This window comes from Lactuca virosa, chromosome 2 (genome assembly GCF_052849685.1).
Source record: "Lactuca virosa cultivar CGN04683 chromosome 2, Lactuca_virosa_CGN04683_v6, whole genome shotgun sequence".
Lineage (NCBI taxonomy): Eukaryota > Viridiplantae > Streptophyta > Magnoliopsida > Asterales > Asteraceae > Lactuca > Lactuca virosa.
Window position 1 is genome coordinate 260,958,095 of NC_136427.1, and position 72,089 is coordinate 261,030,183.

At 37.1% G+C, this 72,089-nt stretch overlaps 1 protein-coding gene and 1 long non-coding RNA gene across 6 annotated transcripts; one reads left to right on the forward strand and one right to left on the reverse strand.

Annotated features, from left to right (window-relative positions):
* Positions 1-24,218: 24,218 nt before the first annotated feature.
* Positions 24,219-36,710, reverse strand: LOC145160932 (uncharacterized). 5 transcript variants are annotated; one of them, XR_013738270.1, is made up of 5 exons: positions 35,495-36,710; positions 35,086-35,382; positions 30,800-30,900; positions 24,897-25,077; positions 24,219-24,487 (listed from the first exon to the last, which is right to left on the reverse strand). XR_013738270.1 is itself a non-coding variant. In XM_079080316.1 (4 exons), exons 1-3 carry the CDS (start codon positions 35,963-35,965, stop codon positions 30,817-30,819), a joined length of 852 nt encoding a protein of 283 aa, XP_078936442.1. In that variant the 5' UTR covers positions 35,966-36,710; the 3' UTR covers positions 24,219-24,487; positions 30,800-30,816. The 5 variants fall into 5 exon arrangements, 4 of the variants coding, with proteins under 4 accessions (XP_078936442.1, XP_078936441.1, XP_078936443.1 ...); XM_079080316.1 differs by lacking the exon at positions 24,897-25,077; XM_079080315.1 differs by lacking the exons at positions 24,219-24,487; positions 24,897-25,077 and adding an exon at positions 27,217-27,299.
* LOC145160934 (uncharacterized) lies at positions 28,388-30,657 on the forward strand. The gene is made up of 2 exons (XR_013738271.1): positions 28,388-29,548; positions 30,273-30,657. It is a non-coding gene; the product is annotated as an uncharacterized LOC145160934 (long non-coding RNA).
* Positions 36,711-72,089: the final 35,379 nt, after the last annotated feature.

Consider the following 72,089-nt stretch of genomic DNA (forward strand, 5'->3'; position numbering starts at 1 on the left):
TTCTCTATGCAAGAGAAAGGCTAAGTCTCAGATAGTTCCTTGTGCCATTCCAAAAGAATCTGTGTGTTTCTACTGTCAAGAGAAGGGGCATTGGTTGCGAAGCTGCCCTGACTACCTGAGAGATCTAGGAGATGGGAGAGTCGAGATGTATGACTCTGCTTCAGGTAAAATCCACTATCTAACTCTATTAAGTTCCTATTTGTAGATTCTTAATACATGATGTTATATGATTACATTTTGATGTTTTGTAGGATCGAAGAAAAGAAAGGAAGCTTAAAGGAAGAGTGAGCTGAGTCTGATCACGAAGATATGCATTTCGATCGCATAATTTGAAGATCGGATTTTTGAGCTGTTGTTCAAGAGTTAGGATAGATTTCTTAGGAATATGTAATACGCATAGTTTTCATTTGAATTACGTTGTACGGACAAGTTTTTTCCGCGTTTTATAAATAAATGAAATTTTGAGTTTTATCTTATTTATTTATCCTTGCAATGTTATATGTGAAAATTGATGTTTGTATGTTTCTATTATAAGAAATAATAGTGGATGTGATTCTTAGTTATGTTATTTGTAGTAATGTCAGAAATTTACCAAACAAGGAAAGATTCTCATCGCCCAAGTTTCAATTGGACAGAAACTTGGAATCATGCAACTGGTATTGTATGATGAATGAGAACCTTCGTATTTGGGAAATTAAGACTAATTCCTTGTTCACATAAGTATGTAAGTCAAGTGAAGGACTAGGAGATCTATTACGCAATGTTGTGCACTGCTCGAGTCCACCACAAATAACAATAAGATTATTCGTCATGATTTACTAAAAGATTAGTAAATGTGGTTATACTTAAAAGATTATGTATGATTCTGAATCATTGGAAAAGTTTCAAGGAATAGCAGAACGAATAAGAAGAATCAATTAGGTAGGAAGATATAAGTTTCTCCAATCTAAAAAGATGGGAGAGGACTTAAGTATCGTGTTTTATGATTAACTTAGTGATTATGAAACTGTATCACAATTGATCCTCTAAGGACACCTTAGTACACTAGTATGGCTAAGAAGAGGAATCTGAAATTGTTGAAATGGTTAAATCAAAAAGTGAATCATACTTCGTTCCAAAATCGAGTCTTAGAGTCATACTCCAAGATTGTGACTTGAGTGACGCATCTTAAGAAGTTTTAACACACTCATCAAATGTGGAGTAGAATTTTTTTTTCTTACTCTTGCACGTTTGAAATTGGTAAGTTGTGATGTCTTGGATAAGACAAAGACCAACTAAGACCAATTGTGTGTAGTGTTTGTCTTGATAAGAAACCACACTAACTCTTGAATATTTGTTTGTCAAGGAATGTTTCTTGACAAGAGAATCTTATATGTCAAGAGGTCAGTGGGAGTCTTAATGATCTTGAAAGGTTTCAAGAACTAATCAAGAATAAACCTATTGTTTAACACTAGCACACGACTTGAGGTTTGTAACCTATCGTGTTGACATACTTTTGTTTCTGTGCCGTTCCAGTTTAAGTAAACTATTCATATGAGTACTATGAGTTCTCAATTGATTGCATAGAGGCAAGGCACCCTGATCAATGGAAAGTACATTGATAGGTAGGGGTGAGCTGCTCAAAGACTTGGAAGCAATGGTGGGACCCTTGATGGAAAGAAATTAAGGATGATCTAGTTCAGTCCATATGAGTTTGGATTTGTCACAAACATTGTCTTATGATTATGGTTATGACAAATTCACATGGATAGGAACACATACACCATAAAATCTAAGTGATATGGTTTCTCTCCGCTTCATGAAAATGATTGTGAGGAAACACTTTCACTAGGAAGGTTTTAAGGAGATAGCAATTGTGTAAATTGCATTCTCAAATTCGATTATGATTACGGCTTACCTCTTCATAGTTCGAATTGTGAGATTTGGCAATTAGTTTGAACAATTAAGACTTATTGTTGTAAGTTTTGAAATTGTTTAGACACACATATGAGATATCTAAGGAAAGGTGTATGAGTTTGAGAAGCTTAGATAAAGGCTTATCATAGCATCTCGTATCAGAAATATGAACTTTCGTTAAGGAAATCAATAAGTATTGACTTCTAGAAGTCCAACTGTTTTCTGAGTACATGTCAAAGCTAGTGGGAGCATAAGTGTTATGCTAGTAAAGTAATAATTACCATGTTAGTGGGAGCATGATTATTATGTTACAAGTTAGCAATATTAATTATAAAAAACAAAAGTTTCACTTTGCAAAGTTGCAGGGTTTGAAAAGTTGTTTTGCTATAATTAAGGGAGAGGATATTATACTTCATTTCAAATCTAAAAGTTTAGATCGAGAAATTTTAATCAAATTTAGTCAAAAGATATATATATGGATGTTATGTTGAAAAGATTCAACATATGGGAATCCTATATATGGAAATATTATAGCAAGAAACTGGTAAAGTATCACGTTTTTCATGAATCGTATCCCATACGCTTTTGGTATAGGATCGATTGCATATGCTGTAATATTCGACCGTTCTGATTTTCCAAATGCCTAGGGCGTTAAGAGGGAAAAAGGACCAGAACCAAATATGACTGAAATTAATTAAACAAATGTCAAGAACAATCTGAGGTTCGCCAAGGATTGGTCACTTGTGGGCAGTTGGAAGTATAGTATTGGATGGACCATATCGACATTATTATGAATAGATAAGATTCTATTTAGAATGAGTTGTCATATAGAAAATATGGAAATGTTTCCATAAAAGGGAGTTGGATATCAAGAATCTATGAGTAGATTAGAAACTTTTATGCAAGAAGGATGTTCAAAGGAATGTACTTTGAATGTGAGACTTCATATCTATGGAATTGCCTTGTAACAATCTCCAATAGAATACTTTGTAATATCATTGGCAAAGTCTTGGTGGCTTTGGTGCTGTGACAATACGAAAGGATCGTTGCATAAAATGTTAGAATCTAACATATTCTAATAGTGGCAAGAATTTGGTATTCTTACACTAGTGATAAGGATTATGAATTGTGAAATGAGCATCATTGGAAATGTTTTCAATTGATCTATTTCACAAAGAAAGGACTGTAGGTAAACATATTGTGCATGCTTAGAGCATGGGACAACTATTGTTATAATTCAAGTAATAAGTTGATTATCCGAAACATTATACAATGAATAATGTGTAATCAATATGGTGACTAAATAAAAGGTGTTTTATTTATACTCACAAGTTTGAGACCATCTTGGATTCGATTATTCTTGTGTTTCACTTTGCATGTTTTGACTTCCCGAATAATAAGATTATTCAAACCATCCACAGTCGATAAATACTTTGGAAGTAGGTATTGAAGCTAGACTGTCATGAATTGGTTTGTAGACTGTCTAAAGTGTATTAGACATAGCAAAAGTTTGCTACAACGTTCATGAGTGCTTATGAATTAAGATTTGAGCATTGGATTAAACCTACGCTCACTTGAATCACTTCATGGATTTTATCACGGGTGATTAGTGAGACGATAATATTATATATTCTTGAAACCAAGACGTGTGAGTTGTAATTTACAAGTCGGTTGCACATTGATAATATGTAAACGCACCAGTAACTTGGCGTTATAAAACATATTGTTGTGTGTGATTTGATGAGTAGATACAAGCGAGCATTTGAGTTGAAGTTTATCCGTTCCTTTTACCCAAAGTGGGATAAAAGCGATATTTGTGGGCCCCTCGATGATTTAGTGATGACACCCTAAGCGCTTGGCCAAGCCTGGACTAAGTTGATGTGTTCAATTGTAGTCTGTTGTCAGTCGTCATAAATCGGAAATTGGGAAACAACACATGAACAGAGAGTATGATTAAAATCCATGTCTCAGTTCATACGATATCTAGAATGGAGGAATATATGATCCCTTATCTAAAGGACGTGTTTCTGATAAGATCAGAGTTGACAGCGGCTTTTGAAAGCTATGATTGCTGATTTGGTCATACATGCAAAATAGTTATTAGACTTATCCAAGTGGGAGACTGTTGGATTAGGTGTCTAAGCCCATAACTATTTTGGTATGTACTTGACCCGATTATGAGCATGGTCCTTTTGGGTTGCCTTCACCATAGCAACTGATAGGATGAATTAAGGAGGAAGAGGATTGATTATGATTTATTAATATATTATGAGAATAATATATTAAAAGAGAAATCATATTGTTTAATTAATATTAGTCAAGAATTAATTAAGAATTAATTTTGTGGCAAAAAGAGATTAATTAAATAAAGGGGACTGTTATGCAAATCACTGATAATTGCATAAATGGGCTAATGGACTCCATAGAGTTGGAGTGGACGAAATTTATGGGGAAGCCCATAAGATTTTGTCCGAGGCCTCTAAGGGAGGAGTCCATGGGCTGCTTAGGGCCTAAGAAGTCATATTAGGGTTTCCTGGTTGAAAACCCTAATAGCCTAAGTATAAAAGGAACCCTTGGCAAGCCAAAAACGTGCCTAACCTTCTAAGAGAAACCCTATGACGTTTTTGGTGCCTCCACCCTCTCTCCTTGTTCATCTTGTTGCTTATGGTGTTTGTGACTCCATTAGAGGTGCAACATTTGAGGCACTAGGCTTTCAGAAGTCAATTACAAGAAGGATTCAGATTGTTATTGCAACATAATAATCAAGGTAAGATCTAAACTCTATTCTTTTGTCAATTTCGATTATTGTATGCTAGAATTAGGGTTTATGAGCTTTGGATGATTATTGCATGTATATTAGACAAACTAGATCCAAAGCTTTAGGGTTTGCATGTACACCATAAGATTGATGTAGTGCTCAAAACCCATCAAAACCATCTCGAGACTTCAGATTTTAGATGGAGTAGATGTGATCATGTTGCAAGGAATTCATTCATATTCAGATTTTAGAACCATGCGAGGGATGGTTTTGGTTGCCTTGGGAAGGCTATGGTATGCTCAGGACTGTGGCCATGTTGCTCAGGCAGTTTGGCGTGTCGGGATTGGTAAGGAATGATTTCGAGGACGACATCTGATTTAAGTGGGGGAGAGTTGTAACACTCCATTTGAAATTAAATAAATAATAAACTCTAAAACCACGAGATGTAATTATTATTATTATTTTATATTATTGTAGCCAAAATCAATAATATTTAGCAAGGTGTTGGTTTCGGGGAGTTAACCGTCATAATTTTGGAATTTGGGGATTAAAAGTGTAAGTCCGGATTGATTTTGTAAAGATTTTCAGAAGTCAGGGAGTGTTTAGTAAATAATGGACTTAAAATTTAAGGATTTCGGAGGCTAAGGGGCTGAATGGTAATATATGGACTTAAGTTGAAAATAATTTTGTAGAGGAGGGGCTATTTGGTTAAATTTGGACTTAATTTGAAAGGAAAAGGAGAAGGAGGGGCCAGAAGTGTCAATATGGACTAATGTTTGAAATGGAGACGGGTTAAAACCCGTCACCCTACGCGCCATGTTAACCCTAAACCTAAAACGATACTCAGCCGCCACCACCCCTTTCTGATAGGTTTTATACAAACAATCCTATGTGTGCATGCAACCCTAATTGGATCTATGTTTTCACTATAAGACATACAACTATATGAACACAAAATAAACCCTAGCATGCTTCTATAATTTTCGAAAATCATATAGAAGTGTAGAAGACATACCTTTGTTGTTATATTACAATAACAACTAGTTTCCTTGATCTCTTGAACTCTTGAAAGCAAGCACCACAATTGTAGTGCCTCTAATGGCTCACAAACACCTTGAAGCAAGAAGGCAATTAAGAGAGAGAGGGGAAGGATGTTAATTTCGGCCCTAGGGTTTCCCTTGGAATCAAGTGGCCTAAAATTGAAGCATAGGGCATCTATTTATACTGTAGGGTGCTAGGGTTTCAGTCTAAACCCTAATGGATAGCTTAGCCACCAAGCAGCCCAAGGAACCTTCTGGAATGAGGCCCTTGGACGAAAATATGATGATCCCTCATCATAATTTCGTTCCCCCTTAGTCCATAAGGTTTCCCAGCCCAAAACTCAACTATCACACATTTGACAGTTTATACCCCTTTATTTAATTAATCTCTTTTAGTCACCAAATTAATTCCTAATTAATTTATGACTAATACTAATTAAATAAATATGATTTCTCCTTTAATATATTATTCTTATAATATATTAATAAACCATAATATCTTCTCTCTCATATCAAATTACCTTGTCAAGTTGCTTTGGTGAAGGCAACCCAAAAGGACCATGCACACTCGGGTCAAGTACATACCAAATATAGTTACAGACTTAGACACTAATCCAACAGTCTCCCACTTGGATAAGTCTAGTAACCACATCTCACATATGACTTCCGTATCCGATTAGCAATCGTAGCTTTCAATAGCCGCTGTCAACTCTGACCAATAATCTGTCCTTCAGATAAGGGATCGTATAATCCTCTGTTCTAGATATCATGCTAACAATACTTATTGTTTAGCATTTTATTTCTTGATCTCTGATTTGTTCGACATAGAACTCAGTTGAACACATCAACTTCATCCTGACCGGGCCCGGCACATAAGTCAAACCAAATCATCAAGTGGCCAAGATATCGCTTTTATTCTCATAGAATAAAAGGAACAGAAAAACGTCGACTAATATGCCTTTATCATTTACTAGTTAAACCACACACAATAATGCGTTTTATAACATCAAGTTACTGATGCGTTTTCGCATTATCAATGTATAATCAACCAGCAAACAATAACCATATCTCTAGGTTTAAAGATTATATGATATTATCATCTTGCGATCACTTGTGATAACATTCATGAAGTGATACCAGGAAGTGTGGGTCTATTCCAATGCTCAATACAAATTTCATAAGCACTCATAAACTTTGCAGCAAACCTTTGCTATGTCTAAAACTTTTCAGACAATCTACAAACAAATTTATGACAATCTTCCTTCATATCTACTTCCAACATATGAACGATTGTGGACTGTTCGAATAATCTTATTATTCAGGAAGTCAAAACATGCAAAATTGAAACAATAGATAAATAATCAACACAAGATAGAAGCTTTCTTATAAATAACACACCTTTATTTAATCATCAAATGTTGAATACATGATCATCCATTACAAGTTTCCTACCTATCTAATCTAAACTAATATCGTCCTTCAGCCCTACGCTCCTAGCGTGCTGCAAATGTTTAACCCTACTCAGTCCCTTCGTGAGGGGATCTGCTGGGTTATCTTCTGACGATACCCTCTTCACAACGAGGAGTCCCTCTTCTACCCGATGTCTAATAAAATGGTATTTCCTGTCGATATGTCGAGATCTGCCATGATCCCTTGGTTCCTTGGTTAAGGCAACCGCTCCTTCATTATCACAGAAAATTTCCATGGGCTCCTTTATGGATGGCACAACTCCAAGGTCTCCAATGAAGTTCTTCAACCATATAGCCTCCTTTGACGCCTCGCTCGCCGCAATGTACTCTGATTCGCACGTTGAATCAGCTACAGTTTCTTGCTTGGAACTTTTCCAAGTCACTGCTCCTCCATTCAGGGTAAAGACCCAGCCCGACTGTGATCGGTAATTATCCCGATCTGTCTGGAAACTAGCGTTACTGTACCCTCGCACCCTTAAGTCATCACTCCCACCGAGGACTAGAAACCATTCCTTGCTCCTTCGTAGGTACTTAAGAATATTCTTGACAGCAATCCAATGTGCCCTACCAGGGTTCCCTTGATATCTGCTGACCATGCTCAAAGCGAAAGCCACATCAGGGCGAGTACAAGTCATAGCGTACATAATCGAGCCAACTGCGGAAGCGTAAGGTACTCGGCTCATATCAGCTATCTCTGCCTCTGTACTCGGGCTCTGAGTCTTACTCAGTTTGGTATTGCATTGGATTGATAACTCCCCTTTCTTGGAATTTTCCATACTAAAACGTTTTAGTACCTTCTCCAAGTATGTATCCTGACTAAGTCCTATCAGTCTCTTGCTTCTGTCTCTCACTATCCTTATTCCCAGAATATATGCAGCCTCTCCGAGGTCCTTCATAGCGAAACACTTCCCAAGCCAGGACTTGACCTCCTGCAATGTTGGGATGTCGTTTCCTATGAGTAGTATGTCATCGACATACAATACGAGGAAGCTCACTATACTCCCACTGGCCTTGACATATGCACATGACTCATCTTCATTTCGCAGAAAACCAAACTCTTTGACCTTCTCGTCAAAACAAAGATTCCACCTGCGAGATGCTTGCTTTAATCCATAAATGGATTTCTCAAGCTTGCACACTCTATTTGGATGCTTCGCATTGACAAAACCCTCTGGCTGATTCATGTAAACATCCTCAGCCAGCTTCCCATTTAGGAAGGCGGTTTTTACGTCCATCTGCCAGATTTCATAATCATGAAACGCAGCTATTGCAAGCATTACCCTAATAGACTTTATTTTCACAACTGGTGAGAAGGTCTCATCATAGTCAACTCCAGGAGTTTGAGTAAAGCCCTTCGCGACCAATCGCGCTTTATAAGTGTGCACTTTCCCATCCATATCTGTCTTCTTCTTGAAGATCCACTTGCACCCGACTGTCTTACGACCTGGTACATTATCAACCAAATTCCAAACTTGGTTGTCATACATGGACTGAATCTCGCTGTCCATTGCCTCTTTCCATTTAGCAGACTCTGGGCCTGCCATGGCTTCCTTGTAGCTGTTAGGTTCGTCCAGATTCACTAGTGTACTATCACTAATAAACGTATCCCCGTCAGTAGTAATATGGAAACCATAAAACTGGGGTGGAACAATAACTCTACTTGAACGTCTAAGAGGTAAGGACTGGTCAATAGGTTCAACAGGAGTTTCCTCCTCAGGTTGCATGCCAGTGTCAGAGGTTCCTTCTTCTCCTGACTCTTGAAGCTCTTCAAGGTCAATTTGACTCCCACTGTCTTCTTGGCTTATGAGTTCTCTTTCTCTGAAAACCCCTCTCCTAGCAACAAAGACAACATTGTCATTTGGTCTATAGAAGAGATAACCAAAAGACTTCTGTGGATAGCCGATGAAATAACACTTCTCACTACGAGGTTCTAGCTTGTCGTGAGTCTCTCGTCTTACGAAAGCTTCACAACCCCAAACCTTGATATGTGCTAACGAGGGAGCTTTCCCTGTCCACATCTCGTGAGGTGTTTTGGTAACCTTCTTGGTGGGAACTAAGTTAAGGATATGGGCGGCAGTCTCCAAGGCATACCCCCAGAATGAGATTGGTAACGAAGCACGACTCATCATAGAGCGAACCATGTCCAACAAGGTTCGATTACGTCTCTCAGCCACACCATTCAATTGTGGCGTTCTAGGAGGCGTCAATTGTGAAACTATTCCACACTCTTTCAGATAGTCGTGAAACTCAAGACTTAGGTACTCTCCCCCTCGATCAGATCGAAGCATCTTGATTTTCCTGCCCAACTGATTCTCTACTTCATTCTTGAACTCTTTGAACTTTTCAAAGGTTTCTGACTTCTGCTTGATTAAGTAGATATATCCATATCTGCTATAATCATCTGTAAAAGTCACGTAGAAGCGACAAGCGTCCCTTGTGGTGGATCTAAAGGGTCCACATACATCTGTGTGTATGAGATCCAATACACCCTCACCCCTTTCACATGTGCCAGTAAAGGGTGACTTGGTCATCTTCCCAAGTAAACAAGACTCACACACGTCATCGTCCCTAAGGTCGAAAGACTCCAAGACTCCATCCTTTTGGAGTTGGGCTATGCGTTTCTTGTTCACATGGCCAAGGCGACAATGCCACAAGCATGCTTTGTCCAAACTTGTGGACGAATCAATATTCAAAACATCATTTCCTAAATTGTCAATAACTAACACAGATTCATAAATCCCATTACAAGGTGATGCATTGAAATAAAAGACACCATTCAAATAAGCATTAATAGAACCATTACTATTATCAAATGAATATCTGAAACCTTGTCTAAACAAACCATGAAAAGAAATGATGTTCCTTGCCATATCTGGCGAATAGCAACAATTATTTAAATCTAGTCCTAACCCATTACTCAACACTAAGGAATAAACTCCGATCTTGATTACTGGTGAAGACTTCTTGTTTCCCATGATCAAGCTTATCCTTCCATGCTCCACTTCCCTACTTCTTTTTAGGCCCTGCATATCAGAACAAATGTGGTAACCACACCCTGTATCAAGAACCCATGAAGTAGCAAATGATGAGTTATTAGATTTAATTAAATACATACCTGCAAAGGTGGGCTTTATCTTCCCATCCTTAATATCTTGCAGATATTTAGGGCAGCTTCGTTTCCAGTGGCCCTTCTGGTGGCAGTAGAAGCACTCTGCTTCCTTGGGGTCAGAAGAGGGCTTAATAGAACCTGCTTTGGTCCCACTAGAAGAGGAACCATCTTGGGTCTTACCCTTATGGTGGCTCTTGTAAGGAGCCTTCCTCTTCTTTCCCTTTCCTTGGCCAATTGCCAACACAGGAGCAGCTACAGTAGAGGATGATGCAATAGATTTGTCCTTGAGGTTGCTCTCAGCTGTCCTCAGGAGCCCTTGAAGCTTACTTACGGTGACCTCTTCCTTATTCATGTGGTAGGTCATTCTGAACTGGCTGTAGCAGGAAGGCAAGGAGTGGAGGATGATGTCGATAGCCAAATCCTCATCAAACTTAACATTAAGTTTGAGAAGACGATCAACATATCTTTGCATTCTTTGCAAATGAGCAGTTAGGGATTCTCCACTCCCCATCTTAGCGGTGATCATGTTGGTGATGATCTCATAGCGCTCTTGCCTCGCGCTCTGGTGGTACCTGTCCAGCAAATCTTGATGCATCTCATATGGATACATGTCCTCATAGGACTTTTGGAGTTCGAGGTTCATGGTGGCCAACATGATGCAATGAACTTTCGTTGCATTACGCTCGTGGGCCTCAAAGGCGGCCATCTCTTCAGGAGTAGCTTCTTCTGGGTTGATCCTTTCAAGCTTCTCGTCTAGGACATATTCTTTGTCCTCATAACGAGTTATCATGCGAATGTATCTCATCCACTCGTTGAAGTTCGAGCCATCAAATGTCACTTTTTGACACAGGTTCATCAACGAGAATGACCCAGAAGTGTTGTTGTTTGCGTTTGCGTTTGACATCTGAAATAGAAAGGAACAAAGTTTGATTAGAATGAATCCCTAATTAAACACCCACATGAGAAATTAGGGCTAGGATCCAACAACATTATTTACAACTTAGAAAAGGGATGCCGTAATCTAAAAGTAAATAATTTGAAGGTAAGTGAATGACGATTCACTAGTTTTCACCATGAAAAACGAAAGAGGTTAAGTTTTAAATGTATTTGAAAATTCCTAGATTTCTTTTGAGATTCATTGAACATTTCAATGGCATGTTTAAATCTCGATATGCACTTCAAATTTGCGACTGGGATGCCGAGGATCGCAAACAAGTTTGTGAATAACCATGCGAATCATCATGGTGCACTCAATGTCTTCATCACCTAATCAATGTGCTGGTTAGCCACGCACGCTCCATTGATCTATGATAAGACATCGAGCCACCCTTTGTCACCAATGTCAATCCCAAATTAGTGTGTTGGTTAACCACGCACGCTCCACTAACGTTTGACAGGGGTACAAAGTGTAATTCCATGGAATAGCATCATTTTCACATTTTACCCTAAAGTAACTAAGAGTGGGAATTTGTAAAACAATGTAGTTACTTTAATATTTCCATTATACTTATAATGAGGAATTAAGTGCCCTATCCTATCCGTTCGGCTAACGACCCTCCACCAGTCAAGCAAGCGGTAGATGTGAGTGTACATCCATTAAGCGCCATTTTATAGGCAGCAACCTTATACCCACCTTATAGACTGGCTTCGTGAATGAGGCCTACTAGCGATAAGACTAGCTTATTCTTATACATATATATATAATAATTAATCTTATAATATCATAATTGTATAAGGGTGTATTTTAAAACATTTTAAAATACTAGTGTCTTTGTTGCATTTAAAATTTTCGAAAATTAGACAATTTAATTTAAAATTTTAAACACCAAAAATCTTTGATTTAATAATTATCAAAATTAAACAATTAATTTAAATTATTAAATCATGAAGGATTATCATAAAATTAAACAATTAATTTATCCTAATCCTTTTTATCCCCTAGATTTCGAAATTTATGGAAAGGATAATTCAAGATCTTCAATTATCTAGTTTAAACAATTAAGTTGATAATCACAAAGATGGCATTATCCAAATCCCTAAAATTTTGGGATCTTGTCTTGGGGGGCAAGGGATTTTCGAAATCCCTAGGGTTTCATAATCCTAATTTCGAAATTTGGAGGCTAGGCAAAAAAGTTTAAGAACCCTACAAAAAATCGCCAACTAGGGTTTCTTAACCCTATTTTCGAAAACCACCAAGCCTTAGGGTTTACTTGCCATAAACCCTAATTTGTCAAATTCATAATATGTATCAAATCAAATTGAAAACAAAAACCAAAGGCTCTGATACCACTGATAGGTTTTATACAAACAATCATATGTGTGCATGCAACCCTAATTGGATCTATGTTTTCACTATAAGACATACAACTATATGAACACAAAATAAACCCTAGCATGCTTCTATAATTTTCGAAAATCATATAGAAGTGTAGAAGACATACCTTTGTTGTTATATTGCAATAACAACTAGTTTCCTTGATCTCTTGAACTCTTGAAAGCAAGCACCACAATTGTAGTGCCTCTAATGGCTCACAAACACCTTGAAGCAAGAAGGCAATTAAGAGAGAGAGGGGAAGGATGTTAATTTCGGCCCTAGGGTTTCCCTTGGAATCAAGTGGCCTAAAATTGAAGCATAGGGCATCTATTTATATTGTAGGGTGCTAGGGTTTCAGTCTAAACCCTAATGGATAGCTTAGCCACCAAGCAGCCCAAGGAACCTTCTGGAATGAGGCCCTTGGACGAAAATATGATGATCCCTCATCATAATTTCGTTCCCCCTTAGTCCATAAGGTTTCCCAGCCCAAAACTCAACTATCACACATTTGACAGTTTATACCCCTTTATTTAATTAATCTCTTTTAGTCACCAAATTAATTCCTAATTAATTTATGACTAATACTAATTAAATAAATATGATTTCTCCTTTAATATATTATTCTTATAATATATTAATAAACCATAATATCTTCTCTCTCATATCAAATTACCTTGTCAAGTTGCTTTGGTGAAGGCAACCCAAAAGGACCATGCACACTCGGGTCAAGTACATACCAAATATAGTTACGGACTTAGACACTAATCCAACACTTTCCTCTCGTTTTTCCGACCAACGAAGACAACCGGTGACGCCTCCTTCTCTACGACAGGAGATACTGAGACCAACGAGGGACATCGAGCGACCTTCGGATGCTGTCGGGTTCTCATCTCCAGCCGCCGTTGCGCCATTTCTGTTGAAGACGGAGCCACAGTTGGTCGTGTGGCTGTCGTTGTTGCTGTTCCGACCGTTCCTCCTTCTTCCCCGGTGTCCGTTCAGACCTATCGTCCGCCGCCGCCACCTATGCAATTCTTTTTCTGCTTTGGTCAACATCCGCCACCCCGAGGGAGGCTGTTGTATGTGTTTCAGCCCGTGTGTCGCAAGTATGTGTGTCTTGGGTTGTTGATCGTAATGTGGGTGCTCGTTGGACAGAAAAACCTGAGAAAAACCACCATGGCCACTAACCATGGTGGCTTCTGCCGTTAGCCGTTGCTGTTGCTTTCGTTCGTCGTACGCCGCCAGGTGGGTGGTTGCATTCAGATCTCGAGCAATGCGTGTGTGTGTGTCTGTTGCATGATCGGAAATTAAAAGAGGACCACCACCACCACCATGAGGTGGTGGTTGTCGCCTCCAACCACCGCCTGCCGCCACAAGGGTGGCTGAGTGTGTGTGTGTGTGTTTATTTGTATATTATCTTGTACCATTGTATCTTGGCCGAAATAATCAAGGAAATCTGTCACTACCACCGTGAGGTGGTGGCCGCCGCTGTTGACCACCACTACCCGAGGTGGTAGTGGGTGGTGCCCAACTTAATTAACATTTAATTAACCTAAAATCTTAACAAATGGACTAATTGGAGCGCGATTGGGTTGGAAACCCTAATTAGGGTTTAGAAAACCCTAATTTTGGATTTGTTAATTTGGAATTGTCGGGACCCGCATGTTTGGACCATTGGATTGGAATTATTAATTAATCTCGACCACATTGTATGTTTGATCTAGTAGAGTGATGGACTTAATGAATTAAGTCCTTAATCGGTTAAGTAATAACACTTAACCCTAATCGTCATTTTATGTGAAAACCCTAATTTTGCTTAGGCCTTGAGTTGGGCCTTTCTATTGGGCTTTGGTGATTAGGCTATTGATGGGCCATCCAAGAACAAGTATATAGACTAGAATATTTGGATGGGCTTTAAGGTAAGGCCTATGTGAGGGGTTTGGGCCCAATTTGGAAAATTGGGCCATAGATGGGCCATAATTGGGCCTTGATGATTATGAGATATTTAACCATCGGAATGCCAAGTGTTAGGACTAGAATAAATGGTTGGACCTTAGGGTAAGACCATGTAAAGGTTTGGGTACTATTTGAAAAAATGGGCCATATGTTGGGCTTTGGTTCATTGTTTGACTTTTGAGCCTTCAGAGTGTATACTTGGGCCTTGGGCTTGGATCAAGCTAGGTTGGGGGTAAAGTAGTCTTTTACCCCAAGCATGGACTTATGGTTATGTATTGGAACCCAATTATTAATTGGGTGTTGTTTTGATGTTGACAGTTCGGGAATTTGTCATCCAGTAGCTAGAGTTTTACCTGCAGGACTTCAGCAATGTGAGGTGAGTCTCCTCACCATACCAATGGGTCGAAGGCACCAAGGACGGCCCATTTTGTGATATGTGTTACACTAGTTGATGTAGTGATATGTGGTATACTAGTTGGTTATATGCCATGTGCTATGCTAGTTGTTTATGTGATATTTGCATGAAATACCATGGAGGAGCCCATGACACTTGGATGTAAGACCATGTGGGGGAGCCCATGGCTTTTCAAGTAAAGACCATGGGGGAGCCCATGTCACTTAGATGTAAGACCATGTGGGGGAGCCCATGGTTTTTCAAGTAAAGATCATGGGGGGAGCCCATGACACTTGGATGTCAGACCATGTGGGGGAGCGCATGACTTTCCAAGTAAAGACCATGGGGGAGCCCATGGCACATAGGTGTAAGACCTTGGGGGAGCCCACGACATCCTAGAGTAAGACCCTGGGAGGAGCCCACGACATCCTTATATGTTTATATGCATGGCTTATGTGATTGATATGGCCTATATGATTGATATGGTTTATGCGGTTATGTGGATTATGTGGATTATGTGGGGTATGCTCTGGGGAACTCACTAAGCTTCGTGCTTACAGTTTTGTTTATGGTTTCAGGTATCATCGTTTTGGAAAGGAAGTGCCCGACTTAATCGCAGCGCACACACCCGTGTTTTCCGCATTATGTGATTTTGGGAAGTAACTCTGATAAATGTTTTAATTAAGCAATGTTTTTGAATGGTTGGATTAAGTAACAATTGTATTTGACTATAATAAAAATGAAAATTTTACCCTTGATTTTTGGGTTGTTACAAAATGATATATGCAGGCCCTTAATGCCTAACCCAAAAGTAGGAAAAATAAGATGCTTTTGGTTAATTTTGATATAAAATTAATGTGATATTTACACTTTAGTACCACATAGTTTACAATAACGAATTTTCTACTCTAATAAAAATTATGCCTCGATTTCTCCAATTTTCACCCTCCCAATTTCCATGTCTATTCCAGCACATATGTCTCTGTCTCTCATTTTTGTTTTTCTATATAAACTTTATCTGGTTTTTGTGTATTTTATATGTGATTTATCAATAGTGAAGTTATATACCCAAAATTACTTGACCTAGTTTTTTATTTTTGTAAATTGTGATGTCTATATCAGTATATTACATGTGTTTTTAACATTACAAATTCTAAGTTAAATAAATTGAACAACTAACTCCACGTGTCAATAAACAAAACTAATTTGATGACTAATGGTTAATCAAACAAAACTAATTTGATAAAAAATTGAATTATTATACATATTAGATGACTAAAAGCCTAAAATATGTCTAACTTGCTAGACCAATCAACAGAACATAAATGACTAAAAGTTTAAAGTGTCTAAATCCACCTGCTTATCAATCACGACCTGATCATTTTTACCATTTTAACTAGAAATGATCAAGTCGATAGTGCCCCTTACAAATAATTTTTTTGCATCTGCCACCGACAGCCATCAAAGTTACCCAAAATAAATTCTCGGGCGTAATGGGCCAAAGTGTTTCCTATGTTGTTCTCGAGTTCCCAACTGGGTCTATCAACCCGCTCCATTTCCACCGCGGGCCACTGAGCTTTTGTTTGTGATCATGGGCTTGATACAAGTCTGGTTTATTGACACCTCTAATAAGCTTTTTACTTAGAAGCATGAAAAACTTATGACTGGTGACATGTTTGTGTTCCCTAAGGCACTATTTTGTGGGTTGAACTAGGGGTGTAAGTGAGACGAGCTACTCGCGAGATACTTGGGATCGAATCGTTAAAAGCTCGACTCGAGATCGAATTAAACGAGCCCGAGCCGAGCTCGACCTTAATTATGATGCTCGTTTATTAAACGAGCTCGAGCCGAACTTCAGTTAGTGGGGCTCGCGAGCCTAAACGAGTGTTAGGAACCAGACCGGGTACACGCAGCGGAAACACTATCACACACACAAACACACGAAGGAAATAAAGCAAGAAGGAACATAAAGATTTTACGTGGTTCGGATTCGGTGTAAATCCTACATCCACGGGCGCAACTAGATTTTATATTAACTCACTATAAGATTACAAATGGTAATATCACTCGGCACAAATACAAAGAGTTACATCGCACATATATATACTGAGAGAGGAGCCATTTTGTTTGACCAGCCACCATTTGAATTTTCTTCCATTCACATGTTACGGCCGAAACAAAATTGTACATGGATTCCATTAAACAATTAATACTTTTGCCGTCCACTCACCGTCCAATAAACAAATATTAAACAATTCAATTGTTTAATTTGTCAAGTTACATTTATGGCCCTTGAACTCTTAGGAACTTGTCAATTTGTTCATGACTCCATAAATCTTAACAATCTCCCACTTGGAGACTTGAACAAATTAGTCTTTCTTCGCCATCCAACTCTCAATTACTCCAGAAATCTTAAAAAAAACAACCAAGTCCTTTTAGGCTTCCAGTTCCAATGAACAAGCTAAAACTTAGTCTGATTTCTCTAGTTGCAGCCGCCCCTCATCATCAATTACTAGAAGGGCCAGTTGAAGCTCCCACTAGCTCCAACTCAGCCGTGGCTAATCCCACCACCGACTCATCCTCTGTCTCAACTGGTTTGGACACTCCACCGGATCCAGAGATGCACCGAGGACCACTAACACTCTCCAAACATAGCAAACATCCAACAGGAGAGAAATTTTCAGTCTTAGTCTTCAAAACCCAACGGCTCTTTGTAACTGTACCCGAAACACGTCCCGTGCTCCCACTGTCACAGAATCCCCTGAATGGTTTAGACTTTCGAACTCGTTCAGCTAACATCTCTTTGGCTCCAGAATTCATGTTTGCAAAATGAAGTCTCTTAGCACTAGATTTAGCGAACCAGATTTTGTCTTGCTTAACAGGGACGGTCATACTTCCCTCAGCAGGTACCTCAACCATATACAATGACCCACACTTCATACCACGAGCAATCACCAGATCACCATTGACCACCATCCATTTACCACCACCAAACCTTACTTCCAGTCCTTGTTTATCCAGCTGACCAACAGAAATCAATTTCTTCTTCAGCTCCGGAATCACCTTGACATTTTTCAGGTTCCATGTAGTTCCCAATGAAGTAACCAGATCAATATCTCCCATGCCCGTTACCTGAAGCATCTCGTCATTTGCCAACCGTACCTTCCCAAAATCTCATTCTTTTAGATTCACCATCGTTTCCCCGTTGTCCATGGCGTGAAACGAAGCCCCTGAATCCATGACCCAAGAGTCTACAGAACTTTCCATACTGAGTATCAATGCATCATCCTCAGACACACTCTCAGCACCAGCAATGTTCAATTCTTTCTTTGGACATTGACTCTTAACATGTCCCACTTCTTGACAGTTCCAGCATTTCACATTCTTCAAAGATCTAGAAGAACTTTTTCCCCGACTCCCACTGCTCCTGCTATTCCCTCTACCTCTTCCGACATTTAATAAATCAGAAGAGGAAGATCCACCTTGATTCTTGCGTCTGATATCCTCGCCTAGAACCAAATCTCTAACCCCTTCAAAAGTCATACCACTGGTCCCCACGGAACTCGTAACAGCAGTAACTGTTCCGGACCAGCTATCAGGTAGAGAAGCTAGTAGCAGCGAAGCTTGAGTCTCATTATCAAATTTAATTCCCACAGATGATAATCTGGACAGAATTGAATTTAGATTGTTAATGTGAACCGTAACTGAGCCTTCCTCATTCATCCTTGTAGTGAACAACTCCTTCATCAAGAACACCTTGTTAGCCGCCGATGGTTTCTCATACATATTTGACAGAGCCTCCATCATACCACGCGCCGTGGTTTCATTCATGATGTTGAAAGCAACGCTCTTCGTCAATGACAATGTAATAACCGCCTTGGCTTTCTTGTCATTTGAGTTCCACGCATCTTCAAAAGCTTTTTCCATTTTCTCCGGTTTGTCTCCGAGTACCATGTCCAAGTCTTTCTGACATAGCAATGCTTCTAATTGCATTTTCCACCAGCTAAAATCAGAACCATTGAACCTTTCGATTATAATCTTGTCTTCAACCATTATGACAAACAAGATACAAATCAGGTACACTCGTGCGTGATAAAAAAACGATCGTACCCTCCAAACCTCGCTAACCAGGCTCTGATACCAGTTGTTAGGAATCGGACCGGGTACACGCAGCGGAAACACTATCACACACACAAACACACGAAGGAAATAAAGCAAGAAGGAACACAAGGATTTTACGTGGTTCAGATTCGGTGTAAATCTTACGTCCACGGGCGCAACTAGATTTTATATTAACTCACTATAAGATTACAAATGGTAATATCACTCGGCACAAATACAAAGAGTTACATCGCACATATATATACTGAGAGAGGAGCCGTTTTGTTTGACCAGCCACCATTTGAATTTTCTTCCATTCACATGTTACGGCCGAAACAAAATTGCACATGGATTCCATTAAACAATTAATATTTTTGCCGTCCACTCACCGTCCAATAAACAAATATTAAACAATTCAATTGTTTAATTTGTCAAGTTACATTTATGGCCCTTGAACTCTTAGGAACTTGTCAATTTGTTCATGACTCCATAAATCTTAACAATGAGCATATATATATATATATATATATATATATATATATATATATATATATATATATATATATATATGTGTGTGTGTGTGTGTGTGTGTGTGTGTATGCTCATTTAAGTTCGTTTAGGGTCGCGAGCTCACTAAATTGTTCACGAGCCGAGCTCGAACTTCATTTTAAGGCTCGAATCGAGCTCGAGCTTCTTCAAAATCCGAGCTCGAGCTTGGTTAGGCTCGGGCTCGGCTCGGCTTGTTTACACCCCTAGGTGGAACTAGATGGAACTAAACAAGAAAACAAGGTTTTAAATGGTGTTTGGCATGACTAGAACATGAACTACAAAGAATTTTGATAAGGTAAAATGAGACTATTTCTTAGAAAATTAGTCCTACCAAAAAGGTGTAACTTAATGGGACGTAGTTAACAATTTATGGCTTTTGACAAAAATGACCTTCCCATCCACGACTAAATCAATTTCTCTGCTTCATGTCTTTATCCATTGCATCGTTTATGCAATTTATCCTTGGACGCAAAATCAATTCTAGTTATCGTCTTAGTCTTCATCTTCTTCAGATTATTGTTAGACGACTTCTCCAAGTATCGACAATTTAAGGTACGGTTTATTTATTCGTTTTTGTCTTTGGGTTTATTTGGTATTGATTTTCAAACCTGCAAAATATTTGTTTGGAATCATAGAACATGGTTCCGATTATAAGGTTTCTTGTTAACATTTTTTTTTTATGTGGCATAAGAAGGGGGTTGTGATTTCACACTTGCAAAAATATGGTTTTGCATAATTTGATAGGTTTTTTAAGGGAAAAATGTCACTTTAGCACAATTAATTATTGTTATTTATCCGATTTGGTCACAAAAATATTTTTTTTTGCTCAATAGGTCATTAAACTTACAACTTACCTGTCTATAAAGTCACTTTCGTTAGTTTTTAACAAATCATCCATTAACCAGTTATTCTAATTTATACGAATGGTCATTATGGTTTCAATTTCTTTTGTGGTTAGTCATTTACCAACACCGTTCATCACTGACACCACCACCATTCAATTCTGGCAGCCACCACCGTTCACCTCCGAGCAAAATCGAAAATTTTCACCATCTTTGAAAACCAATATATTTTGTTTCACCTTAAACCCTTTTTCAAAACATCACTGATCTTAAGTACACATAAAACCAAAAGTCGTTGGCTTTATATAAACGTTTTTCTAAAAATATCAAATTATATTATGAACAATGTTTATAAAAATATTGAAATATATTAAGGTGATCGTCAATTTTCTCAAATTAAAGCATAGCATCATAGTATGGTCATTCTTTTTCGACAGTTTTTTTTTTTTTTAAATGTCCCTATTTTTCAATAGTAGTATCGATCGATTTCTAAAATGAGATGTTAAGGAATGTAAATAATTCAACTTTACATGCGATAAGTGCCATTTTAGCAAGGGTATCTGTGGAGCAAATCAGATGATGGGTAGTTGAAACATCTTTTTCAAAAATTACTCATATTTACAGCGAACCCAAACTACTCCTTTTCTCTGATTCATACTTTTGTTCTAATTCATACTTCCGTAACAAAAGGATAATGTCTTCACAATTAACTTTTAATTCCCTTTAATTTTCCATCATAAATTTTATATATTCTAAAAAATATATGTGGTTTGCGTCTCCATGCTTGCTCTAAAAATAATGGTGTTTCAAGTTCTAGCATTATTATCGCAAAATTTATATGTTCTTTTATTTGACAACTAGATTATGACCCGCGTTAAACGCGGGGAAATGCATAAAAAACATAGAATTGTATATAGATATTACACCATAGGAAACATAACAATTAAAAATACATTTCCATGGCTATTTTAAATTCATTAACATACATTATAATAACTATTCAAATTTCATAACAATTCAAAGTACATTACCGTAATCAATAAACCTAAGAATTATTTTTCCCGTTCCTGGTCCACTGTTACCTTTTCATTTGGGAAAAACAATGTATTCTTCGGTTAGCTCGAAATACACCTCATATAGGTCCCCTACTTTTGCCACCACTTTACCAACCCACCAACCATCTCTGTCATTTGCATCCACCGCTGACATTTGCATCCACCATTGATATGATATTATATACATCCACCATAATTTGAGGAGGAACCGACCTCACTTATTCTTTTTCTACAAACGCTCTTAGTGGCATGAAGTCGTGATTAAGCAGGGTTTGATAATAAACAAAAAATATTCTATCAGATCTACATTTCTTGATGGTTGCAGGATAGTAGGATCCCTCCTTGTTTGTTTTAAGAGATTTCAACTTTTTGACCGTTGGTATACGCCATGAAGTCGGTCCTACAAATCACTTTCTTATTTCAATAACGTGTAACTTTGATGTTTATAAGCACATTATGTTGTAAAATATCTTACTTTAAAAGAAAAAAAATCAATGATTAGATATTTTTTGTATACTTACATGTTGTTTTTAATTCACATTATAGTAATGTCAAACATGTTTATTTTACATATTGCTGAATGGTATCTAGGGCTAATAAGAAAGATACGAAAATCATACGAAACTATCTAATACCGTTTTTTGTCGTAGATGAGATACAAATTCTAAATTTGTTGACGGATATGAAGATGTTAAACCAAAATTTTTGTATTCAAACATCTTGAAGACTATATTTTCTAATTCACTTTTTAGGTTGAATTTCATGTGATTTTATTTCAGATATCCACAATATATGTTGAAATTAATAATAGATTGTTAGATTATTTACCTTAATTGAAAATATTTTCGAAAAAAACAATGAAATGTCTAATATCTATAATCGTTGAATGACCTCTTTGTAGACAACATTTTTTGTTTTATTAGTTGGACGACCTTTTTCGTCACATATGAATACCTTCAATCTTTTTTTACTTGTGACACAAGAAGCATCGACATATAACTTATCATGAGTGAAGTCGGGCCTACGCAAGTATAATCCAACATTTGTTAATGATTTTCCTTGACTTTTGTTAATGACAACGACCGATCAATATTTCATTGGTAATGTTTTCCTGCATATTTTTATTGCCGCACGATAAATTACTATAATGTTTTTTTTGCCTAGGGACCAATTATGTAATATTTTTTTTGCACATGGACCATTTCTGTAAAGTTTTCATGCATTGCTATTATCGGTAAAGAGCCATAAGTATGGTGCTTTTATGGGCCAAACTGAGCTTCATTTGCATTTGGAATATAAGATGCCTATTTAAAATTGGTATAAACTCTTGAGTATAAACTATAAAAAAAAACTTCAAAAACAAACAAAAATCAATGATAATTACAATAAATTGCTATTTTACATTTAGTCATAAATATGTTGCTATGTTTGTAAGAAGAGGTCTTTTTGTTGTACTAATCTTAATTTAATTGTTATAATATCCAAGCCAATCCAACAATAATTCAGAAAAACGACGTCTCTTTAGCAACATATACGACATGAAAAATTCAACTGAAAAGAGTAATTAAAATAAATTCAACCATAACAATTCAACAAATGAGGTAGTTGTAAAGTATAATACTAAATTCCCAATTTAAACAAAGAAGATATCCCGTAATTGCATATGCCTAAAGCTTCAACGTAACCACAATAATTGCATGTGAAGTTGCATAAAAATATATAAAATTATAATCTTAATATTAATAAAGAAGAAATCAAAAGGTTCTATTAAGCATTTCGTCGAGCAGGTGGTTGGCGAATCTTGAAATAGAAATTTTGATAAAATACAACATCCATAATGTAATCTCTGTATAAGAAGATCACACAAAGATATAAGTGAAGTCAGAAATTTTAAAAAGAAATGATTGCAGGGGCTAAAGCTTCAACCAAACCACAACAATTCCATGTGATAAAAGCTGAATATCATAAAGAATCAAGAAGAAGGTGATGGAAGAGGGAATAACTTTATAAACTTTTTCTTATACTTCTACCATTTGTAACACATTGAATGAAAGAGGACGTACAAGAACTTTAAACGTATTTCAACATGATTGTTGTCTTGTATCCCATAGCTACAATTAGAAAATAAAAATATGTAGAATAAAAAAAGGATATTACTATTAGTAACCTTATCAAAATCAATAAAAAAATACATGAATCTAGAAAAGTTCAACTAATGATGACATTTGTAGACGTTAGAACATAAAAAAGGATAAATCATGTTTATAACCCATAAAAGTCGTAATAGGTATGTATATATTAATCAGTATGTTACCTCCTAATCTAAAGAACAACTTCCTGTTAGTTGGAATCATGTAAAATCCAATTCTAGTAGAAGAATCCTATCACGAAGCCAATGCTCTTGAAGCAATGCTTAACCCTACAACAAGTGCTCTTAATGCCATTGTATTCTTTGATGAATTAAAACTAAGCCCACCTCAATTTTACGATAAAATATATACTTTACATCAACCAAAATCCCTAAATTGTAAATAGGTCTGAAGCTTTTTTTTTTATATATATAGAAAGGGATAATTAATCACAACTGGATAATCAATCACAAGTAGGTGTTCTCAACTATTTGTTCATCAATATAGAGAAAAGTGATCAATTATATGTATCTTTCACATAGGACTAAAATTTAACACAAGTATTACTGAATTTATTAGGAACAATGGATGCGACCAAATGAAACTATATAGACAGAAGCAGCCATGTCGGTAAATAAATAAATGTATAGCCATTTTCTTACAATTTTTCATCAAGACTCAAAGTTAAGCCCTAATCAAACATAATCACATTCCATAGTCAAGAATCAAAGAAGAAATGATATATATTTCATCCTATCTCATAATTCAGGAGAAACCTGAAAGATGTGAAGTTTATATGTAAAGGAGAATCCAACATACCTGGCCAATCCAAGAAACCTTGTGCTCATTGTATAATGTCCTCACATTCATCCATTTACCTAAACAAAAAAACTATACCTTACTAACTACACTGATATATATTTTTGGTTCAAGCTCTTACTCAAACAGGGAGTGCGCATAAAATACATAATAGATAAGCTCAAAAGAAGAATAAGAAATGCATGTGGAGATGTAAAAGTGGAATCAAGTCTACATGATTTACTACAAAACAAACTATTATGTGATAAAAAATAAAGAATTCCATCAATAAATAGGGTAGATGGCAGTAGGTACATGAATCATATGTGTACCTTAAGACTACAATCAGTTTGTAGATGTTACCAGAAACCACTATTGATATCTTTCCTTAAATTGAATAAATTCAGGAATTTGAACACTCATCTTATGTCCAACTAAAATTAACAAAAAAGAAGAAGAATTGATGTAGTTAAGAATGAGTGATTGAACCTTTCAGTCCGGGCAGCCACAAATCGCTTGAAAGAAGCTTTTCTTTTGTTGTTTTTTTGTTCCCAGACTGGTATAGGTCAATCAAAGAAATAGCAACCTAGATTTGTTGACTCTCGGTTTGGATAGATCTTAATGCATGCAATAACAAAAGTACCTCTGCCCAAGCATATTTAGAATGGATCTACACAACAACATTTTAGCTTCTAAGTTTAAGGATGAAATGTAACATCTGATAGAAAATAAATAATTTTTGAATGAAAAAGAACATTTGAAAATATCTTTTATGGGACATAAAAGCAAAGAATGGACAATGGAGTACATACACAATTTAAAAATATTTCGTTGAAAACATACACACTTGTAGAAACAGGTTGCATGCAAAATAATTTGGAACATCAAAATCAACAAAAGCTTAATAAAAATGTCATTTGATGATCGTAATAATCTGGTCAAAAGGGAAAAGTTCACACACAAATAGTTAATACCCATGATCAGATTATACCATCAAACAAAGAAAGTGTCTTTTTGGCGTATATCCGTAAATTCAACTAACCACAGGGATAGAAAATGTTATTTACCAAACAAACAGATTAACATACGTGAGGATATTACAATCAAATGAAGTTAATCATACGTAAGGATACTACATGGTATAAATATTAAAATAATATAAATATTATAGAAGTTAATCATTAATCAAAAATATTGAAAATGGTTATTTGTATAATACATTGGAACAGTTTGTCAAAAAGTATATCATGTTTATCTAAAAGCAATTTAAAAATTAATTATAAATAATAAAAAATGCACCTTTCATCCTAAAAGTCACATCAAAGCTAATTTGAACTTCAAAAAACCAGTTTCCCAATGCATTATCGTTTCAATACATACCAAATTATCTCACTTAAAAATAAAACCTTCAGTTCTAAAAATCATAATAGCACATTAAACTGTTATTGCCCTTATAACTTCAAACCAAATTCTTCTATCTTTTGGCCCTTTAAATCAAAATTTTCAGTTTTAATATCATTTTATTCAAATAAATCCAAATTTTTAGAAATTTCATGAATATTTTAAATTCATTTTTCATGTATTTTTCATTGATGACCAGAATACCCTTAACCTTCAGAAACTCCAAAACCATCCCAAGGCTATTCACAATATTTTCATGTATGACATAAACCTCAAAGAGAAACGATTGTCCATCACATGTACCCAAAATAATTTATAAATTCCGGATCTTTCCTCTAAAACTTCTAATAAGGTTGCCACTTTGCACATTCAACACTTTATTAGGAAAAAAAAAAGAAACTAAACCTTAGAAATCTAGTTTTAGTATCATACTTATATATCTTTACATTGACACGCATGTGTGTTCTGTGAAAGGGAGGAGGATGTCTTTCTCATCGGGTGACAATATCTACTAAACAACACCATAAGATGTATTTAAATTGGTGCCAAAAAATAAAGGTACCATGTACCCAATTTCAAAAAAAAATTTGTAAAATAAATGATAAGAACTTGCAAAATTATTTTTCTTATATCCAATTCACATATGGCTGTAAGCAATAAAAGTAAACCTAAGTTTCCATTTCCATATAAATGAATGGAAATTGCAACCTTTAAAAATGCAGGAAAAAAAAGTTTACCTGAGAATCATCTGAAAATACCAACAACAGAGGAGATGTAATATAAAGGACCCTACTACAACCAGTAAATTCAAAACAAAGGCCTTCATAATCCAACCTCTCTCTAACATGCTCAAGTTTCTTTAAATGACCATTATTTTCCTCTTTGTCTGAAAAAATATTTATTTATAAAATAATTCAGCACCAAATTTAAACTACTTCAAATATACCAACTGAAATGTTTGTAGTTTCAAAGTAAATCATTCTTCAAACGGACACCATGTCATGAAAATCAAAAAAATTGGAGTTAGGAATGCTTGCTTTCACATGTTATAACATACTAATGCCCTCAATAAGAAGAATATTGCAAGGCTAAGTATAATCTGGTAATATCAGCAAAAGAAGCACCTTCAAAGCAGAGAGAATGTATTAGAATAAATCTGGAACAAAAAATCTACTGGAATGTCAAAAAATTACAAAAAATTTTGGATTGTAAAGAGATTACATGAAAGCTTCATAGTTCTAACCTGACATCATCTTAAACCTTCTTAATCTATCAAAGAAACGCAAGAGAGAAAGATAGATAATGGCGAAAGTGATGAGAATGAAAGAAATATATAAACCTGAGTGATAAGAGACGGAGAATAGGGTTAAGAACCAAAAGGACAAAGAAAAATCGTAGGAGATTACGAAATCACCTGACATAACTCGACATAGCTGATTTGTGCATACCACCGTGGCTAAATCCTTGGCAGGAGGGTTTACAGTGTTTGATCTTCACAAACAGAGGACAATTGACGATTTCATTCCCTTGATATATATTTCGTAATTGATATATATGCGATTTTAAGAGAAAATTGATTGAAGGAAAACAATGTAAAAAAAGAAAACGGATCAAAATTATCATTTCAATGCCTAATTTAAAACCTGATTTTATGGGATTTGATTACATTTCATTCGTATATGGAGTAGTTACGAATTGTTCAAAAGAAACGGTCTTTGAATTGGTCATGATGATGTCATTAAAATAATCTAAGGGTGGAAAAGTTATAAATGAAATGCAATCAAAGGTTCTGATTGTTTAAGATGATGTCAGCAAGTTTCTCTTTTAATAATATTTAGAGATTGTGATTTGTTGACTTATATATCCTCCTCATATTAACCCTCAGATCGGCCGGTGGGAATGCCTTTATTTATTTATTATTTTTTTTTGCGTATATTCACATTTCGGCTACTCAAATACATGGTTTTATACTATTCCGTTGACTAGTAAGATGGTCACACGTTGGAATCGGTTCATAGCTGGAAAGATGAAACAAAATGATATTGTTTTTCAAAGATGGTGGAGATTTTTTATTTTGGCCGAAGGTGACGATGGTGGTTGTCGGAAGTGAATGGTGGTGGTGTCGGTGATAAATGGTGTAGGTGAGAGACCAACCACGAAAAAAATTGAAATCATAGACATCATTCGTGTAACTTAGAATAACTAGTTAACGGTAGCTTTGTTAAAAACTAACAAAAGTGACTTAATAGACATGTAAGTTGTAAGTTTAATGATCTATTGTAAAAAAAAAAAAAAAACTTTAATGACCAAATCGGATAAATAAGGGAAAATGACACGTACGCCCTATGAAGTTTGTAGAGTTTACACTTTTAGTTACTTAACTTTTTAAATTATTTTTTAAGAGAACAAATTTGGTTTTGTCGGGTCCAATACGTCTTTTTTGAGAAAACGAAGGGGTAACCCGGTTACCCCTATACCAGCTCACTTATTTTTATATTTTAATTAAATAAAAAAGTTATAAGGTCCCACAACATTGAATCTCTCTCTCTCTCTCTCTCTCTCTCTCTCTCTCTCTCTCCTCGATGACTAACAGACCCTTGCATCCCTCTTGTTTTCACTATCTTTTGCAGACTCAACAACCAAACACCCACCTATGCTGTTACTTTTGCTTGCCTTGTTCCATCAGGCCAACCATCCTCCTCCCCTTTGTACATAAAGCCAGAACCAAAAGAGAAGAAGTCGAGAGCTGTCGGGGCAGCCCCCATCCGCTCACTCGCTACTACTGATTGCGTCGGACCAAGTTCTTTTTCCCTTTGAATCTCTCCTGCTCTTGTCGAGCAATTACAACCGAGAAACTCGCCAGAGCTGCCATCGCAGCTTGTTTGCTCCCTTGGATCGGCAGTCACTTTCTCTCCTTCGCAAATTATGTCTCGAGCAAGGCTTCCTTCTGATTCCCTCCATCTCCAACTCGATTTCGCACCAAAGGAGTTTTCTGTTTTCAATTCGTGTTTCTTTTCCTGCTCGCATCTTGACTCCTGGTAATGGTTCTTCTGGTTCTCGATATCTTGGAATTTGGTATCATAATCTGCCTCTCATAGTGGTCTGGGTGGCTAATAGAAACAACCCTGTTCGCGATTTACCTGGAAAGGTAGTTTTACACGAAAATGGAGTTCTAATCCTTTATAATCACTCATTGGCTAAAGTTTGGTCAACCAATAACTTATCCATCGCGAGTAGTTTCAGTCCTGTTCTCCAGTTAACAAACTCCGGTAATCTTATAATTAGAGATGATGGAAGAAACAAAACCATTTTCTGGGAGAGCTTTGATTTTCCAACTGACACAATTTTATCAGATTCGAAACTTGGGTGGAAATTAGACGTTGGATTGCAAAGGTTCATTAGATCTTGGAAGGATATTGAAGATCCCTTTCTCTTTGTAGTCAATCGGCAACCACCAGACCATTTGTTGCTTAGCGTTTCCTTCTTGACTACAGTCGTTCATTCGTGTTTCTTTTTTTTCCTTTGATCGATCAGACAAGTGATGACGAGGGGCATAAAAGCCCTAATTTCTTTTGTTTTCTGGGTAACAATTATTCAATTGAGAGAGAGACAGGGATGGGTGGCCCTCAAGTTTTTGGTCTAGATGGTGTTGCTCGGCAGGAGGAAGAAGGGAGGGGCCCAAGTTTTGGGTATGTGACACTCAAACCGGTTATAGCAAGTCAAGAGGACTAAAAAGAAAGGTAGACCAAAGTTTGTTCCTTCGTAAAGCCACTTTTTAAGTTAAGTGACTAAAAGAGTTAATCCTAAAAAGTTTATAGGGCGTATATGTCATTTTCCCGATAAATAACGATAGTTAGAGTAACATTTTCCCATTGGATGTGTAGTCAGAGATTGAAGGGCGATTGCTTGATCACGGATTTTCACACCTATAATTAATGGGGTCGGTTGCTTGAGATATTGATTAGAATAAAATTTCTAGTCAATATTTGAGCCTATGTTTACTATCAGTCTTTCTTCTTTTTGAAAAGTACATGCACTCTATAATCATTTGGATTTTTTCAACTTTAGAAAAGTACATGCACTCTATTATCATTTGGATTTTTTCACCATATAGTTGCTAATCTTTTTTCACCATATAGTTGCTAATCTGTATATTGCTTGTAATTGAAAATCAATATTTGCGCTGTGGAACCTACGACCCTTCACCTACGACCCTTATTAAGAATATTACTTTGCACACGAGCTGATGAGCACATCCAGTAAAAAGAGTCGAAATGTAAATAAATTGATTCGATTATTTAGTATTAGAACTCGTTTTAATATATAAATTTAAACAATTTCTTTAAATAAATTTGTTAACATTGAAGTTATTTTTGTTAAATAAGTTTTTTACTTTTATTTTGGTAGAAAGGAAATATGGTCATTTTTAACATCTTGTTTCCGGTCCTACCAAACGCCATACAGATAAATTAAGCACATGACAATCCAATCCTATTCCATCCAGTCCATTTGCCAAACGCTACCTAAAGGACTTGTGCATTTTCAATACAGTTCGAATGGAACTGAACCTGCATTGGCTGTTTCGGCTTTTGGGAGTACAAATGCAGGGACACAGTCGATTGCGAATAGTATTTTTAATAGTACGATTTATGAGGGGATTTTGGCAGAATCGTTTAATACTAGTGCAGATATTGTTGAAAAGATTGAGTCTGGGATCAAGGGGTGATTGGTGAGGTGTTTCTTGTATCTAGTTTCTTTTGGTGAGATTGTTGCATGAAATGTGAAAATAATTGTTGACGATTGTTTGTAGAGTTTTGCTTTTTGATAGGATTGTTGATTGAATTTTGAAGATGGTTATTGACATTAAGGATACAGAAAATGATTGGAGTGTTGATGAATCTGAATCTTGAACATATATGTATGAATTCATTGCATAAACGAGGAAACTCACAATACAGAGATAGAAACAACAAGGTAAACTGTAAACACACCTGTTCGGACAAATTTATCATAGGATTGAACAGAAATTACTACCAAGGGCACCAATTTGGAGTGCGGCGTTCAATGCTCCAAATGCGATCCTCCAATTTTGCTGCAAAAATCGAAATTGTAATCAATAAAAAAAAACTCAACCGATTCAATTTTCTGACGGAAAAATTAAGAACTAAATTTTAGAAAATTCTGCATATCAAGCCATACAGAAAACCATCGTTGTAACTCGAGATACAACAATGGCTGCATTCGTAATCATGTAAGCATTTCTATAATTCTTGATAATGTCCTTCGTCATCATTATAGAGAGAAACTGAGACTGAAAGAGGATAAAGTTGTCCCAAATTACCATTAAGTGAATAGAATCCAACTAGGTCATCATCCAATTTGAACCCATCATGAAATCTGATGTTTTGACCTTAATATATGAATTACAAGCTCTATTGGAATTAAAACAAAACTGAAACCCTAATTTACCGTCTGTCTTGGTGTTGTTACGGGTTTTATATAGAGATTAACATTGAGACTCCAAACGGAAGAATATGAGTGTTGACATGCTACGCCATCGTCACATGGGTAATGGGAGGGGGGCGACGGTGGTGCAAAGGGAGAGGGGAGAGAGTGACGTGTGGTAGCTGCCAGCGGTGGTGCGGACGCCGGCGGTCTTGGGGAATTTAGAAAGGACTCGGACTCTATTATTTTTGTTTGAAGGTCTCCAGCATAAATTGAAAGTTAGTGATTTTTCTGATTTTTTTTTTTAATAAATGAGTTTTCTTTTGTTATTAGTATTTATTAATTTGTAAATTGAGTTTGTGAGGGGAGGTTACTGTTAGATTCAAAAAAACAAAAGCATTTTATATTACAAGAATTATGCATAAAATATAAAATTCATATAGCAGAATCTTGTATCTACATTTTTTTTCCTTGATCTAACAATTTTTATTTCTCATAATTTTAAAATTAAATTATTAGTATTCTATAAATTATGATTTTAGTCCTTTATTATATTTTAAAATTACCTTTTTAGTCCTTTATTTAATTTGTTTTATAGTTTTTATTTTTATTAATTTCTTTATTAATTATCATTTGTGGTGTTGTACCAAGATATATTTTTTTTCCTTAAATGTTTATTGATTTAAATAAAAAAAATTATAATAATTTGTTTTTCTCTAATATATTTGAAATTGTCTATTGTATTCAATAACCAATTTATCATTTAAACATTATTTTAATCTTAAAAAACAAAATGGATTGTAACCTTGGATTTTAGTTTTTCTTAACCAACCACTTACACACCAATTTATGCTTTCCCTTGTCAATATTGGTCATTTATATGCATAAAAACTAAAAATAATTTATCAATTTTTTTTGTTTGGTACACTATAATCGTTAATGTTTTAATTTTTTATTTTTATTTTTATAAACCATATTTTAGTATTGCATAAGGTAATTGAGTTTTTCATAAAAAAAACGAGAAGTTTTTTTCAATAAGAAATAAATAATAAATTAACAAAATTCACCAAATTGGATCCATCATGGACACCTCTCTCTCTCTCTCTCTCTCTCTCTCTCTCTCTCTCTCTCTCTCTCTCTCTCTCTCTCTCTCTCTCTCTCTCTCGGACACAAATAGTACAATCACCATCTTCATCTTCTTTATCGCACCCTCTCTGCCTCTCTTCATAAAACTTACATGATTTTTATCTTCATCGAGTATTTATTTTCTTTTCTTTCACCAAACACTTCATTTTCACACATTAATACACACACCTTGAAAAAATCAAACTAATAACCTTCATGTGTGTGTTTAATCTTCATCAGGTTACTAGTTGTGTTCTACTTATTACAGATTGTAGATCTTATAAAATGGGTCAATATTCAGATATGGATTTTGAAAAGTATTGTGTAGTGGATGTAAGTCTCAAAACTGTTCCTCCTTCTCCTCATCATTCAAATCTTGAAAAGAGAAAGGTTAAAAAGAAACTTAAACCTATGTTCAAAAATGAAGTATCATCCTCGAGTCGATACAAGGAATTTACGAAAATAACCTTAAATCTGGAGTGCATCCTATAGAACTGCTCCTTCAGTTAGGTTACACGTTGATGAAGCACTGAGAAGAGGTTTTGTGTATCTAAGCTCCATAGAATTAATCAAAATGAATCGAATCACTAAAAGGAGAAAGAAGATTGTAGTTTCAGAGATTGCTTTCCTCTTCTACGAACATGTACAAACATCAAATTCTTCACCAAAAAAAGTAAGTGATACACCTGACTTTTTTTCCCTTCATCCCTCTCAAAAATTAGATCTTTCAGTTACACTCCATCACTTACTTATTCTCTCCCTCCCCCTTTCTCATTCACCACTACTACCAGTCCTCCCCGTCGAGACAAAACTGAAGTTGTCACCACCAATTCCAGTCATCGTCGATGTCACCTATCATTCACCCAATTCATGTCGTAGTTTCAATGGCAAAACTTCTCAAAAAGGGTTAAATTCAAGCAACCCTCATTTGCAATTTAGATATAACCTTTCACCATTAAGGGGTAATGCCAAAATGCCTCGTGTTTACAATAACCCTTTCCTGGAAATGGAAACTGACTTTCTTCGGTCATCTTCTCCGACCACCCCTCTGGCATAACATTCAGTGACAAATAAATGATGGTCGATCTGTGGTACAGAGGGATGGGATCGGGAGGAGGGAGCGACACCTTTATGATTTGGGGATGAATAAGTATAGTCGACATGAGAAAGAAAGGAAAAAAGGATGGAGTCGATGTTTATGGGCTGTGATCAGTGGCCATCAGAGATGGAGGGAGAAAGGGAAGAGGATGTAAGGTAAGGAGAGAGAGAGAGAGAGAGAGAGAGAGAGAGAGAGAGAGAGACCCTTTATATTTTATTATTTTCTTAAATAAGAAAAAACTTCATAAATAGAGTCCTTGTGGTAGTGAAATGATAGAAATATCCTATTAACGGCCAAAAGCTGACATAGTTAGCTAAAATATGGGTGACAAATCAGACCATCGTGTCGTGTTTTTGTTTGACACGACACGACACGACAATGTTTTATGTAACACGAACACGACACGACACGATGTCGAGTTTTTTCTAACTAACACGAAAACGAAACAATTAAAAAAGAAAAACACGACACGACACGACACGACAAAGATAACATAAAATAACAACTAGTTTATTTAATTAATATTTAATCACACATAACACGACAAACACAAAAAACACGATAAATAAATGTTAAATCGTGCCAATTTCGTGTCTAATTTTGAACACGAACACGACACGACATGACATCGTGTTTTTTACACTTGACACGAACACAACACAAACACGAATTCGAATTTAAATTTCGTCCCAATTTCCTTGCGTGTCGTGTATTTTTTTTCGTATCGTGTCATCAATTGTCACCCTAAGCTAAAAGAACCGTTTGTTAAAAGTTTTGAAACCACAAAGATCATCTGGGAGGTTTTTTTGAACTTAGGGACTATATCTTAGATTTCTGTAAAGCACATATACCATTTATGAAGTTTTCTCTAAGTAAATGTATCTTGAGCTTATATAGCAATATGACCACAACGATCTTGAATGTATCTAAAATTCACCAAATTGGATCCATCATGAATCTTGATTACTCTTGACCTGGGCAGTTAATAGCCCTGAGATCTCGGTGGGATAGTGTTTCGTGGGTGTTGGCCGAATAGCGGTTTCAAATAGCGCTCAGAATAGCAGAGCCGCTAATATCGCTGGGATTAACCGAGATTGGCCGCTATTTCGACTCCGAGATCTCTGTTTTTGACCGCTATTTCACAAAATCGATTTTAGCTATGCCGATTGTTTTTTCTTTCTGATTCTATTGCTTTTTCCTTCTTCTATTGATTAATTTTATATAAGGAAACGATTAACTTATTTATAAGGGAGATTTAATTGGTTGATTTTACTTAATTCAATGAATTGATTGGATTTAGATTTTGGAATAAAGGAGCTGGGTATTTCTCTTCTATTAATTAATTAATGAAAATATATATATATATATATATATATATATATATATATATATATATATATATATATATATATATATATATACACACACATTACATGATGTTTAAAAACCGTTATCTCACCGCGAGAACCGCTATTTTATATCACGGCAAGTGACTGTGATTAAATTTTGGATCACCATAACTGCATAGCTCTTAATAGGTAATTAATAGAGAACTCCCTAATTAACTAATAGCAGCAATAGAGAATTAATCTAAGTTATAGAACTTACTCGATATGGGACAATTGCATTATTAGGTGCAGCAACTTGCTGATGCTGAACTGGAGGAGGTTGTGGATAGTGGTATGAGTAATTGTTTTGGATATTCACTGTATGGTTAGCACTCGGGGAACCTGGACTCCAGGAATGAGAGTGGTGAAGTTGAGGTGGCCTATGGCTATTATATGGAACTGGAACCATGGGTGACCATGGATTCAATGTCAGCTGGTTGTTACTCATAGCCATAGGTGGTCTACCCGGATTTGAAATTATTTCATTTGGTCTAGACTTTGCCTCCATGGATCTTTGCTGCATGTGACACAAACAAATCGTCAATGAAGTCATTTAATTTGTAGATATATATGTGATATTTTGTATCGAAAACTTCAAAAACAACATGAATTATATCTTAAATACGTACCTCATTTAATTTTGACTTGGTCATAGCTTCAAGCAATGAATAATTGTCTACAAATCGACACAAACCATCGTGCATGTGCTTAGGTATCTGCGTTCTATAGCAATCGAGGCAAATACAGAAAGAGTAGCCTCCATTTGGATCTTCCAAACACCCGACACATGTTAAATATGTAGATGTGATGAACTTATTACATTTGTCACAAAATGGTCTTCCGCTCTTAACTATATAATAGACTGTCATCACTTCAAAAAAATCAAGAGTACCATTCTTGTCACGATCCATTTGGTCGAAGAAGGACGAATTTGTCATTTGGCCACAACCTTCGTCTCTTATGAACTCCAAGAACTCTCTTCGGTCTATCTTTCCATCACCATCATTGTCCATCGAATCAAAGAAGCCATGAGCCAATTTTTTAACATGGTCTGAACTTGCTTCGTAATAAGCCTTGGCCATCATCGAAACTTCTTCCATTGTATTGTATGACGCCCTTTCCTTTTCCTTTTGATCTTTTGATCATGGGCATATATGGTTCACATATTTTAAAACCTTTGCCAATTGGGCATTAATTATTTAGAATGGGAGTTGACTTTAGAGTTCCAAAGACTTTTGGTCATTAAATTTTAGCATTGTTTTAGTTAGTTGTATAATTTAGCAAAAAAGAAAAAATTCATTGACCATATATTTAGATTCTTGTTACTATTATATAAATTGCACTTTCATTTAATTATTAGTAGTCAAATTAAGAAACATAACTCAAGATATGCTAACAAAAGTCGATCATATATCTATTTTGCTTAAATAGTTTTTTAAAATCGATCTCAAAAACAGATTAATTGAATTTATTGCAAATTAATCGGACAGAATATAAAATGAGTGTTGAAATTCAAAAGGATCATTTTGCTCATATACTTATTATATTCTTGTATAGTTTAGGCTCAACTGTATTTTATGTGTATTCCTAGTTAACTCTTTATTTGGCCAATTATTGTATATATCTGTGATTTATGCTAATGACGAGTTCATGAGAAAATACCTAAAGTAATTAATATGGTGTTAGAGCGTTCTTTCCTCCTCGACCTAATCAATCTAGCCTCATATATCTCTCCTACTGCATATTGCCGATCTTCTTTGACTATTTCAATCGTTACTCATTTTCTACTTCTCCTGATCTTATCTCCATGGCTGAAACCGCACCCATGCATGCATCACCACTAATTAACTATTATAAAGGCACCAGGGGGACAAAAAATGACGAGGACGTACGATAAGAGAAAGACAAAGGGAGTACTGGTGGTTCTGGTTCATTCTATCAAATACCCCCGTGAGATAGTTTTGGATGCATCAATATATAGCTAATACTAGCAACTCAAACAGATACTTACAACACAATTTTGTTTCACATTACAATCACCTCTCTCTCTCTCTCTCTCTTTCTCTCTCTCACGCAATTTTATTTATTACCTTGCTTATTCTTTTTCTGTTAGTCGAATTCTTGTTCATGACTGTACCATATATATTGTGGTAGAAGCTTGTTTTTGAATATCGAAGATAGATGCTTGAAATTTGTAGAAAAGATTCTGTTAACATCCGAAGTTTGGTGAGGCAGATTAGGAGAACCGATGATGCCCACTAAAAACGAAGGAACGTATGATATCAATTACATGTCCACCGGTTAACACTGGCCCAAGGTCATGAGTCATGACAGCTAGGTGTCGAGTTTTAAATCGGTTGGATGTATAATTAAAATTCTCTCATTCGTCCCCATGAGCAATTACAAAACCATTTTGACTCTTCAACCATTCCAATATATATAAAGGATGAGTGAATCAAATAATAGATAGTAAAGGCTGGGTTTGAAAATAAATAAATTGATAGTTGTAGAATAATATTCTTGTCAACTTAAACCTAACAAAAAATATGATATATCACTAATAAGATAACAATAAGTGTTCGGCCAATTTTGCTCCCTTTCGGCAAAGTAAATTAACTTAACGTTAAAATAAATAAGGGTTTTATCTATATTTTCTTCCATCTATGTATCCGAGATCAAGAGGGGGATTTTCATTCCTTGTCCATTCTACTTTTTCCTTTCACGGTATGTTCCTCACTACAACCATTGGGAATAGAGAATCCATATCAAAGAAAGTTCTAACTGTTGGAATACTCGTATCTATTGCTATTTGATATATTGTGGTTAGTAAGATCGATGAATTAGATGAAGGTAAGGAAAGAGAGGTATTCAAACCCTTGGTAAGCAAAAGCCTACATAACGGTTCCAATGCTACGCTTTTAACCAATCAACCATCTCTTCTACGTAATGATTATGACCCAAAAACCTAAAATCGAATGAAGACCAAATCATTCTAGATTATTGGGTAGGTACAACCAATGAATATATGTATGTGTGTAGATTAAAATAGAGAAACAAAATGGCTTAAGTTTGGTGGTTTAAATGTGTGGTTTACATACTAAAGCTCACGTGATCAAACCCATCATGCTTTACTTCCTTTAACATTAATTCTAAATTCATATTATAAGAAATACTTCCCATTTATTCAAAATCCATAGACGTTTTCTTTGTATGTCCATTTATCCATATGTAACGCCAAAAAGAGTTTTTATTTCAAGTTTTATTTTGGATTTTTTTAATAAGGTTACTTTATCTTATACACACTTTTTTTTAACAACACGATTTTATTCACAACTAGCAAGGAGCTAGCAAAGAAAACCCCGAAGGGTGAGACAACGAAACTTACAACCACAATTGCAAATCGAGGTCTTTTCCTAGATTGCTTCTAATGCTCATCCATAAAAAGGAAAAGCATTTAACATCAACAAAAAGACTAGGAATGTTCTTAACATAGCTTCTAAAACATATACCGTTCCTGTTACACCAAAGAGTCCACAAAAAAGCTCTTATAATCACCTCCTAGTTCTTGTCGAAATTGGACCAGCTGGGCTTGACAACACCAATAAAAAGGAAATCAATATCTCTACAAAGATTTAGATCAGGAAGAAGAGGCCAGTTCCTCTTCAATCTAGCCATATGCTCCAGAGCAGTCGAGCATATGAGGAACAAATGATCGGAGGATTCCGGGTGGCGGTTACAAGCTGGACAAGTGGTGGATTGAATAGCCACCTCTCTATGAATCAAATTATCAATGGTCGACAACATATTATGTCTCAAACGCGAGACATAAGTGTTAATTTTCTTGGGAACAACTTTGCACCATAAGGAAGTTGTAGGGTTACTGTCCAAAGTACATACGTCGCAAGCCATTCTAAGGGAGCTCACCGAGAAGTTCCCATTAGTTCCAGATCCCAATTCCAGCGAGCACAAGAATCATCGAAGAAGAGAGTCTCGTTTAAATGCAACCCAACTTTTGCCAAGTCCTTATCCAAACCACAAATTATACCCCACACACCAGACCTATGGTAAGAAGGAATATTCTCATCCAGACCATAGTTTACCCTGTAAATAGCCTTGATTACCTCCTTCCAAAGGCCATCAGGTCCAGCTTTAAAACGCCACCACCATTTGCTTAATCCACTGGTTATACACACTAGAAGATTGTTATACTATAGTTGTCTAAAAGATTGTTATATTGTAATTATATAAAGGCAAAAGTAAATATGTTGGTGTTATGTATTTAGCCTTACATATAGATCTAATTAAAATGACATAGTTTTGGTTTAAATTGAATTAAAATCAGTTTCTCTTGAATTTAGTATTTTACAGACTCCTTTTGCCTCCTCGTCTTCTCATTGAAGTTAATTTTTTTGTCAATAAAAATTAATGTAACAAAGTTCTAAATTCACAACATAAAATATATTTTTGTTTCAGTTTATCGACCTTTAGTGTGCCAATGATAGAATTTTAGATATAAAATGTTAGAAATTAAATTGCGTTGATTGTTAGTGATGTACCATCAGGTCCGTCTTCCATCTTTCACACTTGAATTAGTTTTACTTGAGCAAATAGATTGACCTGAAGAATACAAACAAACTGTAAGCTAGTCGGCCGGGATGAGATCTCGGACGACGCTCCGACGGTTAAGTTAGCGAAAGGCTATATTATCGATCGACTATAGAGGTGAAGAGTTAAACGAGTGAAATGAGTATGACTTCTGTGTATGTACCTCATTGACGAGTCGGATTACCTATTTATAGCGAAGGAGGAAGAGGTAATGAGTTCTTCCCGTATCGACCCTGCCATGCCATCTTATCGCATTTATGGCATTATGCTCGAAGGTACGACTAGTTGTACTTTGTATGCCGTTACACAGCTGTCATATGGTTGTGACATGATCCATCAGCCACGCATCCTCGTACAAACTGCATTCTCATGGTTTCGATGTACTATTGCCACTGTTTCAACGTCACTTTGTACTTTCTCGCTAGTCTTTCTTTTCCTTTCAAGTCTTCATGCCAGTTCGGTATATAAGTGGGCAACTTCGAGACATATGGGGTGGGTGACTTCGAGCGGCCTTGCAGCATGCTGGTTCGGTATATTTGGGAATGATATAGGTATTTCCGGACTATATCCTATTAAGTCCCCCCATTTTGTATCTCTATGTAATCGGTGGAGTAGGGATGCAAACTTTGGAAGGAATAGCATTATAGTCATTGTAATCGAATAAGGGTGAAAAACTCCTGAATTAACTCCGACGTGACGTGCTGACGGTTATGCTAGTCCTCATGATGATCCCTATAACCGTCTTTTCGTATGCCTTTTCTTTAATATGGGTACAGTACCCACCAACCATATTGTCTACCCGTTAATCTTCATACGTTCTAGACTTACTATAAATATTTGGTATTGAATCATCCGTTTCACTATTCGTCATTTCAGTTAGACTCATTCTCCTTCTTCTGTCGACCTTTTCTATCGTATCCTTTTTCTCTTCTGAATATGGCAAGCACTGGGATTTCTCACATTGGGATGTTAAAATCCAAGTTAACTGTTCGGACCATGGGTATGCTCGTTCGGAAGTATAACATGGACCCCAAGTTCCATCCTCGTCTGTCGGAGGCCAACGACGCCATTACCGATGCCCCTGAAGGCTTTGTGGGGTTTACCGAGTGTTCTTCAAATTCGGGTTGCGTCTTCCTGCTTTCGATTTTCTAGAAACTGTTCTGGATTATTATGGTCTGCACATCGCCCAAATAACCCCTAACGGCTTTCGCAAGATCCTTTGCTTCACCCTGTTATGTGTCGCTCTGGATGTGTCGCTGACCATCAGCCTATTTCTCCATTTCTATATTCCGATGTCCAACGGGGATTGGGTTTCTTTCTCCCTTCGCCATGGTTTGGTGGAACTTTGTGACGGTCTTCCAACCTCCATAAAGTATTGGAAGGAGGAATTCTTTTTTGTTCATGCCTCTGCTTTCTCAGGCCCCATGGCGTACGTCGCTACCGCTGACCCCGCCACGGAGCTATCGTCCAACGATTAACTGATAACAGAGAGGTTATCGGACAATTTTGTTCGATGGGCGGACTCCGACGAAGTGATACTGGGTATGGCTGGCATGATTCCCCATTGGAACCGTTTGAGTAAGAAGCCATTGGAGGGGTTCAAGGGAAAAGATGTAACCCTTCTTGACCGACTTCACCGGAGATGGATTGCGAACTCCACCCTAATGACGGAGGAGGTGATGGCGTCGGATTCCCCGACTAGGTCAGAGTCTAGCATGGACTCTGCCCTAGACGTTTCTCGAGTAGAGGGTTCTAGACCTATTCCTCCTAACCTTCACTCGAAGGGCATGAAATTGGATTCCAATTTTGCCAAGCCTCCCATGGTGTTTACGAGGGCTACATCGAAAGGGTTCATCCTAAAGAACCGCTCGGAGAGTGCTCAAGACGATCAAATGATCAGGATGTTCCCTCCCAACCAGAAGCGTTCTAGTCGTGAATTAAAAAGCCGAAGCTTGAATGACGTATTTGCTCCTCCAGCTCCCGATGCTATAAGTTCTGAGCGTACCTCGGAAGATCCCGTTACTATTGTTTTTCACGAATGTCCAATTGAGCCAGACAATGAGATGAAGCGTGTGGAAGATGAGGCGGAGGTGCCTCATTCAGACAAACCGAAAGTGGAGACCGTTACTGTAGGCCTCCGGGAGAAGGTACCTGAGGATCCCCCTTTAGAGAAAGAAAACCCCAAGGTTTTGTCTGCTGCGGTTGTGTTTCAATAAAAACTCTTTGGGTATGGACTTGGTCGCTTTATGGAACCAACCACTGACTCCTCAGTAGTTATTCCTATTCCCATTCCCTCCGATACCACAACTGGGAATGAAGAGCCTTTGGAAACAACATCTGCAGATATGGAAGTCAGTATCTCGAATCCTCCCCCCTTAACAAGTTGTATGTTCCCTTTCTCTCTTTGTCAATGTTTGCTTTTTTGTGTATTTTAGGTCCTTGTTGCGATTCACTTGCTTATTTATTGCGTACTATTGTTATTATAGGAAAAGAGGCCACGATGCCAACACTGGTCACTCTTGCTGCTTCACTTCCCCGGTTCAAACATCCTTTTGCTATGACAAGTGTTCCCAAGAGCCCTTTTGAGACGGGGGTTGCGTCTGATGAAGAAGCGTTAGATAAGGCTCGATCGTGTTTGATGGAGGGAATGCACCTGTTGAACGAAGTGTTTGTACGCACAAAGGTGCATTCAGAGCAGCTTTCTTAGCGTCAAATCGTGTTTGAGGAAGCTCTGGAAGGGTTAAAGCAACTTCAGACTCTTCACGAGCAAACAAAGGAAGAAGCTAAGCGGGTGAAGGAAGAGGTAGTCAGTTTGTCAGAGAGAAACCAAAGTTTGGTGAAAGATTTTAGTCAAGCCCTCGGTCAGCAGGAGGAGTTGAACAAGTTGAATCAGGATCTGCAACTAAATTTGGATGATGCTGTGAGCCGCTGTATATCTGCCGTCAAAGAACTCGAGGGTATCTCTCAGCAGTACTATTCACTGAAATCGCAATATACTGAGTAGGTTTCTCAGCTGGAAATCGTCTGCTCTAGCAAAGATGTGAGTATTAAATTGCTAGAGGAGGAGTTAGCCGCGACGAAGCTCCTGATGTTCGAGAAAGATGCCCGAATTGCCACCTTGAGCGACTCACAACTTCTGATGGAGGAGAATATAGCAAGTTACCAGACGGGAGCAGATCAAAAGGCTGAGGAGCTGCGATGGGTCATAAAGGAAGGAATCCCCACCTTTGTTCGGGCTTTTTTGGATTCAAGCGACTTTGGTGCCGTGAATGCCGCCTTGCAGACATTCGCTATCCAGCTTGGCCTCCATAAAGCCTGTGTGGACATGAAAGAAAAGTACACCGAGGAGCTGAAAGGTAAGAATGTTCTGTATTCATACCTAGATGCACATCATCAAATTATGGAACGTTTTTCTGAGATGACAACATACAAGTACTCGCTAGTGTCTGCTCTAGAGAGCGAGGAGATGGATGTAGGTGGTCTGAAGAAATTGCTGAAGACTGTGGATTCATCTGGGGCAGATGAAGTTGGATCAGGCTAGGGGTCGGGAATTGTTTTTGGTTTTTTAGTGATTTGGACTTTTGAACTTGTAAGCGCAACTTTTATTTTGCCAATGCTGTGGGGTAGTTTTTTTGTTATCTTGTAATGACACTCTGCTAAATGACAATGTGATCTTCTTCTATTTGCTCGAATCCTTTTTCTTCTTACCAGTGTAATTGTAAGAGTTATTTGTGATTTCGATTATTCTTCTATCGACAATGGTTGGCATCTAATTTCATATTTGACTAAAGCGTTTGTCAGACTTTGAAATGCTCCACCCTTTCTTTCTGAGATGTTGGCACTAGCGGGAGCACGTTCTTTGAAATTCAGGGAGTTCCGACCATGTAGAGCTCCGGACTATCATAGGGAGAAGGGCCCCATAGCGAGTCGGCGGTGGTTAGCAGATGTTGCTAACGCCTTTCGCACCAGTCGTTGTCCCAAGGGGGACAAGGTCAGACTAGCTTCCTGCCTTTTGAAGGACAGGCACGAGACTGGTGGCAGGAGGTAGGACGTGCAGTGGGTGATGATGTTGTTTATGTGATGTCATGGGATGATTTCTAGACCAAGTTCCGAGCTGAGTTTGCACTGGTGATCGAGGTGCAGCAATTGGCGCGAGAGGTTTAGGATCTCTGCGAGACTATGCAGACGGTGGCAGCACCCGCTCCTGCGACTCTTTGGATTACTGACGGCCGTCAGGGCCAGGCAGACGCGCCTGTGGCGAAGAGCATGGCTTTCCATTTGACGGCCAAGGAGGCGCATGCAGCTCCCAATGTAGTAACGAGTATGTATCTTCTCCTTATCTTTTTAATGATATTGAATTGCTTGCTTATGTTTATATGTCTTATTTTAGGATCATTCCTTGTGAACGGCATTTTTGCATTGGTATTGTTTGATTCGGGGGCTACCCACTCGTTTGTATCTCTTGCTCTTAGCAAGAGATTTGCTAGAGATCCGGGGGAGCTGCATTTTCCTGTAGATGTCGATATTGCTGATGATAGGTATGTTCGGGTTGCGAGGGTCCATCGGGGTTGTACTCTCTAGTTATTCAGCGGGTAGTATCCGATTGATTTGGTTCCCATTCCTCTGCGTGGGAACAAGGTTATAGTGGGCATGGATTGGTTGAGCCCTAATAGGGCAGTGATCGACTGTGAGCAACAGTTAGTTAGGGTTCGGACCCCATGTGGGGTAGAGTTGGTGATTCATGGGGAGAGACCGTAACGTGGGCCGATTTTAAGTTCTGCAGCGAGGGCCAGACGATATCTTCAGCAGGGTTGCTCGGGTTATGTCGCCTATGTCATGGATACCCGGGAGAAGGGTAAGGCGACCGTGGATGATGTGTCGATTGTGCGGGATTACCCGAATGTATTTTCGGAGGATTTTCCTAGGGTGCCTCCGGAGAGGCAGGTTAAGTTCAGGATTGATCTGCTTCCAGGTGCGACTCCGATAGCCAAAACACTATATTTGTTGGCTCCTCCCGAGATGCAGGAGTTGTCTCCACAACTACAGGAGCTTTTAGACAATGGATTTATTCGACCGAACAGTTCGCCTTGGGGAGGACCGATTTTGTTTGTGAAGAAGAAGGATGGTCTCATCGTATATGTATCGACTACCAAGAGTTGAATAAGGCAGCAGTGAAGAACCGTTATCCACTTCTGAGGATTGATGATCTTTTTACCAGCTTCAGGGTGCATCTTGGTTCTCCAAGATTAATTTGTGACCGGGTTATCATTAGATGCGATTCAGGGATGAGGATGTGCAGAAGACAACTTTCCGGACTCATTATGGTCATTACGAGTTCGTGGTGATGCCTTTTGGGCTCACCAATGCTCCAACCGCGTTCATGGATCTCATGAACCGCGTGTGCAGACCGACGCTGGATCATTTTGTGATAGTATTTATTGATGATATCTTGGTTTATTCCAAGACTCAGGACCAGCACGAGGAGCACTCGAGGGAGGTGCTAGATACATTGAGGAGGGAGATACTTTTCGTAAAGTTCTTCAAGTGCGAGTTCTGGTTGTGCGAGGTGCAGTTTTTGGGGCACCTTGTCAACCAGAATGGTATTCTGGTCGATCCGGCCAAGGTTGCGGCCGTGATGCAGTGGGAGGTTCCGAGGTCTCCATCTGAGATTCAGAGTTTTCTTGGTTTGGCTAGTTATTATCGGAGATTCATCCAGGATTTCTTCAAGATAGCTATTAGTTTGACCCGACTGACCAAGATGATGGTTACATTTTGTTGGGGTTCTGAGCAGCAGGTAGCTTTCGAGACTGTGAGGCAACGTATGTGTGAGGCGCCGATTCTGGCCCTGCCTGAGGGTGTTGATGATTTTGTGGTTTATTGTGATGCTTCGATCACAGTCTTGGGGGCAGTGTTGATGCAGAGGGGTTGCGTGATTGCTTACGCTTCGGCAGCTGAAGCCTCATGTCACACCCCCGGACCAGACGGCGGAAACGTCCGGAGGCGGGTGACTTCATTGTGCAGTATCATAACAATTGAATATAAATGAAATAGAGCAATCCAAACATCATACATTGAGATACAAACTTACATTGTTTACATATTGTATTTGTTCATCAAGTTACACAAATGAGACATAAGTAGAGAATTCCAAACTACAGCTAAATAGTCCTGCATTCGCGTCCCTTGTTACCTGCTTACTAGATCCCTGAGAATACAAGTCGTTTTGAAAAGCGTCAACTAAAAAGTTGGTGAGTTCATAAGCATTTTTGTATAAAATCGTTTACACTTGTTTAGAATCGTTCGTATTGTACTTTCAGAAAATCCGATATTTTCTATGAAATCGTTTGAAGTCTTGCCTTGAAATTCATGGATATATGTGTGCATGTCATTACTTTTATTCATCCCTATAAGGAGTGATTTTGAAAAGTAGTGTGATTTGTAAAAGCGAGTTGTGTACGAAAATAGTTCTTTTGAATAGTAATAGTCAACCGTTTCCAGAAAAATCCCTTATTTTCAAAAAAGAGAATATGGTTGAAAATCTTGTTCCTCTTATCGGGTAAAATTGAGTGTGCGTTCTAGTTTATCGTTATCGAAATCGTAGAAAATCGTTTTCTCCAGAAAATCCTATATTTTCTGCTATAAAATATTCGTAAGTTCTAGTTCCAACTATGTATATGTGTGGGTTAATTTATCGTTTTCAAAATCGTTCACAAACGTTTTCCATAGAGTCCTACGCTTTTTAATTTGTAAAAATAGCAGTATTACGACTCTATACTTGTTAGGAGAAAGAATCAACATGACAATTGTGGACATTCTACGCGATAAAAAAGGACAGTCAACGCAACAAATGCGGACCATCACTTATCATGTATAGGACGGTCAACACAACGTGCCAAAAATTTATTTATGAGGTTTTTCCTTACATAAATTTCTAGATGACATAACATATTCTAGTGAGCCGTTATAACCATACTAATCTGACGGAGTGCCTGTTTTGGCGTTTCTCAAGCGCCCTCGGTTAGGAAAAGACATTTGTCACCCTAGACTGGCCTTCGAGATGTAGCGAACAACGAAGGTGCGGGTGTCGACCCCGTATAAATCTATACACAAATTCTCGCTCTCCCTCCAGGAGACTCTGACTATAACTCCTTACAGGACTTAGATGTACACTAATATTTTCATATTTAGGTACTTTTGAGATTTGTCTGACTAGAATATTAACAACCTTTTGAGCGATCGTTAAAGATCCATTATTTGTTAGATAAATAATGAAATTTGTACTTATTGAATAGAAATATCGTTCTCATTCCATATCGTTGATTGTGCTCGTTAACTAGGTGTTCGTGTTCGTTCCTTTTCGTTTATTGAAAAATAAGTCATTTTAGTCAAGAGAAAAAGTGTCAAGTTATAATTTGTATAAATTTATAACTGCCGTTTATGACACGCATTTTCTGTTTTATGACATATAGAAAATTACTTATGTTGCTGGAGGTTTTACGACAGCAGTTTATGACATGCAAATATTTCTGTCATAAAGGCTGTATTTGTGCATTTTCTTGACGCAAACTTTTATATTGAATATTTATAAAATACTCCATGACAGTTTGCAAAGTAGTCACAAAGTTCCCTTTTTCGAAAATCACTAGAAATAGTGTCAACTTATCAAGGTTCCTTTTTATAAGTTTTATTTCTAGACATGAAAACATAGATAAAGGGCTTAAGTTGGACACATCCAATAGTTGGGAGGCTCTTTTGTACACAAAGTATCCTTTGTTCCTTATGAAGTTGTGAAATCTTACGTTCATGAGGATATTACTAAAATAATAATTTAATAATATTTCACACACACATACAAACATACGTATATATGCAATTATTCAAGTATTTAGGCAAGATTCGACTTGTACTCTCCCCCAAAAACATTAAAATATTGAAAAAGGTGGGGTATGAAGCTCACCTTGAGTTGGTTGAGGAGTTGTTTGGAATGATGTAGTGGAGATTCCAAGCTAAACTTTGGCTGAGATGAGGAACTTCCCTGGGGGGGATGTTTTCCTAAGGATGATCATCACATATTATTATGAATAAATAATATGGATTTATCTTGAAATATTATAAAATATTAGATGAGTGGAGGAATTTACCTTACAACTTCAGGGAGAAATTAAGAATTTTGTTTTCAGCAAGTTCTTGTTCTTGCTCTTGAAATGAATTTTTGAGAGAAAATGAGAGGAGTGAGAGAAAATGTGAAGTCTGAACTCCTTACTGACGTTGCTTTGAGGATGAAAAAGGGAGGGAATCTTTGGTGCATGGGGATCTGATGGTCCATGCATTGTTATTTGGTGGGTAAGGCATGTGATACTGCGATTTGCATGGGGAATAGGAGTTTCGTCAAATCACAAAGTCAACCTCTTTGTCTTTATCTTGATTTAGGATAGGATCTTCCTAAATCCTAAACTTTTATTTTATGTAAATATAATTTAAATAATTAAATTTGGCATAAAATAAAGGTTTTAGGGGTCTTAGTTAAGAAAAACACGAGTTTGGTGGGATTCCTGACCTCAAAATACCCCAAAATGAAGAAAAGGTCAAGAATAGTCCAAAATCCAGAGCTAAAAGGTGAAATCTGGAGCCCTTATGCGAATTCTGAAGCTCTAAATTAAATTCCGGAGGGGAGGGGAGGGTCTGCGAGGTTCCGAAGTGGTTGGCAGGGAGGTTCCGGAGGCGCTGGACAAGTTCCGAAGCAAACAGTACTTTCCGGAGGGCTGTTCTCGGATTCCGAAGTCAGAAGCGATCAGTGGTCCTGACCGAGGCAATTCCGAGATGCGAAGTTGTCCGGTGCAAGGTCCTTCCGGAGCAAGCCTTAGTCTTCCGAGTCACTTCAGAGGTTCCGAAGATGCTTCCTCTTGGCCCTTAGAAGGCATTCCGGACTAAGAGGTTCCGGACCAGGAGGGTTCCGGACCAAGAGGGTCCTTTTGGGTTTCCTCTTCCGGTTTTGAGCTGTTTTCGACTAAGGAAGGTGCTTAGAGAGATTTGGGAGATATTCCACATACTTGGAGAGATTTGGGAGAGATTTCATATTCTTGGAGAGATTTGGGAGAGATTTCACATACTTGGAGAGATTTCACATGTGGGAGAGATTTCGCATACTTGGAGAGATTTGGGAGAGATTTCACATACTTGGAGAGAATTGGGAGAGATTTCACATACTTGGAGAGAATTGGGAGAGATTTCACATACTTGGAGAGAATTGGGAGAGGTTTCACATACTTGGAGAGAATTGGGAGAGATTTCACATACTTGGAGAGAATTGGGAGAGATTTCACATACTTGGAGAGAATTGGGAGAGATTTCACATACTTGGAGAGAATTGGGAGAGGTTTCACATACTTGGTGAGAATTGCACTCTATCTTTCCATGGTCCATTAGGAACCATAAAGTACACTTTTAATGTGTTAGTACAAGTCTCACAATAGTTATTGCTTACATGAGGACGAAATTTCCTAGCCAAAATGCTAGTTGTGACATCATACCCCCTGTTAGAGGGAATTTCGTCCCGAAATTCCTTTGATGGATAGGGTCATGAATATGGAAATAGGTGAAGGTACTTTCGATTTATTTGGTTTTCGCGCTCCCAAGTGAATTCCGGCTCACGCCTAGCGTTCTCTCGAACCTTCACAATCGGGATGTGGTTTTGTTTTGTGTACTTAACTTTTCCGTTCATTGTCTCGATAGGCGGATCAATGATTAGGAGGTTCTAGTTCGCCTTAGTCTTGTCTAGTGGGACTGGGAGAGTTGTCCGATAGAAACTTTCTAGGTTCGATACATGGAATACAGGGTGTGCGTTACCAAATTCGGAGGGTAATTGGAGTTTGTAGGCTACCGGGCTGATCCGTGCGAGGATCTCGAAGGGTCTGGTGCATCGGGAATTTAGTTTATTTTTCCTTTTGATTCGAGTCACTTTTCCCCGAGGGGAGTTCTTAAATAATACCCTGATCTCCTACTTGGGATTTTAAGGTTTTAAGATGCTATCTACATAGTTCCTTTGTCGATGTTATGATGTTTGGGGTCGTGTTTGGGTTTGGACTATCCTTTCCGTGGTTTCTAGAATAATCTCGGGTCTAGTGAGTGTGCTATTGGGCGTTTGTCATCTTGTCGGCTGGGTATCTTCCATCTCGGTCTAACAGAGGATGATCTATACCTCTGGCCCCACACAGTGCCTCGAGGGGTGCAACTCCTATGTTCGGGTGGTAGTTGTTGTTATATGAATACTCGATTAGAAGCAAGTAGGTATCTCAAACCTTGTCAATGTCCATTTCACATGCTTCTCTTCGGGATGTGGGTTCCTGTTTACCTTGACTTCGTCAGATGGGATTTCTAGAGTTTCGGTGGTCTGACACTTGTGAGTGTTGAACACATTGAAGTGTCCGAAACTGGGTCCTTTGGTTAATCGGTGGCTATAGGTTATCGGCCTATCTTGGCGAGGACCTTTGAATGGTTTCTTAGAGATCGGAATCTTGGTGTCCTAGAAGTAGGGTTTTCTGCGCCCTAAGAGTTGGGACTGTGGTCACCAAGGTTCAGTTTGTGAGTGGTGTAGTTAACCTTGTGAGTCATAGATTATCTTGGGAGTTTTCTCCCTAGGGTTTTTCCAACCTAATGGTAGGTCGGCCTCTGCCCGTTCTTTGCTGGTGGTTGAGCGAACTTCCGATTCGGGGTAGGGAATATCAATCCTTGAGGATGGGTTTTTTTGGCTTACTCGAAGTCAGTGGTGCTTATGGTAATTTCGTCTTTCTCCCTTATGAGTTGGACAGGTGCTTCCTGTGGTTAGGTACTAGGTCTGATGTTTACTTTATCTGTTATGTCGATCTTGCGATCAGACACTATCTGTTCTTAGGACTGTGCTAAGTGGTATCGGGTGCTCAGTTATTGGGGTGGTTCCAAGAGTCGGGGTGATTCTATTTCCTCTTAGTACTTGGTTGAGGTTTCCAAGAGGTTTTGGGAACCTTTGGAGGAAGGTTGGAAGCCTTTCGGATTCCGTTAATGTCTTTTGCTCCTTGAATTTTAAATCTTTATCGGGGCTAGGGAAGAGTGTGTGGCATTTCTTACACCAGGACTTAGGTGTCTGGTTGCTAGGGATTTGTCGTTACCGGCTGAAAGAGTTTCGTTACCCGGTGGAGTAGGGCGAAAGTCTATTTGTAGTGCTCGGGGTTTGTAAGGTGAGGATCAAGCCTGTCCGTGCCAATTGATGGCATTGGAATTCTTTTTGTTACGTCCATTTGAGGAGTATTGGTTGCTAGTAATGACAGGGTGTTCTATGTTCATGTTCTTATTGTTGTTAGTTTTGTTTTCGTTGTTACCATTGGGTTTATCTTGTTTCTGCTTGTTAGGTGTTCTAGTGTTTGTGTTCTTATCGTGGCTAGTTTCGTTTTCGTTGCTACCATTGGGTCTATCTCGTTTCTGCTTGTTAGGTGTTCTAGTGTTTGTGTTCTTATCGTTGCTAGTTTCGTTTTCTTTGCTACCATTGAGTCTATCTCGTTTCTGCTTGTTAGGTGTTCTAGTGTTCGTGTTCTTATCGTTGCTAGTTTCATTTTCGTTGTTACCATTAGGTCTATTTCATTTCTGCTTGTTAGGTGTTCTAGTGTTTGTGTTCTTATCGTTGCTAGTTTTTTTTTCGTTGTTACCATTGGGTCTATCTCGTTTCTGCTTGTTAGGTGTTCTAGCGACACGAGGGTGCTATTATAAGGCAAACGAATTTGTAATCCGAATTCTGCCAGGTCCTTCCACTATAAATGGAGGTGACCTAACCGTACATACTTAGGATCTTTAGAGATGGTTGACTGATGGGTTCTGTCCTAATCGCTATTCAGCCCAGAGACAGAAAGTAAGGCGGAATCGCATGTTCTTAGTTTGCGGAATTCTAATCATAGGTGTGTTGGGTTTTGAGCATTCTAACACTCCTAAGTGTACATGCAACCCTAAATACCTTGGATCTATGTTTTCTCTATTATACATGCAAATATGATTATCCAAGGTATTATCCTAACTAGCATACCAAAACATTGATACTAGGATAATAAAATGGATAGAATACATACCTTGTTGTTGTTGCTTGACTCCATGAAGCTTGAGAGCCTAGTGCCCCAAGTGTGACACCTCAAATGGTTCACACAACATCATGAACTCTTGGAATAACCACGAGAAGAAGACATACATGTTCAAATTGGCTATCCCTCAAAGTATGTATCACTAGTGCCAATTTCTTGAACTAAAGGGGTTCTTATATAGTGTGGCTATTAGGGTTACACTATGTAACTCATGACTTTACCCATTCCTTATGCTCCATGGGTTTTAACCTCCATGGAGTATCCATGGATCACCACATGGGTTAAACCCAACATAAAGGAATCTTGGATCATAAGCCCACATATATAAGAATGACTGATTTACACAATCAATCCCATATATTTAATTAGTCTCCTTTTGATCACTAAATTAAGTCCAAATTAATTCTTGATCAATACTAATTAAATAACATGATTTCATATTAATATATTAGAACTTATAATATATTAATATGTCACAAAATGTCTTTTCCTCATAAACGGTCTATCCAAATGTTCCGATGCCATGCAACCCAAATGGACCATGCCGAGTCGGGTCAAGTACATACCAATTATAGTTATGGACTTAGACACTAATCCAACAGTCTCCCACTTGGATAAGTCTAAAACTATTATTGCGTATGACTTCAGGAACCAACTGGCAATCGTAGCTCTCAAAAGCCGCTGTCGATGACTTGTCCATTAGATAAAGGATCATATATTCCTCCATTCTAGATATCATATGGACTGAGACATGGATTATAATCATTCTCTCTGTCCATTTGTTGTTTCCCGATTTCCGATTTATGACGACTGACTAATTGAACAAATCAAATCAGTCCAGGCCCGGCCGAGCACTTACATTTGTCATCACCAAATCATCGAGGGGCCCACAGATATCGTTTTTATCCCGAAGGTAAAAGGAATGGATAAACTTCGACTCATATGGCTTGTTCTACTACTTGTTGAATCATACACAAAGGCACGTTTTATAACACCGAGTTACCGAATGCGTTTTCGTGCAATCAATGTACAACCAACTCATAGTAACAACTCATATCTCTAGGTTTGAAGAATATAAGATATTATCGTCTCATGATCACTCGTGATAAAATCCATGAAGTAATTCCAATGAGCGCGGGTTGAATCCAATACTCAGAACTTATGAGCACTCATGAATGTTGTAGCAACTCTTGCTATGTCTAATGCACATTAGACAAATCATACAAGCCAAATTCATGACAGTCTTGATTCATATCTACTTCCAACATATGACTGACTGTGGATGGTTTGAATAACTTAGTCATTCAGGGAGAACGACCAAGTTATTCTGGAAGTCAAAACATGCAAAGTGAAACACAACATAATACTAATCCTATATGGCCCCAACACTTTGAGTGTAAATAAAACATCTTTTATCTAAGCACCATATTGATTACTCATTATTCATGTTTCGATTAATCAACTTAATACTTGGATTGAAACAATAGTCATGCCATGCTCCAAGCATGCACACTATGTTTTCTAAACACTAGTCATGCCATACACCAAGTATGCATACTATGTTTGTCTATGATCTTCACTTTGTGAATTAGATCAATTGAACATAACTCCAATGATCCTCTTTCACAATCCCAAATCCCTTTTGTAAATGTAAGAACACCAAATTCTTGTCATTTACCGTAATCTTGTTAGATTCTAAACTTATATGCAATGATCCTCTTGTAATGAATATGCACACAAGTCACAAAGACTTGGCAACAGACATTACAAGGTGTTCCAATGGAAAGCAATTCCATGGAAGTGAAGTCTCAAATTCAAAGTACATTCCTTTGAACATCCTTCTTACATTAAGTTCTTTAATCTTACACAGATTGAATAATTTCCAACTTTGAAACTTTTCCATATTCCATTTTGACTATCACTTCTGAACAAGAGTTGCCTCCTTACAGATTATGTCAATATGGTCCTTCCAGAATTATCACTTATACTTCCAACTGTCCTTGAGCAACCAATCTTTGGTAAACCTTAGATTGTCCTCGACAATTGCTTAATCCTTTTAGTCATATCCAGTTCTAGACCTTTTCCCTTCTTAATGCCCCAGGCATTTGGAAAATTTTAGAAAGGATAAATATAGCACATGTAATCGATCCTATATCCGAAGCATATGGGACTCGAGTCATGATGTCTCACATAAAGACTAAACCAGTCTTTTGCTATAACATTTCCATTTCTATTTGCCAAGTTCTCATAATTCAGATTATGAAAAGGGATGCCGTAATCATAATCGAATTTTAGAACGCAAATAATGGACCCATATATAGAATTTCCTTATGTTGAGCCATTCCAACATGAAATTCATATATATATCCTTGACTAAATACGATTAAAATCTCAATCTAAGCTTTTAGAATTGAAATGAAGTATAATTTTCTCTCCCTTAATTATAGCAAAACAACTTTTTCAACCCCTGCAGCCTCACGAATTGAAACTTTTGTTTTCTATAATTAACATTGCTAACTTGCAACCTTTATCATAATTATCATGCTCCCACTAACATGATGATTATTAGCATAACACTTATGCTCCCACTAGCTTTGACATGTAATCAGAAATCAACTGGACTTCTAGAAATCAATACTTTATTGACTTTCTTACCAAAGTTCAGATTTCTGATACTAGATTGCTTTGATAAAACTTTATCAAAAACATACACCTTTCCTTAGATAGCATGCTTGTGTGTCTAAACAATTTCAAGAACTATGAAAAGGGATGCCGTAATCATAGTCTCAATTGTTTAGACCTTTGCCACTTCTCACAAGTCCATGTTAGTGTGCCGGTTAACCACGCACGCTCCACTAACGACTTTGAGAACTGCAAATATCACAATTGCTATCTAGCTAAAATCTACTTAGTGAAAGTGTTTCCTCACCATCATTTTCATGAATCGGAGAGAAACCTTATGACACTTAGATTTTATGGTGTATGAGTTCCTATCCATATGAATTTTGTCAAAACCATAATCTCAAGACAAGGTTACTGATAAATCCACACTTATATGGATTAAACTTGTGCAATCTTAAATTCTTGCCATTTGGCAGCTCAAGGGCCTGCCATTGCTTCCAAGTAGCTGTCCAACCAATTGAGAACTCTCAGAACTCCTATGCAAAGCCAACTTGAATAGGCACAGACATGTCGACACGATAGGTTATAAACCTCAAGTCGTGTGCTAGTGAAGAACTTCAGGTTTTATTCTTGATTAGTTCTTGAGACTTTCAAGAACTTTAAGACTCCCACTGTCCTCTTGACATATAAGACTTTCTTGTCAGATATTCAAGAGATAGTGTGGATTCTAATCAAGACAAACACTTCACACAATTGGCCTTAGTTGGTCTTTGTTTTATCCAAAACATCACAACTTACCAATTTCAAATGTACAAGAGTAGAAAACTTTTACTCTTACATTTGACAAGTGTTTTAAACCTTCTTTAAGACATGTCACTCAAGTTACAATCTTAGAGTATAACTCTAAGAATTGTTTTTGGAACGAAGTATAAATCATCTTCTTGATTTAACCACTTCAACAATTCATAGCTCCTCTTCTTAGCTACCAGAATGCACTTAGAGGATGAATTGTGATAAGGTCTCTTAATCATTAAGATGATTATATAACATGATACTAAAGTACTCTCCCATCTTAACAGATTTGAGAAACTTTTATCTTTCTGCCTAAGTTGATTCTTCTTATTCGCTCTCCATACATTGAAACCTTTTCCAATGTCTCAGAATTACACTTAAGCTTGTAAGTATAACCATATTTACTGAACTTTAGTAAATAATGACGAATAGTCTTAACGATTATTTGTGGTGGGCTTGATCAGTGCACAAGAATGTGTACTCGATCCTTTACTTGACTCACGCATCCATGTGAACAAGTAGTTAGTCTTAATTTTTCCAATGCTTGAAAGTTCTTATTCATCATGCTATACAACTTGCATGATTCCAAGTTTCTATCCAACTGAAACTTAGGTGATGAGAATCTTTCCTTATTTAGTAAATTTAGACACTACCACAAATGAAATAATCAAATTCATATTTCCACTCTTGCTCTTAATGGAATCTTATAAGCAACAAAAATTTTCACAAATGCCATTGTAAGGATATTTTAAAATAAATAAAATCAAAATTTTTTTCTTTTATTTTAAAACTTTGCGGAAAAACTATCCTTACAATGCAAAAGCACACGAAAACTTTGTTGTTATTTATTCCTAAGCAATATATCATAACTCTTAAGAAGTAGCTCAAGAATCCGATTTTCAAACTATGCGATAGAAATCCATCTATGCCATCAGATTCAGCATATTCTTTCTTTAAGTTTCTTCACTTTTTCTTTGATTCTTAAAACATCAACATGTGACCTAGTCACATCATGTATCAAGAATCTCAGAATAGAAACTTAGCAGAGTTAGATAGTGGACTTTACCCGAAGTAGAGTCAAACTTATTGACTTTAATATCCTTAGGTAAATTTGGCAGCTTCGCAACCAATGCCCCTTTCTTTGGCAATATAAACATATGGACCCTTTGGTAATGGGACTATCTCAGACTTAGCTTTTCTCTTTACCATTTGGTCAACCGAGTTGACTATGGCCGATCCATTTCCACTGGGAAGAGAGAGCTTTACTGGATATCCAATGTCATCATTGGCAATGTCCATAAAGTTTTAGGAAGTTGATCTTAGCAAATAGATAAGATCATTAAGGGTCTTGTCATAGTCTGTTTCATAGGAGTCCTAAAGGAACTCACTATGTGACTTAGAAAGTGATTGATCATCAGCTTCCTCTAGACTTTGACACCTAACTCTCCCGGCTTGTCAATATGTGACTACATCTCCAAGATGTGATCACACATAGACATTTGCTTGCCAATAGGGCTTGAGTGACCTTAAACTTTTCAGGAACTTGTGGGTTAGGGAGAATAATTGGAGGAGGTGAAAGAAGTATGATTTCCATGGGACATCATCTTCATTTAGGAAAGTTTGTTTCAAGAGATTTGGGAAGATCATAGATGTCTGAACTTAGACATCTTTTGGGAGATATTCAAGTTAGTTGATTTAGAGTCCTTAATATAACACCCAATATGAAATATTAAGGCTAGGACCCAATAACCTATTTATAACTGGAAGAGGGATGCCGTAATCCAAGTTATAAAATAGATAAAGGTAGGTAAATGACGATTTACCAATTTCCACCATAGAAAAACGAAATATAATTAAGTTTTAATTGGATTTGAAACTCCTAGATCTTTTGAGATACATTGAACTTTCAATGGCATGTTTGAATCTCGATTGTGCCCTCTCAAGTTTGTGACTGGGATGCCGAGGATCACAAACAAGGTGTGAATAACCATACAAATTGACTTGGTACCCTCAACAATATTACCTAATCGATGTGCCGGTTAACCACACACGCTCCACCGATCTTTAATAAAGTTAAGTTACCCTTTGCCACTCTTACTAGTCCATGTTAGTGTGCCGGTTAACCACACACGCTCCACTAACGACTTGGTAAGGTACAAAGTGTAATTTTATGGGCTAGCACCAATTTCACATTTTCCTAAGTAACTAAGAATTGGGAATTTATAAATGTTTAGTTACTTAGTATTTATCATTAATACTTTTAATGAAGGGAGAATTATAGTCCTTTCCTACCCGTTCGGCTAACGACCCTCCACCAATCAAGGAAGCGGTGGGTGAGAGTGGACACCCATTAAACTGCCATTTTATAGGCAGTAACCTTATACCCCCCTTATAGACCGGCTTCGTGAATGAGGCCTACTAACGGTAAGATTGACTTCATCTTATACATATCTATATAATTAAAATTATAATAATAGTATAAGGGTTTGAATTTTAACTTTTAAAATTCTAAGGGCTAACTTGGAATTAAAGTATTCATAAGTGAAACTTTTCAAATTCCAAAACTTGAGGGCAAGTTTTGAAACTATTCAAAACTAGTTAATTCCATAACTTATGTGTTTAAATTAGTTTTAATTAAAAAACTCTTCAAGTTCCATAACTTGAGGACAAGTTATGGAAGACTTTAAACTAATAAAAGAATGTAACTTTTCTTTATTTTGTAATTTATGGAATTAACTAAGGTTACACATTTTATTACTTAATGAAGTGACTCTTGAACCTCCATAACTTGAGGACAAGACTCTTCATTTTTGTAACCATTGCCAACTTTTATGAGTTTTATGAAACTTAAATGTGACTTTTCATATAACTTGAGGACAAGTTACAAAAACACATTTTAGAATCAAATCTTAGATTAAAATGGATTGAAAACACATAATCAATTAACTTTTCTATTAATCTAAGCAACTCATAAGAACAAGATAATTCAAATCAAACTTTTTCATGTAATTAGCCTAATCACTAAACTAATACAAAACATGAATCTATTGACAATTATCTTTGAAATTGGATTAGCATGAACATTACCACATCAAAAACAAGTTTATAAGTCCAAAAACAGCTTAGGGTAATGTTCCTAGTCCATTTCTAGCCAAAAACCTCGAAAATATGTTGTCTGTGGCTCCTACTCGTCGAGTGTATCAACCTACTCGCCGAGTAGGATGATTTTCTTCATGTACTCGGCGAGTTCATCAGTGGACTCGGCGAGTACAGTGCCCAGAATGCCCGAAATTTGACTTTTTCAGCATTTTTCAGCAATTTGCATCAAGTATAATTGAAAACAAGCCTATGCTCTGATACCACTGTTGGGTTTTGAGCATTCTAACACTCCTAAGTGTACATGCAACCCTAAATACCTTGGATCTATGTTTTCTCTATTATACATGCAAATATGATTATCCAAGGTATTATCCTAACTAGCATACCAAAACATTGATACTAGGATAATAAAATGGATAGAATACATACCTTGTTGTTGTTGCTTGACTCCATGAAGCTTGAGAGCCTAGTGCCCCAAGTGTGACACCTCAAATGGTTCACACAACATCATGAACTCTTGGAATAACCACGAGAAGAAGACATACATGTTCAAATTGGCTAGCCCTCAAAGTATGTATCACTAGTGCCAATTTCTTGAACTAAAGGGGTTCTTATATAGTGTGGCTATTAGGGTTACACTATGTAACTCATGACTTTACCCATTCCTTATGCTCCATGGGTTTTAACCTCCATGGAGTATCCATGGATCACCACATGGGTTAAACCCAACATAAAGGAATCTTGGATCATAAGCCCACATATATAAGAATGAATGATTTACACAATCAATCCCATATATTTAATTAGTCTCCTTTTGATCACTAAATTAAGTCCAAATTAATTCTTGATCAATACTAATTAAATAACATGATTTCATATTAATATATTAGAACTTATAATATATTAATATGTCACAAAATGTCTTTTCCTCATAAACGGTCTATCCAAATGTTCCGATGCCATGCAACCCAAATGGACCATGCCGAGTCGGGTCAAGTACATACCAATTATAGTTATGGACTTAGACACTAATCCAACAAGGTGATTCTAACGTTCATATGGGACCATCATGGTCCATTCGTAAGGATCCCTAGCTTCCCGTAATTTACAGGATTTGCTCTAACGAGACAATATTTTTTGGATTATGTTTTTAATTGACAAAAACTTTTTGTAATAACTCAATGCCTAAAGTTTATTGTTTGAAACGTACCAAAAATCTCGGTAGAGTTTCTTGTCATCAACTCCTGTCTAGTCGTCAACTCCTCCGTTAGTCATCTCTGTTGGACAATCTCTCTTGAAATGTCCTGTTGCACCGCACTTGTGGCAAACTGGACTTACTTCCGAATTGCGGGTTGGGGAAACGCATGGGACCGGAGTCCTACAGTAGCAGGAGGTGTGCCCCATCTTATTGCACCTTTTGCAACGAAATGTCTGGCAGGCTCCCCAATGATAGTATTTGCACTTGTTTCAGGGTGGATTGTTCCCAAAGTATGACAGTCTTGATGTGGGAGGAGTAGGGTTAGTGGGGGTAGGAACTGATTCCACTTGTTGTCTTTTAGTAGGCCTCTGAGTCGAACTGCCTCCTTTTTCATTTCCAAACTTTCGTTTCTTGAGCTTAGGTTTAGGCTTTAGGGTGCATTGGGAGTTGTCCTTCGTTGGTTCTCCTGGTTGTTGTTAGGATTGAATTTACCGGTACTGTTTCTATTTTTGTTCGTGCTGTTAGCATTGAAGTATGCCATGACAGCTGCTACGGCAGCTGTTACAGTGGCTTGGAATGTGGTGGAGTTTATTTGTAGGACCGGTGCATCGTCAGGGTACTGTTATCTCCATGGTAAGACATGACACTGTTGCACACGAAAAGTGAGCTCGTAAGTGTTTGTAACTAGTTTCAAGTGGGTTTACTCCTATAATCTTAACGTACTGGTGCTAATTGTGTCAACCTACATTCCCATGATGCAGTTATGGTATTGAGTGGGAACATGTACTGTCTTACGTAAAGTTCGTCAAAATAGCACATAGCTAGCACTATAGTTAACGGATTCGGTTGTATGGCTTCTTGGAGGATGTACTCCTCTTGGTTTACTACTACTGGTTGCGATTAAGGGCATTATGAACCTAAGGCGAGTAGTGTGGTGATCCTCTTTTGGCGCACAAAGTGCTTGGCCATTTTACTTATACTATGAGTGCCCTTTTTGTATTCCTTACGCTGCTAAGGCTGTCCAAGCCTTGATTGCTATGAGTTGCGGTCTCCAAATGACCATTTCCCCTTTTAAGGAGTGTACATGGTCTGCATAGTTTTCTGGTCCTACTTATGGGTTTCGTAAGGCATTTGGGATGGCGTTCTTGTTACTCGTGGGGGATCGGATTTACATTCCCATATATCGGGCTTTGTTTATGGTCTCTATTACTCCATGACAGAGGGTTGGAAACTGGGAGTCACTTTGGGTTACTTTATCTAGACAGAGGTGATGCTTGATTCGTGAGGGCGTTGGCTATCGGAGTTCGGTGCATGTCGATTGTGGATCGGGTTGTCTTTTGTGGAGATACACCCTAAATTGGATATGAGCCAATTTCTTAACTTGTTTTTGTTGGGTTTTGAGCATTCTAACACTCCTATGGTGTACATGCAACCCTAAATACCTTGGATCTATGTTTTCTCTATTATACATGCAAATATCAATTTTCCAAGGTATTGTTCTAACTAGCATAATATAAAGTACATATAATATAAAATCTAGTAGAATTACATACCTCTTGTTTGATGCTTGTTCCATGGAGCTCAAGAGCCTAGTGCCCCAAGTGTGACACCTCAAATGGTTCACACAACATCATAAACACTTGGAATGACTTGAGAGAAAGTACACACTTCATGAAATCGGTTTGCCCTCTACTTGTTTCTCTAGTGGCCTATTTTTGCAAAAAATAAGATGCTTATATAGTTGTTCACAATTAGGGTAAACCCTAATTGTCATGGCTTTCCATTTCCTTGGATCCATGGGTTCAAATACACCATGGAGCATCCTATGGGTTTTAGCCCAACTTGATAATCCATGGAGCATTAGCCCACTATATAAGTATGGATGATTTACACAATCAACCCATATATTTAATTAGTCTTCTTTTGATCACTTAATTAATTCTAGATTAATTCTTGATCAATACTAAATAAATAATCTTATTAATATATTAGAACTTATAATATATTAATAAAACTTAAGTGGTATTTCTCTCATTTTAGTCTATCCAAATGAATGATGTCATGCAACCCAAATGGACCATGCCGGGTCGGGTCAAGTATATACCAATTATGGTTATGGACTTAGACACTAATCCAACAGTCTCCCACTTGGATAAGTCTAATAACTATTATTGCAAGTACGCCTTCACAACCTGACCAGCAATCGTAGCTCTTAAAAGCTCCTGCCGAACTCTGAACAAATCAATGACGCGTCCATTAGATAAGTGATCATATATTCCTCCATTCTAGATATCATATGGACTGAGACATGGATTATAATCATTCTCTCTGTCCATTTGTTGTTTCCCGATTTCCGATTTATGACGACTGACTAATTGAACAAATCAAATCAGTCCAGGCCCGGCCGAGCACTTACATTTGTCATCACTAAATCATCGAGGGGCCCACAGATATCACTTTTATCCCTTTGAGGGTAAAAGGAATGGATAAACTTCGACTCATATGCTTGTACTGACTACTTGTTCAATCATACACAAAGACACGTTTTATAATATCGAGTTACCAATGCGTTTTCGTGTAATCGATGTATAACCAACTCATAGTCAACAACTCATATCTCTAGGTTTGAAGAATATAAGATATTATCGTCTCATGATTCACTCGAGATAAAATCCATGAAGTGATTCAAATGAGCGTGGGTTGAATCCAATACTCAGAACTTATGAGCACTCATGAATGTTGTAGCAATCACTGCTATGTCTAATGCACATTAGACAAATCATACAAGCCAAATTCATGACAGTCTTGATTCATATCTACTTCCAACATATGACCGACTGTGGATGGTTTGAATGACTTAGTCAGTCGGGAAGAATGACCTAGTTATTCTGGAAGTCAAAACATGCAAAGTGAAACACAAAAATAATACTAATCTTGTATGGCCTCAACACTTTGAGTGTAAATAAAAACCCTTTTATCTAAGCACCATATTGATTACTCACTATTCATTGTTTCGATTTATCAACTTAATACTTGAATTGAAACAATAGTCATGCCATGCTCCAAGCATGCACACTATGTTCACTTATGGTCTTTTCTTTTGTGAAATAGATCAATTGAACACGACTTCAACGATGCTCATTTCACAATCCCAATCCCTTTTGTAAATGTAAGAATACCAAACTCTTGCCATTTACTGTAATCTGTTAGACTCTAAACTTATATGCACTGATCCTCTTGTAATGACTATACCCAAAAGTCACAAAGACTTGGCAACAAACATTACAAAGAATTCCAATGGAGATCAATTCCATGGAAACGAAGTCTCAAATTCAAAGTACATTCCTTTGAACATCCTTCTTGCATTAAGTTCTCTAATCTTACACAGATTCAAAGAATAACTTCCACCTATGGAAACAATTCCACATTCCCATTTTGACCATCACTTTTGAACAAGAGTTGCCTCTTTTCAAAATATGTCAATATGATCCTTACTCTATACTTCCAATTGTCCATGAGTAACCAATCTTTGGTAAACCTCAAATTGTCCTGGACAATTGCGTAATCATTTTAGTCATATCCAGTTCTAATCCCTTTTCCCCTCTTAATTCCCTAAGCATTAGGAAAATTTAGAAAGGATAACTATTATAGCTCATGTAATCGATCCTATACCCGAAGCATATGGGACATGATTCATGCTATAAATTTTTTATTTGCCATATTCTCACAATTCGAACTATGAAGAGGGATGTCGTAATCTTAAACGAATTTTGAGAACGCACCATATATAGAATTTCCTTATGTTGAACCATTCCAACATAACATTCTTATATATCCTGGACTAAAGTAGATTAAATCTCAATCTAATCTTGTAGAATTGGTAATGAAGTACAAAATCCTCTCCCTTAATTATAGGGAAACAACTTTTCAAAGCGAATTGAAACTTTTGTTTTCTATAATTAACATTGTTAACTTGAAACATAATCATCATGCTCCCACTAGTATAATGATTATTATCTTACTAGCATAACACTTATGATCCCACTAGCTTTGACATGTACTCAGAAAACAGCTAGACTTCTAGAAAAACAATACTTTATTGACTTCCTTACCAAAGTTCAGATTTCTGATACGAGATGCTTTGATAAGACTTTATCAAAATCATACACCTTTCCTTAGATAGCTCACTTGTGTGTCTAAACAATTATGAAGAGGGATGCCGTAATCATAATGTTTAGACCTTTTATCATCCTCACAATTGCTATCTACTTAAAATCTACTTAGTGAAAGAGTTTCCTCACCATCATTTTCATGAATCGGAGAGAAACCTTATGACACTTAGATTTAATGGTGTATGTGTTCCTATCCATGTGAATTTGTCATAACCATAATCACAAGACAAGGTTAGTGGCAAATCCAAACACATATGGACTGAACTTGTTCAATCTTAATATCTTGCCACCCGGCAGCACAAGGACCTACCATTGCTTCCAGGTTGATATGCAAACAATTGAGAACTCATAGAACTCACAAGCATAGTCAACTTTTAACTGGAATAGACACAGAAATAAGAATATGTCAACACGATAGGTTACAAACCTCAAGTCGTGGGCTACTGATTAACAAAACTTCTTGATTAGTTTTTGAAACTATTTCAGGATCTTTTAAACTCCCACTGTCCTCTTGACATATAAGACTCTCTTGCCCAATATTCAAGAGATAGTGCGGATTCTTTTACAAACACTTCACACAATTGGCCTTAGTTGGTCTTTGTTTTATCCAAAACATCACAACTTACCAATTTCAAATGTACAAGAGTAAGAAAACATTTTACTCTACATTTGACAAGTGTTTTAAAACTTTCTTAAGATTATGTCACTCAAGGCTCAATCTTGGAGTATGACTCTAAGATTTTATTTTGGAATGAAGTATGATTTATCTTTTGATTTAACCATTTCTACAATTCACGATTCCTCTCCTTAGCCAACAAATGCACTAAGGTGTCCTTAGAGGATCAATTGTGATATGGTTCCATAATCACTAAGATAATCATAAAACAAGATACACAAGTACTCTCCCATCTCTTAAGATTGGAGAAACTTTTATCTTTCTGCCTTATTTGATTCTTCTTATTCATTCTACCATATATTGAAACTTTTCCAATGTTTCAGCATTACACTTAAACTTGTAAGCATAATCATATTTACTAAACTTTAGTAAATCATAACGAATAATCTTACCAACCTTTGTGGTGGACCTGACTAGTGCACAACCTAATGTACCCGATCCTTTAGTCCTTCGCTTGACTCACATGCGAATGTGAACAAGGAATTAGTCTTAATTTACCAAAGATGAAAAATCTCATTCATCACACAATACAACTTGCATGATTCCAAGTTTCTATCCAACTGAAACTTGGGTGATGAGAATCTTTCCTTATTTGATAAATTATGACACTACCACAAACAAAATAATCAAATTCATTTTCCAATATTGCTTATCAATGGAAACATATAAACAACAATTTTTCACAAATGCCTTTTTAAGGATACTTAAAATAAATAAAATCAAAACTTTTTTCTTTTATTTTAAAACTTGCGGAAAAACTTATCCTTACAATGCAAATTCATATGAAAACTTTGTTGTTATCTATTCCTAAGCAATATCTCATAACTCTTATGCAGTGGCTCAAAATTCTGGTCATCGAACCATGCGACCAGAATCAGCACACTTTTTCTTTAAGCTTCCTTTGATTCTTAAAAAAACATCAAAATGTAATTACATTACATCATGTATTAAGAATCTCCAAAAGAGACTTAATAGAGTTAGACAACGGACTTTACCTGAAGTAGAGTCAAACTTTTGACTTTACCATCCTTATGAGGTTTCAGGTAAATTCGGCAGCTTCGCAACCAATGCCCCTTTCCTTTGGCAATAGGCACATATGGACTCTTTGGGAATGGTACATGGGACTATCTCAGACTTAGCCTTTCTCTTTACCATTTGGTCAACCGAGTTGACTATGGCCGATCCCTTTCTATTGGGAAGAGAAAGTTTTTCTGGATTTCCAGTGGCACCATTGTCAATGTCCGTGAAGTTTTGGGAGGTCGATCTTCTAATCGAATTTGCTTTACCAGTGTTCCAAATCATTACTGATTCAGCAGCACCAAGCAAATAGATAAGATCATTAAAGGGTCATGACATGATCTGTCATCCGGGAGTGACTGAAGAACCAAGTCAACAGCCAGCTACCTCGAGACTTCGACACCCGACTCTCCCGGCTTGTCAATATGTGACTTAATCTCCAAGACCTAAGCACATATAGACTTTGTTTGCCAATAGGGATTGAGTGACTTAGAATTTGTCAAGTCTTGAAACTTGTGGAATAGGGAGATTTATTGGAGGAGGTGGAGGAAGTGAAGTATGATTTCCAGTCCCATTAATGCACAACAAAGGGATTGATCTTTCACCTTGATTGCCATTTGGGATATCATCTTCATTAGGATAGCTTGTTCCTAAAGATTTAAGAAGACCATAGCTGTCTAAACTAGACATCTATAAGGGAGAAATTCAAGTTAGTTGATTTAAAGTCCTTAATATAACACCCAATATGAAATATTAAGGCTAGGATCCAACAACCTATTTATAACTGGAAGAGGGATGCCGTAATCTGAGTTATAAAATAGTTGAAGGTAGGTAAATGACGATTTACCAATTTCCACCATGAAAAACAAAATATAATTAAGTTTTAATTGGATTTGAAACTCCTAGATCTTTTGAGATACATTGAACTTTCAATGGCATGTTTTAATCTCGATTGTACCCTCTCAAGTTTGTGACTGGGATGTCGAGAATCACAAACAAGGTGTGAATAACCATGCAAATTGACATGGTACCCTTAACTTTATCACCTAATCGATGTGCCGGTTAGCCACACAGCTCCACCGATCTATAATAAGGTCAAGTTACCCTTTGCCACTCTTACTAGTCCTTATTAGCGTGCCGGTTAACCACACACGCTCCACTAATCGACTTGGTAAGGTACAAAGTGTAATTTCATGTGTTAGCACCTATTTCACATTTTCCTAAGTAACTAAGATTGGGAATTTATAAGTGTTTAGTTACTTAGTATTTTTCATTATACTTTTAATGAAGGGAGAATTATAGTCCTTTCCTACCCGTTCGGCTAACGACCCTCCACCAGTCAAGGAAGCGCTGGGTGAGAGTGGACACCCATTAAACTGCCATTTTATAGCACATAATTTTTTTCCATTAATCTAAATCAACTCATAAACAAGGTAACACAAAAAACTTTTGGTAATCCATAACTTGAGGACAAGTTATGGACTCCATACAATTTCATTGAGATCAAGAATTATACTAACAAACAATTTGCACATAATTCCTATGATCTACCAAAACTCATAAGCATGAACATTCATAATCAACATTTTTCAAGAATTACATAAACATATATAAGCTTGAAACTTCGATTATAGCATTGAAATTGGTTTAACATAATCATTACCACATTAAAAACAGGTTTTATAAGAACAAAACAATTAAAGGTAATGATTCTAGACCAATTCCAGCACCAAAACTCGAAGATATGTTGTTTGGGGGTCCAACTCGTCGAGTGCATGAACCAACTCGGCGAGTTGGATTCATTTTGTCTTGGACTCGTCGAGTCCCTTGATGGACTCGTCGAGTCCCCTATCCAGATAGCACAAAACTTCGATTTTTAAGCAGTTTGCATCAAGTATAAGTGAAAACAAGCCTAGTCTCTGATACCACTGTTGGGTTTTGAGCATTCTAACACTCCTATGGTGTACATGCAACCCTAAATACCTTGGATCTATGTTTACTCTATTATACATGCAAATATCAATTTTCCAAGGTATTGTTCTAACTAGCATAATATAAAGTACATATAATATAAAATCTAGTAGAATTACATACTTCTTATTTGGTGCTTGATTCCATGGAGCTCAAGAGCCTAGTGCCCCAAGTGTGACACCTCAAATGGTTCACACAACATCATAAACACTTGGAATGACTTGAGAGAAAGTACACACTTCATGAAATCGGTTTGCCCTCTACTTGTTTCTCTAGTGGCCTATTTTTGCACAAAATAAGATGCTTATATAGTTGTTCACAATTAGGGTAAACCCTAATTGTCATGGCTTTCCATTTCCTTGGATCCATGGGTTCAAATACACCATGGAGCATCCTATGGGTTTTAACCCAACTTGATAATCCATGGAGCATTAGCCCACTATATAAGTATGGATGATTTACACAATCAACCCATATATTTAATTAGTCTTCTTTTGATCACTTAATTAATTCTAGATTAATTCTTGATCAATACTAAATAAATAATCTTATTAATATATTAGAACTTATAATATATTAATAAAACTTAAGTGGTATTTCTCTCATTTTAGTCTATCCAAATGCATGATGTCATGCAACCCAAATGGACCATGCCGGGTCGGGTCAAGTATATACCAATTATGGTTATGGACTGAGACACTAATCCAACAGTTTTTGCGTGGGTATCGTTTTGTTTCTAGGTATGTCTATTTCAGGAGTACCTATATGGGGTGTTTATGTATCTGGGAAGAGAAAGGTGAAAGGGTCTCTGATCTACTATCAATTGGGTAGAGCTTCGCCAAGGGTTTCCTCGGCGCTTTTATCCTTGATGGGTTCTTAGTCGGAATCCTCCCTTTCACGATTCATATCTTGGTATTCCTTAGGATCCACTTCTGGGTTTTCCTCTTGAACTTCTTTTAGTCTCTCCTTGCCCCATCCGCAAATCGCCGTGATAGGGTAGTAGAAGTCTTGGTGAGGAATTCCAATTACGTCGTTGGTGCAAGAGTCGCGGCACGAGATATACGGGGATAGTTTAGGTGTGAGGGGGGTTTATAGTATCCTAAAATACTCCTATAGTATTTTAAACTTGAAGTTCGAATTCTAGTATTCTCTTGTGTGCATAGTTGTTAGGTTTTAGGTTTGTTGCAACACCACTATCACTCCTAAGCACATGTTGGTCATATCTCAAATAAACATAGTTGATCAGGCTATATTTATCCCAGATATGATTACATAACTGCCCAGGTTTAACTGTAGTGTTCAACCTTTAGTTACTTTTGTTTTCTTCTCGTTATGATACTGTGTTAGTAGTTATGTATACTTTCATAGAATACTTGTGTTTTTAAAGTATACTTTCAGGAAGAGTGTGTTTCTGTCACACCCCCGGACCAGACGGCGGAAACGTCCGGGGGCGGGTGACTTCATTGTGCAGTATCATAACAATTGGATATAAATGAAACAGAGCAATCCAAACATCATACATTGAGATACAAACTTACATTGTTTACATATTGTATTTGTTCATCGAGTACACAAATGAGACATAAGTAGAAAATTCCAAACTACAACTAAATAGTCCTACATCCGCGTCCCTTGTAACCTGCTTACTATATCCCTGAGAATACAAGTCGTTTTGAAAAGCGTCAACTAAAAAGTTGGTGAGTTCATAATCATTTTTGTATAAAATCGTTTACACTTGTTTAGAATCGTTCGTATTGTACTTTCAGAAAATCCGATATTTTCGATGAAATCGTTTGAAGTCTTGCCTTGAAATTCATGGATATATGTGTGCATGTCATTACTTTTATTCATCCCTATAAGGAGTGATTTTGAAAAGTAGTGTGATTTGTAAAAGTGAGCTGTGTATGAGAATAGTTCTTTTGAATAGTAATAGTCAACCGTTTCCAGAAAAAGCCCTTATTTTCAAAAAAGAGAATATGGTTGAAAATCTTGTTCCTCTTATTGGGTAAACTTGAGTGTGCGTTCTAGTTTATCGTTATCGAAATCGTAGAAAATCGTTTTCTCCAGAAAACCCTATATTTTCTGCTATAAAATATTCGTAAGTTCTAGTTCCAACTATGTATATGTGTGGGTTAATTTATCGTTTTCAAAATCGTTCACAAACGTTTTCCATAGAGTCCTACGCTTTTTAATTTGTAAAAATAGCAGTATTACGACTCTATACTTGTTAGGAGAAAGAGTCAACATGACAATTATGGACATTCTACGCGATCAAAAAGGACAGTCAACGCAACAAATACGGACCATCACTTATCATGTATAGGACGGTCAACACAACGTGCCAAAAATTTATTTATGAGGTTTTTCCTTACATAAATTTCTAGATGACATAACATATTCTAGTGGGCCGTTATAACCATAGTAATCTGACGGAGTGCCTGTTTTGGCGTTTCTCAGGCGCCCTCGGTTTGGAAAAGACATTTGTCACCCTAGACTGGCCTTCTAGCTGTAGCGAACAGCGAAGGTGCGGGGTGTCAACCCGGTATAGATCTATACACAAATTCTCGCTCTCCCTCCAGGAGACTCTAGCTCTAACTCCTTACAGGACTTAGACGTACACAAATATTTTTATATTTAGGTACTTTTGAGATTTGTCTGACTAGAATATTAACAACCTTTTGAGCGATCGTTAGAGATCCATTATTTGTTAGATAAATAATGAAATTCGTACTTATTGAATAGAAATATCGTTCTCGTTCCATATCGTTGATTGTGCTCGTTAACTAGGTGTTCGTGTTCGTTCCTTTTCGTTTATTGAAAAATAAGTCATTTTAGTCAAGAGAAAAAGTGTCAAGTTATAATTTGTATAAATTTATAACTGCCGTTTATGACACGTATTTTCTGTTTTATGACATATAGAACATTACTTATGTTGCTGGAGGTTTTACGACAACAGTTTATGACATGCAAATATTTCTGTCATAAAGGCTCTATTTGTGCATTTTCTTGACGCAAACTTTTATATTGAATATTTATAAAATACTCCCTGACAGTTTGCAAAGTAGTCACAAAGTTCCCTTTTTCGAAAATCACTAGAAATAGTGTCAACTTATCAAGGTTCCTTTTTATAAGTTTTATTTCTAGACATGAAAGCATAGATAAAGGGCTTAAGTTGGACACATCCAATAGTTGGGAGGCTCTTTTGTACACAAAGTATCCTTTGTTCCTTATGAAGTTGTGAAATCTTACGTTCATGAGGATATTACTAAAATAATAATTTAATAATATTTCACACACACATACAAACATACGTATATATGCAATTATTCAAGTATTTAGGCAAGATTCGACTTGTACTCTCCCCCAAAAACATTAAAATATTGAAAAAGGTGGGGTATGAAGCTCACCTTGAGTTGGTTGAGGAGTTGTTTGGAATGATGTAGTGGAGATTCCAAGCCTAAACTTTGGCTGAGATGAGGAACTTCCCTGGGGGGGGGGGATGTTTTCCTAAGGATGATCATCACATATTATTATGAATAAATAATATGGATTTATCTTGAAATATTATAAAATATTAGATGAGTGGAGGAATTTACCTTACAACTTCAGGGAGAAATTAAGAATTTTGTTTTCAGCAAGTTCTTGTTCTTGCTCTTGAAATGAATTTTTGAGAGAAAATGAGAGGAGTGGGAGAAAATATGAAGTCTGAACTCCTTACTGACGTTGCTTTGAGGATGAAAAAGGGAGGGAATCTTTGGTGCATGAGGATCTGATGGTCCATGCATTGTTATTTGGTGGGTAAGGCATGGGATACTGCGATTTGCATGGGGAATAGGAGTTTCGTCAAATCACAAAGTCAACCTCTTTGTCTTTATCTTGATTTAGGATAGGATCTTCCTAAATCCTAAACTTTTATTTTATGTAAATATAATTTAAATAATTAAATTTGGCATAAAATAAAGGTTTTAGGGGTCTTAGTTAAGAAAAACACGAGTTTGGTGGGATTCCCTGTTGGGTTTTGAGCATTCTAACACTCCTATGGTGTACATGCAACCCTATAAACCTTGGATCTATGTTTTCTCTATTATACATGCAAATATTAAATATTCCAAGGTTTCATCCTAACTAGCATATTATGAAGCACCTATACTACAAAGTTCTAGTTAGATGACATACCTCTTGATGTAGCTTGATGTCTTCAAGCTTTAAGAGCTTAGCCCCAATAGTGTGGAAGCCTCAAGTGGAATCACAAATCACCAAAACACCTTGGAAAACCTTTAGAGAATATGGATACTTGGCTCACACTATAAAATCGGTTATTGCTCTCTTTAGTGTATCCACACTAGCCACTAGCATAATTTCATGAACCATAAGACCCTTTATATAGTGTGGAGGATCAGGGTTAAACCCTAATACCCATGACCTTTCATTTCCTAGGATCCATGGGTTAAAGCTCCATGGACTATCCATGAAGACTTAGCCCAACCTAAATGAACTTGGCCCACTACACATATATATATCTAAGAGTCCATATTTAATTAGTTCTTTTTGATCACTTAATTAATTCTAAATTAATTCTTGATCAATACTAATTAAATAATATGATTCCATATTAATATATTAGAACTTATAATATATTAATATAAATCATAAATATACTATTCTCAAAAGACTATCCATATAAATTGTGTCGGTGAAGTGCAACCCAAATGGACCATGCCGGGTCGGGTCAAGTACATACCAAATATAGTTATGGACTTAGACATTAATCCAACAGTCTCCCACTTGGATAAGTCTAAAACTATTATTGAGTATGACTTCAAAACCTAACTGGGAATCGTAGCTCTTAAAGCCGCTGTCGAACTCTGACCTTGTCAATGACTTGTCCATTAGATAAGGGATCATATATTCCTCCATTATAGATATCATATGGACTGAGACATGGATTATAATCATTCTCTCTGTCCATTT

Excerpts from the sequence above, each read along its gene's own strand:
- LOC145160932 (XM_079080316.1), bottom strand. The coding sequence starts at position 35,965 with ATGGAAGAAGTTTCGATGATGGCCAAGGCTTATTACGAAGCAAGTTCA. Across the intron at positions 35,383-35,494 it reads CCAAGTCAAAATTAAATGAG|CAAAGATCCATGGAGGCAAA; the intron begins GTACGTATTTAA and ends TGTCACATGCAG. Across the intron at positions 30,901-35,085 it reads ATGCAATTGTCCCATATCGA|CAAAATTGGAGGATCGCATT; the intron begins GTAAGTTCTATA and ends CGATTTTTGCAG.